The 72,089-nt window shown below is 37.9% G+C and overlaps 2 protein-coding genes and 1 long non-coding RNA gene across 4 annotated transcripts in view; 2 read left to right on the top strand and 1 right to left on the bottom strand.

The window, feature by feature from the left end:
- LOC114297392 (thaumatin-like protein 1b) overlaps positions 1–920 on the top strand; it is a 6,052-nt gene extending 5,132 nt beyond the window's left edge. The window contains exon 3 of the mRNA XM_082892019.1: positions 402–920. Coding sequence (XP_082748145.1) covers positions 402–543 — 142 coding nt within the window. The 3' untranslated portion in view covers positions 544–920. The remainder of the gene's footprint in view (positions 1–401) is intronic.
- A 47,186-nt stretch (positions 921–48,106) lies between these two features.
- On the top strand, positions 48,107–50,966 carry LOC145790495 (uncharacterized). Of its 2 annotated transcripts, none has more exons than XR_014329244.1 (2): positions 48,107–48,347; positions 50,683–50,966. It is a non-coding gene; the product is annotated as an uncharacterized LOC145790495 (long non-coding RNA). The 2 variants fall into 2 exon arrangements; XR_014329245.1 differs by having other exon boundaries at positions 48,107–48,403.
- A 677-nt stretch (positions 50,967–51,643) lies between these two features.
- On the bottom strand, positions 51,644–52,651 carry LOC145822149 (uncharacterized). Its single transcript, XM_082918752.1, has 2 exons — positions 52,183–52,651; positions 51,644–52,083 (listed from the first exon to the last, which is right to left on the bottom strand). The coding sequence occupies exons 1-2, from the start codon at positions 52,649–52,651 to the stop codon at positions 51,644–51,646; spliced, it is 909 nt and encodes a 302-aa protein (XP_082774878.1).
- Positions 52,652–72,089: the final 19,438 nt, after the last annotated feature.

Raw genomic sequence — 72,089 nt, 5'->3', positions numbered from 1 at the left:
AATATTTTGTCTTATTGATTATTTTAACTTATTTTGTCATTTTGTAAATTTTAGTCCAAAAAATCAAAAAAACTTTTGCAAAACACCTATAGATTTTACATAACAGGGTCCCCAAATTCGATTCCTCTTTTTCGCAAAGGTTTTGGGATGACATGGAGGCCGGTTTTTGATACCTTCCAAAGCGGCCGCGTTCCCATTTTTAGCCACATATACATGCTTTTCATATTGTTTTGTTTCATGCCTATGCTTCTCTTCTTGATAATATACAGGACCGTCCAACCTAAAATACGATATTAAATCATGACACTTGCGAGATATTTAAGCAATTTGATTAACTTAAAATATTGTTTACTTGTATATTAATATTGTATTTAAAAATTACCGAATGATGGTTGATGCAGTCAAAAATCATCTGGAAGCCAACAAAACCAGGAGGCAACCACCGTCTCCTTGGTCTCAAGCGGAAGCAATTTAACATGCATTCCATCCTTGTTCATCACCGGCTTCATCGCCATTTTAGCAATAGTTTGGCGGTTGTGGTAGTTGCAGTGTCGGTGTCGGTGTCGGTGTCTGATTTCGCAGCCTCTCCAATCCATCTGCCATTGGGCTATTATGAAAGGATTCTCCAGAGCGGACTTGAGGAGACAGCCAAAATGAAAAAGTCAAAAAATGATATTTATTGCTGGATGACCTGACAAACCCCAACTCTAAATTGGATTTTTTTTCTTCAAGAGTTTTGCGTAGTTGGGTGAAAGATTTGAAAAATAGAGCAAGGGAAGAGACAGTTAGCGTCATCGATCACGCCTCTGAGCTGGAAGAGAGACGGTGACAAGTCAAGTGCCGGCGTAGTGAGAATATTTTGTAATTTTATTATGTATACGTTTTCAATTTTTTGAATAAAATAAAAACATTGGGGACAATATTTGTTTATTTGGGTTAGTGACAACCATATGATCTGATCTGAGTCGAATTTAGATGTTTTGTTAATTGTTTTGATGTGATTTGGGAGCTTCTTTTGTGCGTATATGGGTATGACTTTGTCTTTCACAAGTTAAGATATCACTATGCATTTACTATACTCACCTTAGGTAAGCGTTTCCTTGGTTGAACATGTATCCCATATGAAAACTTGAAGAAAATAATAAATAAATAAATAAATCGGAGATGCCATAATTTTTGCCACGCCAAATGAGCGTGTTCTACGCATGAAATTATAACAACCATAACAATAATAAATTAGGATAAATTACACTTACATCCCTTAAGGTTTGGGTTTAATGCATATCACTCTCTGACGTTTGAAAAATTACACTAACTCCCTGTCATTATAATTAGTTAGACGGAATGAAAATATTGAATTCATGCACTCTCTCTTTTTTTGTTTTGCTTTACTTTTTTTTTTTCCCCTTTCCTTTATTTTTTTTTAATGTAATTTCGTCTATTTTTCTACTAGGAGTTGTTATCTTTTATATAAACATGGGAGTTTATAAAATGAGACTATTAACTACAGGGGTGGTAATGTAATTTCTAAAACGTCAAGGGATGAGTTGTAATTGGACCAAACCTCAATGGGTGTCAATGTAATTTACCCAATAAATTATTATTAGATATCATCAGAATATTTTATTAAATTTTCTTTACTTTCCTACAAGTTTTCCCACGTGGCTAGCTAAAGTCTCGTTATTTTTATTATTTTCTTTTTCAGTAAAAAAAATCCAATATATTAAATAACATTTATCATAATAATAATATTATAAAAAAATGAAATTTATCATCACATTTATATCATCTCCTCATAATAATATTAGGTATATTCAAAAAATAAATATTACATTGAGTCTCGATACACCCTCAATTGATGTTGTAACAAGAAAGGTTTGGGTTCAAATTTCCTAATCACCTGTTTTTCTTGTTGGGGTACAGTTTGTTGAGGTTCAGCCTAACTTCACATCAGTGAAGTACTAAAATATCTTCCTTTATGATGTTGAGGTGCAGAGGTTTTATTTTAATTACGCATTCGATTGAAGAAATTCCAGTCACCTTACGTACAAGGGTTTGATTGGGACGTTTTCAGAATCTTAGAGTGCCCCCTTTCAAAGCAAGAAGGGACAGATTTAAAATTATTACTATAGAAATGCAAAAGAATATTTGAGAGTATAAAAATAAATTTTTATAATTTTAAATTATTTTAATTTTTTTTAATGTAATCCCCTCTGCATCCTCCTAAATCCATCCTTGATGCCGAGGCTTTGCTAGAGGTAGATTCGTCCTATGCTCTGTTTTTGTGATCTAAAATTGCAACAATGATTCATATTATTAAAAAAAGGGCCAATAATAGTACTAATATATTGAGAATATCAAAAAAAATAAAAATAAACAGGGTAAATTACATTTACCTCTCCTGAGATTTCTGACAAATACAGGGACCTCCCCTGTGATTTGAATAATTACAGTAACCTCCCCTGCTTTACCTGACAATATCAAGATTCCCCCCTGCTGTCAAAAATCACTAAACGGTGTTACTTTTCCTTAGGAAATTTCCTTATTGCCCTTCCCTTGAAAATATTAAAAAATGTTTTTGGATTGGAGGATAGGTTTGGAGTGTTTGGAAAAGTATTTTTGGATTTATTTTTTTTAAATATTAAAAAACGTTTTAAAAAAATTATTTTTTATTTTAAATATTTAATTTTTATTTAAATATTTAATTTTATTTTGTAAATATTTTAATATTTTAATTTTAATATTTTAAACTCAAAACACAATTTCACACTCAAATCGTAACCAAATACATAACTCAAAACTCAATTCAAAAATTATTTTCAAACCTCATAACCAAACACATAACTCGACACTCCATATTATTTTTAAAACTCTACATTCAAATCGTAATCAAACGCATAACAAAAAAATAAAATATTTAAAATAAAACTATATATTTAAAATAAAAATAAAAATTTTAAAATTTTTTAATATTTAAAAAATATATTTAAAATATCAAAAAAAATGCAACACATAGATGTATGAAATCTAATGCACATTAAAATAAATAAATAAATATTTAAAATATAAAATATTTACCCTAAAAAAATAAATTCAAGAAATTATTTCTAATTGAATTGTGATTCTACGAGTTTTGAAAAGATTTTTGAAAATTTCTAATTAGAATTGTGTATTTGGTTAACACTATGAGTTTTGAAATTTTTTTTGAAAATTTGTAATTGGAATTGTGATTCTAAAAGAGAACCAAACATGTTTCTAAAAAAAAAATAAATTCGGAACATGTTTTTATTACTCAAAACTCAATTCAAAAAATATTTTCAAAACTCATAACCAAATACAAACTTAAAACTCAATTCAAAACTTTTTTCAAAACTCAAAACTCTTTCCAAAACTCAAAACCAAACTTTTTCAAAAACTCTATTTTAAAAGAAAAAAAAATTCAAAAAAAGTTTATTTTATTTTTTAAAATTATTTTTAGAATCATGATTTGAGTGTGGAGTCGTACTTTGAGTTATGAGTTTTGAAAAAAAAAAAATTGTTTGGTTATAAATTTTGAAATTTTTTGAATTTTTTTTTAGGATACATATCTATATTTTAAATATTTATTTATTTATTTTAATGTGCATTATATTTCATACATCTATGTGTTGTATTTTTTTTAATATTTAAATATATTTTTTAAAATTTTAAAATTTTTATTTTTATTTTAAATATTTTATTTTATTTTATAAATATATTTTTAAGTATTTTATTTTTTTGTTATGCGTTTTGTTACGATTTGAATGTAGAGTTTTAAAAGTAGTATGGAGTGTTGAGTTATGTGTTTACTTATGAGGTTTGAAAATAATTTTTGAATTGAGTTTTGAGTTATGTGTTTGGTTACGATTTGAGTGTGAAATTGTGTTTTGAGTTTAAAATATTAAAATATTTACAAAATAAAATAAAATATTTAAATAAAAATTATATATTTAAAATAAAAAATAATTTTTTTAAAACATTTTTTAATATTTTTAAAAAATAAATCTAAAAATACTGTTCCAAACACTCTAAACTTATCCTCCAATCCAAAAACATTTTTTAATATTTTTAAAGGGAAGGGCAATAAAATAATTTCTGAAGGAAAAAGTGACACCGTTTAGTGATTTTTGATAGTATGGGGAAATCTTGATATTGTCAGGTAAAGTAAGGGATGTTACTGTAATTATTCAAATCACAAGAAAAGTCCCTATATTTGTCAAAAATCTCAGGAGAGGTAAATGTAATTTACCTAAATAAATAAAGCATAATCCACTATCACATTATTAGTAATACTATTAAAGAATTACTTTTAATGCTCTCAACCACGTTTCTCAAAATGATTTAGTGCCCACCAACCAATCATTAATTGTCAAGTCTGTTGTTTTTCAAATCATCAATATAAACAGATATGTGGCTCCTACATTTTCAGCCATTCACTTTTAATTTGAGACATTATGTAGCCGTGTACTTGTGATTAGGTGTGAACAATAGATATATTGATTCATCTAAATTAATGAAATTGGACTGATCTGTCGTATTTTGAATAGATATATGATGATGAGTGGACAGTTATAGATTGATTTTTTTTAATCCTCCTAGTTTTGGACGCATGACAGATTTGAAGTTCATTTGGCCGCAACAAAACCGTCAAACCGCGAGCACCCCTAATAATTTGTAAGACTTTGTATTTTCAATTGAAAAATAATTTAAATATTCTGTTGAAAAAGAGTTTTCAACTTGAATATATTTTTTGAATTGAAAAAAATAAATATATTATTTATCTATATTTTTTGTTTTTAAGTCTAACTCTAAAAATAATAAATAAAAAAGATGATATATGCTGATGGATTTTTATTTTCAAAAACAGATATACATATAACAATACAGAAACATACAATCTCTACAATTATTCTGTTCATGATTTTGGTGGTTTGAATTGTTTTTATATTTTAAGAATCACATGTTATAATATTTTAGGTAATGCTTTTATGTGGATGAGACATGTTTCTAATTGTAATATGTGGATGAAACATATAGTGACTGTAATATTCTAAAGTTTCAAACTTTATTTCTTTGGATAAGGCATCCAGTGATTGTAATATTTTTTTAAGCCATTAATTGTAATACTTTTTTTTTTCATTTTTATCATTATTTTTTTTTTTATTAAAGGAAGTGCACAAGTTGAATTATGTTAAAAATTTATAAAATTTTAAAACGCCAAAATGATTCGCATCCATCTGTCAATCCACTCAATCTACATCTGTCAGATTGGCGAATGAATGCGGATTGATTTTCTCCAATCCACCAATCTAGCGAACGGATGACAAATTGAAAGTTTCGTAGTCGCAACTGTCCCGCGCCCACCCTTACTTGGGACATTAAATAACTTCTTATTTTATGTAATATGTGATCTGCTACAATAATTATTTATCGTTATTATTATCAATTGTGATAGAGACTGCCACGACTCCTACTCTCATTCAAACCATTCATAATATAAAACATACGTATACATAAATAGGCCCCACACATATATCATAAGTCAAAATCAAATTAAAGATCATGAAATTCTTAAAAAAGGGATCCCAAACATTTCTCCATTATTATTATATTAAACTAATGCTTGGCCAATATCCGTTGATATCACTCTACTATCATCATTGTAATCATTAACATGGCTGCCGCACTATGCCACTACCCAACCAATTTCATTGTTGCTGTCACCCGGACTCCACTTGACTACCACCTCCATCACCACGACGGAGCTACCATTTCACCATTGTATAAAGTTGGGAAGGTACAATTTTAAAGAAAAATTTAATCACAACCTCTATTGAATCTTTATTTGATGAAAATAATAATTTAATTTACTTTGTTTCATAAATTTTTAAAAGAAAAAATACATAATTGAAGAAGAGCAAAATAAAATATCTTTTTTTTTTAATTTTTATTTTTGGACAATATTACCAGATAATGTGTTACTGTCAAATCAAGTAATATGTTATTGTTAGAAATTGGGCGCCCATGTAGCATGACCCTTTGAACCTGAACCTTTTGAACCTTATCCATATAAGTTTGAATTTGAATTCAAAACTTATTTGGATAACCATTCAGGATATCTATATCTATCATATCAATAGATATGGATAGATGGATAGATTGATATATATGTGGTTATATATCAGATTATATGGTTAATCTATGAGATACGTATATCAGATATACGTTATGTGGTTTTTACCCATAACCTTTTTTTCCCATACTCTCTCTCTGACTCTCTCCCATAAAACAACGATCAAGTCATTTTACACTGTGACTTGTGTGGGTGATACTCATTTTGTAGTATCACTCCACTACTGGGTTCGTTGTTCAGATTTTGGAAGTACGCGATTTACCCACGAGGTTCTTTGCTACAAGGTATGATTCTGATATTTTTTCCCGCTGTAATATAATACTTTGATTTACATTGGTATCAGAGCCTATTATGGGTATTTTCGTGCTTATTTGTATGCGATAAAATATGTGTATAATTTTATACAAATATACATACACATTATTTGCATGAAAATTAGATTGAGAATGTGATACATCTCATTTTTACGTCCATTAAATGTCATTTTTGAGACTATAAATGTATTTATTGTGAAAAATGGAGTCCGGCAATACAAAATCGAACCAGAAAACACCCTGGAAGGCGGAGCGTGGGCCTCACGCGCCACCTGACGCCGTGGGAGGCTTCCACGCGCCTTCACGCGCTGCCACGTGCTAGGCGCTCTTCCCACGCGCTTCACACGCGCGCTGTCCGCGCACTTCACACGCGCGCGTTAGCTGCGCCGCTTCGCGCCGCGCCACGTGCGCAGCCACGCGTGCGCCATGCTCCGCGCCGCCGTAAAGCCGTCTCGCGCCAAGTTGTGCTGAGTTGAGCTGCGCGAGCCGAGCCGAGCCGAGCCGTTTTTCCCAACTGGCTTGGTTATAAGGCTTTGTTTGTTTTTTTTTTAATTCTAAATTACGTTAAATTGTCATAATTAATTCGTTATAGCTTTGTTTTAAGCGTGGTTTATACTGTTAGATTTAGAATTAATTTTTTTTATCTTTTGTAAAATTTTGAAAATTTTACGAAAATAAAAAATATTTTTTTGTGTTAATAATTCATGTTTTATGCTTTAAAAGGCTTCTGGTATTGCATAAATAATTTTCTGGGGTTGAAATTTTTATTGTAGACTTCTGAAAAATTCTATTATTTACTGGTATTATTGTTTCAGTTTATCAGTTTCTGGATTTTTTATTTCTAATTTTATGTGTGTTTATTAGTTATTTAAAATTCCAAAAAATTTCAGAATGATGTACATTTTAATTATGGCATAATCTGAATATTGTTTCAGTTTATCAGTTTCTGGATTTTTTATTTCTAATTTTATGTGTGTTTATTAGTTATTTAAAATTCCAGAAAATTTTAGAAAAATTCCAGAAAATTTCAGAAGTGATATAGTTTCTGTTATTGCATAATTTGAATATTAAATACAGCATATTGTTATTTTTTGCCTAGAGTTTCTAATATGTTGTAATGAGAATAGCATGATTAATTGTTATTTGTTTAAATTCCATTATTAATCATGACATAGCATAAGTTGGTTGTGAATCTACATTATGATGCTATTGTATGGAATTAGAATTTTTTATCATGCTTTTAGACATGCCATAGTCAGTGAGAGGTTATTTGGTTGAGAGATATCTTTGTAGATTAACTCCCGAAAATTAATATTTTGCGCATAAATTAAATTAAATTTTGGATAATTGTCACCTGTGGCGCAAGAGATGATTACGAGCATAACAGATTTTTGATCTTGAGACTTGTGTAATATTGTCACTATTTAATTTAGATTTTTGTGGTAAAATTATATTATGCTAATCAAATTAATCCCAATGCGAATTTCTCTCTAAATTGACTTAGCTTATGGAAGTTAATTGGTTGACCTAGACTTAGTAAAGATGTTCAAATATGAACAATTTAATCACATTCTTTAGATGAGCAAAAGTCTTGGAGACTTTAGGTCAGACCTTAATTGAGCCAAAGTAAGGAAACATGACTCAAAGTCGTCGTGGTTTTGTTGCCTTGTTTGGCACAATAAAAACTAATGTGTGTGCTATGGTTAGCGGCATGCTACGTAGTTTTGGTTGGCGAGTTTTGGAGTTTTGAAATTAGTAAACCCTCAATAGATCTGTATATGATATTGACTATTGAGCTGCGTGGATTGACTTTGTAATTTGACTTGTAAATAATGTTACATCATTGGATGAAGTAACATTCAAGAGTCACGTCATCCAAGAAATGCGAGCTTAAATAAATTAGTCATTAAGTGTAAGACGAGTAGCCAGTATGAGCAGTGTTTTGCTCTCTACCCAATTATTGAGAGTGAATGAAGCAAAATTTCATGCACTATAATAGTGTGCGTTAAAGTATCACTTGAAGATTAAAAGATTAGCGCTTAGTAACAGCAAAATCTATTAACACCTAATGAAAAGATTAGCGCCAAGTGGCTGCAAAATCTATTAGCATTGCTAACTTGTCTAAGTCTGGACACTCTGTTTCCACACTTAAGTGTGAGACATGATGAGATGCTTCTTTGTGTGATTTCTTTACTAGGCTAACGTTTTGAATAACATTTACCACTAAGCGCGAACGTTGCAGCATAGTAATGAAAAGGTCAAGGCCGACAAGGTTGTTATGACTCTAAGAATTTGATGCATGGCTCGCGAGAGCATTGTGTTGAATTAGACTCTTTAGCCTGATTCGCGCTTAAGTTACTTCAAGAGCTGTCGTAGATTGATAGCTTATTCTCTCCTTCTTGTGGATAGTAGAATTAATTGCAAGTAACTATGAAGCGAGAAATAGATATGGCAAGAGGAGTATCGTCATCTTTTAACTAGATGCATTAAAGTGTATGGAGAATAAAATTGACTTGAAGGTGTAGGGGATTAGCACTTACTAGTTAAATTTGCGACTTAGGCGCACTTAATATCTCCATGACATCCTTTTATGATCTAATGAATATGAATTAGTCCTGAGTCATTGCCTAGTTGGGCCTAAACCTTTTAAACTTGTCTTCAAGAACTCACACATTAAGATGATTGGAATTAGTTTATAACATTGGTCATGAACCAGTGGCTTATTATACTTAATCACATTAATGAGATGATGACACGATGGTTTGAGTAGGCCTTCTCGGGCCCACTCGCTTATGACATCCTGCTCTCATGTGAATGTGTAACTTTGTTTGCAATGGTTGCGCACAAGTAAGTAGGAAAGCCATAGAAAGTCATTTGTATTGGCGCATTTAGTCCACTATGATATTTGTGACTAGATATGTGTGAGGGTATGATAGCTAAGCCTCAATCTCGACACATTTATAGATTACGATACGCATCTGAGTCAAGACTATTTGATCTCCCATAAGTCAAGTTTTGAGATGATTTTTGACATTGCACATATGAGGTCGAGATCAATTAGATAAGAGCTTTTGTGCTTTTAGTTTTGACCAAGGTGGCGAGTATCTATTTGAGTTATTTTTTAGAAAACTCTATGAAGAGAAATAGATGCTTAGAAAATTGATTATTCCTAGTACTCAACAACACAATGGTGTAGTAGAGATAAGGAATTAAATATTGTTAATGTTAGGTGGATAATGGCGCAAAATGTTTCCCAATTAGGAATTGCACTAGTTTGTTGCCTATATCCCTAACTAAGTGCCCTCTATATCAGATTTTACACTCCATTTTGAGTAATAGGTTAGCGGAGAGCTATCTATAGGCGATCTGTAACCGTTAAGCAGCTTATCTTTATTTTATTTCTTATAAGATTGCGAAGTTAAGACCTAGGGTTTTATAGCGCATTATTGTATGCTGTCTTGTAAACACAAAGGGTCGTGTGGCACATTATTATATGCGGTCATGCAAACCCTCCAGATCATGTGCATATAGGTAAGTAGCTTTGTGGTAGTGTAACTAAGTCACATAAAGTTTTATTAGTAAAGGTGACGTGAATAGAGTTTTTGGAACTCTATAAGATAGAGAATTCTAAGCATAGCGCTCTATGTAGCCTAGTTGAGAATGGAAAGAAATTTCTAATATCCTAAGGACAGTGGGAGTGATGTGCCTACTAATGGATTACTCCATTAGAGAAGAAAACTCTACATTCTTAGTTGCGTAGTAGCGAATGTGAAAATTTTCCACGTCATCACTAGGTGATTGAGAGGGAAACATTCATAATTGCTCCGCAAGATGATAAAGAGCCTAGGATAATGCCTAAGGCTCTAGTCCCCTATTTTTAGAAAGTGGATCAATGTTGCGCAGTTAAGACAAAGTTTTTGAGGATTAACCATTTTTATAATTTGGTTGACTTTCCATTATGACGCAAAACTGTTATAAAGTTATGCGTAATTTGGATAGTCATTGTTGAGGCATAAGGCTCGCTAGATACGGAAAGGTTGCACCATTGAGGGAAGTGTAAACCATGAGAAGACTTCCTCCTGGGGAGTGAGGTTATTTTGACTTAGGCTATGATTGACATACGTTCGGAACATTGATTTGTGGACATTGTGACCCAACTTTCTCGTTAGAGAATTGGATAAGTAGATCCGTAGGGATTTACCTTCTGCTTTTATGGTGAAAAGTTAAGAGCGTAAAAAGGTTGCTAGTTCCAATAAATCTTTTACAGCCTAAAACAGTTATCCAAATAGTGGTTCTTAGATTTCGTCAAGCCATGATAGGCCAACGATGATCGATGAAGACCACTGAGGTATGATCAATGGTCCAAAAGAAGTTTTTCCTTACTTAGTCATTATGAGCCAAGAATTTATAAGGTTGTCGCCACCTAAGGTGGGCAATCCTCTATTTTAGATATGATGGACATGGGTGATGTAATTTATATGCTCGGATGTACGATCCTTAGGGATTGCTTTGGGATAATTCATGTTTTGTCTTTGATGACTTACATAAGGAATATCCTAGAACGATTCTAGATGCAAAATTGCAAACCCATTGACTTACCTACCGGTAAAAGCCAGAGCCTTATCTATTGAGTGAATCCTCGGATTGTCTTTGGGAGAAACAGATGACCTATATTCCTTGATCTTTTCTTTGTTGTGGGAGCCTAAAGTACGCTATGTGGGCGTATTCGGCATGATAAGTGTTATCTTTGGTAAATGGTCAACTGAGTTGTTTAGACATTGACCTTGCTCATTAGATTGTGGATAAAATGCTTTATTAGTAGTATATTAATTTGCTCCTTGTAAGATTCAATGCGCTAGTTAGGCGCATCTGCGCTAGTTAGGCGCATTAAGAATGAACGCAAATTGGTCACCAAAATATCTTTAGAGAGGTTATTGCGCAAGAGGTAGTGATCTTAAATTACTTCATGTGAGGCGCACATGGTGGATTCCGTTTTATATACTTATCGCAAGAGGTGCTGATAAGGCTTATGTTTGGAATCTATAATTGTGCAAGCTATGGTCATTTTTTTTAAATCGATCACTTATTTTGAGATGATGGGATGTTGACACTATTATGGTTTGTGCCATAATGATTAGCAGATGATGATGTCAACAGACAAGATTGGCTCACTCACACGAGCAATCACCCTTGGCGCTTGGGAGCGAGCAAGGATGAGACTAGTGGTTTATTTTTATTTGGAGCCAAGAGAGGCTTAAATAATCCACTATGCATGTCGCCTTGGTTACAACCAAGATGAGGTCGTGTTAAGGACCAAACATGGATGTTAGTACCCACTTTCCATGTTGTGCCTGTTATGATTAGCCAGATGCGAGATCTCATTTGGCGCTTGGAAGGCGAGCAAATAGAGAATTCGGGTTAGGTGCTAGAAAGCGACTAGACTAATATCTGTACGGTGTATCGAGTATGACGTCACTCTTTATGGAAGAGTTACTCCACCGTAGCATGTATTCATACTATATGTGCTTGGTGAGTGAGTAATGAGGTGAGAGAATGGATCCCTGTTTCCTCACCGTGTGAGTCTTACGTGTCATTATTGATATGACTTTCATTTATGTACCCTTTTGTGACTTTTGACTATGTCATAAGGTAAGGGGTTGATGTTCTGCTATTTTGGTATGTTGCCTGTGGTCATGTATGATTCGGCCTTAAGGGACATCACTGGAAAAGCGGTCAATCCTAAACTAAATGGTATGAGGGCAAATGGAAGATCATCTAGTATTACACCACTGTTGTATATTCACTGTCGGCAACTCACATCGCTCTGTATGAGAGGAGGATTGAGTGTGAATATATTGTAAGAATTAAGAGGGTCAAACATGCTCTTTTTTGAGGGATTAAAGATATTTTTTTTGGACCGGTGTAATTAGATGGGTCTGGGGTATATGAGACACTATTTCTGTTCTTTTTGGGTTGATGTCTCTATGCTGGCTCATTTTGAGTTTCTAGTATAGAGCTCCCACATGCAGGTGTTCTCAGCAGTCGCACGGTGCATTGGCTAGTATGAGATTGTTCTTTTTTGGGGAGATTGAGATAGAGATGTGGCAGTGTCATGCCAACTCATGTGCGAGTGGGAGATGTTAGAAATTAGGCGCCCATGTGGCATGACCCTTTGAACCTGAACCTTTTGAACCTTATCCATATAAGTTTGAATTTGAATTCAAAACTTATTTGAATAACCATTCAGGATATCTATATCTATCATATCAATAGATATGGATAGATGGATAGATTGATATATATGTGGTTATATATCAGATTATATGGTTAATCTATGAGATACGTATATCAGATATACGTTATGTGGTTTTTACCCATAACCATTTTTTCCCATACTCTCTCTTTGACTCTCTCCCATAAAACAACGATCAAGTCATTTTGCACTGTGACTTGTGTGGGTGATACTCATTTTGTAGTATCACTCCATTGCTGGGTTCGTTGTTTAGATTTTGGAAGCATGTGATTTACCCACGAAGTTCTTCGCTACAAGGTATGATTTTGATATTTTTTCCCGCTGTAATATAATACTTTGATTTACAGTTATTGTCAAACCGAATAACATGTTATTCTATGTTAGTGTGAGATAGAGTAACATATTACTGTTACTGTTTATATCAATTTAGATGATAATAAAATTTTTTTTAAAAGAATTTCATGGTGAACGTAGATCTTATTTGATAGATCTTGATAAGAGAATTCTAAAAATATTAATTTTATTAAAACTGATGTTTATATTAAAAGTTATATTATTTTAAAGTTTAATATTTTGATAATAATAATATGTGTTAGATTTTTCAAGAATTTTTTTTTGTACTTGTCCTTAATATATTAAAATTTTATTATGATGAAATTTTGACCAAATCTCCTAATTTTAAAATTTCAATTTTGTGCATAGATCATATAACCTCGTTAAATCGACACTTAAATTTAAATACACACAAAACAATTTTTTTAATTAAATAATTCTGCATTAATTTTCAAAACTCAAGTTTTGATTTTATCAAGCTAACAGCTAAGTTACAATTTTATAACTTTTTATTGCTGATTTTTTAACCAAACAAAAATGTTTTAAGAAACCCCCGCCTCCGTAGATAGCCTGCAACAAATATTAAACTAAAATCAAATTGAGAAGATAGAAGCACTCTTTTTTTGTACGTTGAAAAAGTAAAACACGTTGTCGGGAAATAAAGTCATGTTTGTGTTGATGATAAACTCCACTAAAACCACAATAGCAGTAAAAAAGATCACATCGAATCGAGAGAGTAAGGATAAAAAGGCTCTCTCTATCTAAAGTGTCTACTGGATCAAAAGCTCAAATGTTATTTGTTTACTATATCTATATCTATATTATTATTCAGTGAGATCTAAATTGGCTTAGAGAAATTTTCTTTTATTAATGTTACGGACAATATTATATATGTTAAAATAAAAAATTATTATACACAATGTAAATAAATTTTGAACTTAAGATATTAAATTTCATTAAGAACATACTTATCACTTAAATAATATATATATATATTATGATATTAAATTCTTTATTATTTGTTTTTAATTATTATTTATCTAAATTATATATGCATCACGTGTGTCACTTGGTAGTTAGGGTTGTAAACAAACTGAGTCGAGCTGAGTTTTGCTGAGCTTGAGCTCGGCTAGTTTACTTATCAAGTTCGTTTATTGAGATTGAGCTCAACTCGATAAGAAACTAGACTTAAGTTCTGCTTGACTCGTTAACATTAATGAAACTCAAGCTCGGCTTAGCTTGACTCGATAATTTTTTTTAATATTATTTATATTATTTAATATATAAATAATATATTTATTATATAATTTAAATAAAGATAAACGAATCGAGCTCATGCGAACTCGAGCTCGATTCGTTTACTAAACGAGTCGAGTTGAGTCGAACCCTTAACTAGTCGAGTCGAGGCGAACTTGTTTATAAACAATTCAATTCATTTGCATCTCTATTGGTAGTATATTATTATTGTACCTTCCAACTAGATAAGCCTAGAAAGCTATTCAACTTGGCTCTTTGCTTTGCTTTCTTTTTTTCCATCATCATCGGCTACAATGTTCTCATTCGTGCTCTCTTTCGACTTTTGCTTTTCCTTTTGCTGCAGCTTTTTAGGTGCTGTGTGCTATGAAGATGAAGTTAGCCATGAGAAAGTTCAGAAATTTCCAAGTTCCTTGTTCCAACCATTGTAACGTCAAACCATTAATAAATTAAGTCTTCTTTTTTATTTGATCTTTTCAGGAGCCAAACTACTTTTTTATATAATGTTATACTTGCTATCTTATTTGTCAATACAATATTAGTGTATGAATTCCATTAGTGACGGAATTAGGATTTTGACTTAGAATACTATTAAATTGAAATTTTAACAAAAATCATAATCGAATTAATTTAATTTTTATTTGATGGTAGAACTAAAAATTAGTACGATTGTAAAAGATATATTTAAATACAAGTTCAAATTAACTGGTTGTTATCTTTATTGTTATTAATTTAATTTTATATATGATGATCATCATGGTTTAAAAAATAATCATATGCCTTCATAAAATATGGAAGCAAAATTATATTAAGACACACACAAAAAAGAAATATAAGGAGAGATAGAGAAAGAAATGAGAGAAATCTGAATAAATAATACATAGTGATTATGTCACTTTTTTTTTTTGCCATTTTGAATTACTTAATTAAAAGGTAATATATTATTAGTTGTTATTAATTATGTAATAATTATCTATAAATAAATGAACTAACTGCAAATATTCATATAAGATGCGATATAAAATAGTAACAAAAAATGAATGACATAAAACATTTCTCTAATATAAAATTTATAAGAATATTTTTTAGCATGATTAAATAAGTGACAAAATTAAACATGTTTTTTTTAAAGAAAAAAGGTAAAGAAAATAGTGATATAAAATTTCAGGACATTACTTAAAAGGATTAAATTGAAATATGTATTTTTTGTTAGGGCATCTCCAACAATTCATCAATTTTTTCATCAAATCTGAGTAAAAAAAAAAAAAGCAACTTCTTTAATATGATATCAGATGCTCCGAAGGTTGTACTGTAACTTTCATCAAAAGGCAGTGGACATTCGGCGGGACGATCGGGCAAGTCAACTGAATTTTTTCCCCCCTTCATTTTTGTTTCCCAATTCATAGCCAAACAAGATCTACATAAAATTTCATTTTCCATAATTGTGAACATTTTACCACGAGAAACGCGAGAAATTTCCGAAATAAAATTAATATCAGTGTTGTGCTCTGAAATTTGTGATTCCTCAAACATTTCAAAATATTCCATAGTTTGAAGAAAATTCACTACGATACAACATCCAAGTCAGACAGTGAAATATATTGTATTGATATACACTGAAGCTGAGAAAGAGATAATATACACTGAAACTTACAAAGAAAATAGAAATGGAAATGATATTATCAAACTGAAGCTCACAAAAAAAAAAGAAAAGAAATTCTAATGATATAGTAAAATTAAAAGATTGATATATTTTATAGATCACAGTAATGATAACTTTGCCAAATACTCTACAACACTAACGGTAACTTATTGGAGTTGCAGCTACTAAATGGCTAATTTTGATAGAAATTTAAATCTATATACCATGTAACTTTTCCATATTGCATTTTGATAGAAATTTAAATTTATATCAATGTTGAATTTATTCTTAGTGTCTAGGAAGCAACCAACATTTGAAGCAGTTCGAAGGCCAAATATTTGCATTTTCTATATAAATCGAATGACCGGTCCGGCCAGTTGCCCGGTGAGACCCACTTTCGACGTAAACATACAGTAAAATGGTATAATCTAACCCAGCTCCTCAGTTTGGTAAAAGTTTTAGCCCGTTCTCAATTTGATATCATTTTGATAAAATCGTCAGAAAGATAACAGCTATCATTTTTCATCAAATTTAATTTTAATGTTCAATATGGTAAATCGTTGAAGATGATCTTATTGATATAAATATATTTTTTCAAAAGTTGAGGAGTACACGTGGCCCCTCTTGGCCTCACGTGCCTCCACCCCTAAAATCCCACAACTAATGCATATTTCCAACGCAACTAAGATATCAAATGGTAAAAGAAAATGAAAGAAATAGTAACTTCTATAAAACATATATATATATTATTCATCTTATACAAAAAGTGTAATCTCTATAAATATATATATATATATATATATATATATATATTTTTGGCTCATCACAAAAGCTACAGCTTCGTTTGGTTTACCTTTGAAATTATAATTTTAAAAGTAAAATTTTTAAATCACTTTTTAAAATTTATAACTAAATACACAATTCAAAATTACTCAAAACTCAATTCAAAAATTAATTTCAAAACTTATAACTAAATATACAACTCAAAAAAAAAAAAAATCTTATCAAAACTCTTTTGACGATATAATGTTGAAGATGGTTAGTGATGAGATTGTTAAATTATTTTTATAAAAAATCTAAAAAAAAATAATTTCTATATTTAAAAAATATCTAAAACAAATATAATTTTTTTTTTCAAATAACAGGTTGCAATTGCTAAAAAAAAAAATTGCACTATTCTGATCAATCGGCCGAATCTCCAAGCAAACGACCGGGAAAACCAATCCATTCTTTTCAAAATTCAAAAATTCTTTTCAAAACTCATAACCAAACAAATTTTCAATCACTCAAAACTCGACTTATAATTCTATACTCAAATCATAATTTCAAAAAGAGAATCATAACTCCAAAACTAAACCAAATGGAGCCAACAACTTTTACCACAAAAAGCACGTTGTTATTTAAAACTTTAAGGATACACACTATAATTTTGTCATTTATAAGTTTTACTACAATAAATATAATTTTCATTATAAAAATTCATAACTTTCATTACAAAAATCTTAACTTATCTTACAATATGCAATTTTTAAAGCATCTCTAACATTGAATCAAAAATTTCATCTAGTTTGATTCGATACCATTAACTCCAACACTTAAATTAGAATTTTTATTAGATTTTTTCACATCTTTAGTTTTTTGAGAGGACGTCCGGACAGATGTCTTGGAGGTTGTCCGAAAATGAACAAAAAGGCTCTTGGGTGGACATCTGGAAGAATGTTCGGCCCAAAAGTAACAATTTAAATTTAATAAAAGATAAAACGTTCCATTCATTTGAAAGTTTTGATTTTTCTCTCATTTAATATGGGTTTGATTTAGATGTCAGAGCAGAAAATAGAAGGCTCTTTCATTAAGTTTAAATTTGATGAAAACTCTGAGTAAGAGTTGAAAATACTCTTAGAGATGCATATTTAGAATGAATAAAATGTGATGGAAAATAATTAATATGTAACGAGTAGTCCTAAAAACTATTAAAATATTACTCGTAAATTTATCACACCCATGTAGACGTGAATTGAGCTTTAGATAACAAATTTCTAAATAAATCAATAATTGATATGCAATATGTTCTTGAAAATCAGCTTAAGAATGAAATTTTAAGGGTCTTAAGCATTTTCCTAATCCACCTGTGTGAATCAGAGTCTAGGCTCGAGTCGGGTGGCAAGATCAATTCCCATGGTTCTGATTTGACCCAAATTTCCATCCAATTCATTAATTCGTTCGCACCTTCCGCCAGCCTAATCCATGCCTAGTCCCTTTCTAACCTTTCATGCATGCATATGCCAACTTATAGTTGTCAAAGACTCATTTTAATTTCCTGTCTAATAATTCTTTACTAATAAATATTTTTCATTAATTTATGTAATAACACCTGTAATATTGTTATGGTAAATCTGATTTCAAGTTCTAAAATTTTATTATTACATAGCACTTTAATTAATAAAAAAAAAATTGTAACTTTGTTTGACATTTTTTCCTGTCAAGTTTTTAAATTTGTTTATCATTTAACATATATATAAACACATATCCCGTATTATATTAAAATTAGTAAAATAATTTAATAAAGTTTGGCAAGCTAGGAAATTAAAATAATCTAATTGGACTCGCATATGCATTAATTTCGTGCATGTCTTTGTCGTTTAATTTCATAGATACCGAAAGTATACCTTAAAAAGTCCTATGCTTTGCTAAATTTATTCAAACACGATGGCTTTAAAACATGAGAGAGTAACAAGAAAGGAAGTCAAAATTAACTTGCCATTGTCTGAGTAATGCATGTGTGTTGTCAACAGTCTTTGCCATGTGTGAATGATGTGGAGACAACAATGCATGAAATAGTAGGGTTTGATTAATAAGTTTCAATGGAGGTGTTTTATTGGGTTGAGAGTTGAATATAACTCTCACCTTTGATATGAATTATAGGCCAATAGTTGGGTTGGGTACATTTCACACTCAACAGAGCCTTCTCTTTTCAACTCAACTTTTTTTCTTTTATTATCAGTAAAAAAAACTTTTACTCATGAAAACCACATATAAAACATATGAAATTACATCAATCAATAAAGGAGAGAGGGCAAGAGCAAAAGATATCAAAGTGGAGCTATCTAATTCCAACTAAGTTGGCACCAAGAAAATCACACAATCATATGCCTTCCCTTTCCAACTTAACTTCACCTTCATCATTTCTCATTTGGTATCTTCATCTTCATCATTTCTCTCATAACTATTTTCTTGTGTGAAGTATTCTTTTTATTTTTTATTTTTGTTACTTTGGATACGTAGTTAGGGAGGATGAAGTCTTGCTTATGATAAAGGGTTATCATTTTACCTGAAGGTCTGTAATTTGCCCTACGCTTGTTCATTCTTGCCAATTTTTACCGAGTTGGAGCCCGTATTCGAGACTAGTTGGCCTGGCCTAAATGAGACTTGGGTTGGGCCTACTTTGAAGCTTGGCCTACCTGTTGGTTGAGAGTCAACTTCTCCCACGAGCCCATCCTAAAACATTAAAAATAAATAAAACAAAAATTAAAAATATAGAATTCAATTTAGGTCTAAGATTTTGACTCATGTGCTTGTTAGATCATGGAAAAAATGGGGCTAGACAAGCTTGGGGACCATTTTGCAAGGCCAATTTGGCCTGATGCCAATCCTTATAATAATGATAAAACTTGAACATTTGACCACTCCATAAGATTTTTTTTTAAAAAAAAACTGTGACCACACCAAACTCCCAACTGACTAACTGTATAAACTTTTACCATGATGGGCGGCTTGATCACGTCTTAGAGTTCTTTGCCTTATTAAATGCAGTGTTGTTCTAGTCAAATTGGTACACTGAGTTACTAACTGTCTAAACTTTTAGCATGATGGGCGGCTCGATCACGTCTTAGAGTTCTTTGCCTTATTAAATGCAGTGTTATTCTAGTCAAATTAGTACATTGAGTTTATAAACGATCTTAGGGTTGGTTTGAAAATATGTTATTTTAATAATTTTTTAATTTTTTATAAAAAAATAAAAAAAATAAAAAAAAGTGAGGTGACAATTAATAATATTTTTTTAATTTTTTAACTAAAATAATTACTCCATAAAGAAAGATTTAGTATGCCATTAACTGCTCTAATAAATAAATAATACATGTTAAAATAACATATTAAAAACAAGTAGATAAAAGACACCTTTCGCCCACCATACATCTTATTATCTTGATGAGACAAACTTAAGCCATTCCACGTCACTTTGATCCCTCCATGTTAACTTCCACCTCAGATTCCTGTCCTTTGACCTTCCTTTTGTAATTGCTCTCGCTACAGTGCTGCAAGGATTGTATCTTTTTTAAAAACCTCATTCTGTTCACATTTTTTTTGAGTGGACCCAATTTAAAAATAAATACGGTGCTGCAAGTATTGTATCTTTTTTATTTTTTATTTTTTGAAAAAAAAAAAAACCTATTCGGTTACGGTTATATATATGACTATTGTTCCCAATTTTATTCTAAACTTTTTGGACATTTTTATTGAAAAATAATAATTTTTTGACAATTTTAATTCGAAATTAAAGTGGGATCCAACTAGTGATTAAGGTGGATTAGAGTAGTTTTGTATGCTCTTAAGTTAGAAGATTGCAATACAAAAATAATGAGCCGAAATCATTAAATTGTAAATGAGAATTGTTTCATAAAGTAGGCATCAATAAAGTTGGGTATCAATAAAGTTGGGTTCAGATTTCGACTTAGTCTTAATTTGAACTGGAGCTAGGTTTGTGCTTGTGCATATGCTGGGTTTGAACTTGAACTTTGACTTAATTTTGAGCTTTGGCTAAGCTATGTTGTGTTGGGCTTAACTTGTGCATGTGTTTGAGAATTGTGTTTGAATTGGGTTGTGACCCAACATTAATATTTATTTTGTGACCCATCTAGTTAGTTTATTCGACCATCATTATATACATATTTATTTATATATTTTAAGTACATGGGAGGTTTAGACATTTGTAACTCTTATATTTTGATGATGGAGTTGATGACCATATTCATGGCCATATGTTTTTAATCTTTGTAACTCTAGCCCTAATGGCTAGAGTTGATGGCCTTGGTTAATGGCATTTGATGGCCTTATTGATGTATAGCCTTCATGGCTATGGATTCCCCTACTTGTATAAATAGAGGTCTTTTTCCTCCAACTTAGTAGGATAATTTTGGAGAGATTTTTGATGGAAAATGAAGATGGTGTTTTGAGATAAAAAGTTGAAGATGTCTTTTTCCACCAAAGAAAAATTTTTATATCTTCTTTTGCTAGCCCCTTCTTTGATTCTTGTTAGAGAGAGTGCAACCATTGTCAAGTTTGTCAAAGCTATTCAGAAGGTACTTCTGCATTAGCTGATTTCAATCGTTGTATTCTGGGAGACAGGCGTCGGCGTACCTCCAGCATCCATCGAGAGGCGGTGAATCTCTTTTAAGAAAACTGTCTAATGCAGGCTTCGGTTTGCTCTTTTTTATTTTATTTTATCATTTGTTCTTATTTTTTCAAATATTTAGTTTACAAAGATGAGTTATTATATTTAGTTATCAATATTAATAATTTGTTTATTAGTAATGTAATTTAATTCATTTCTATATTTTTAGTTGTATATTTTATTCTGTATTTCATCATTTTGATAGAAAAATTGTTTTGTCAGTTTTATTTAAATTATTTTATATATTTTTCATATATTATTATCCTTAAAAAACAAGTTAAGGGAGGAAAAAAAATTAATAAACAAAAATTCTTCATATACTTTTATTTTATTTTATTTTATTTTTTGCAGAAGAATGCCTGTAAGAGTAGTGGGGTGACGCAAATCTTTAATAAAGGACAAGTGAACGCAATGGAGAAAATGAAAAAAAAAAGTTGTTTGATGCTAAAATAGAAGAGTGAAAAGGTAAGAACCTTATCCACATGCATGCATGAATGGTTACTTTACACGCCATATGACGCATCAATGAATCCTCCAAGCTGCAAAGGGAAGACATAAAACATTGTTTATGTCTGCTTGTTGATACGCTGTCTCAGTTATAATGAAGTTATTTTCATAGGTCTTAAGGGGCTTTCAGGACTTGTTACTAAATCACTTAATTTTTTTATATTTTTTTGATTTTTTTATATATTTTTTTTTTGATTTGTGATTAGAATTACAATATTGTTGAGTTAGTGGAAGACAAAAATTGTCCACTTAATCTGATGTACCTATTTTTATTAGCCAGTGATATCACGTAGAATGGTGTCACCGTTATTCTCAATTTTTTTTTTTTTTTTTTCCCCTTCTTGGGAGATATTGTCTAATATTAGGATCAGAGTGAAAAGTAATTTAAAACTTTGTAAGAAGGTTTTAAAAATTTTGAAATCAAAGAAAATAGTTTTTTTATGATATAAAAATGAGGCAAGTGTAACATTATAAGTGCAAAATATCTTGTGTTTTTCTTATTTGAGCAATGCTATACATGAGTAAAAATTTAATCTAACAATGATACGACGTCATCATTGACTTGTGGTATCATCAATCAATAAAAACTTTATATGGGACGAATGAACCCATTTTTTAGGAAAAAATAACAATTAATGATTGGAGTTGATACCATGTCATTAGTATAATGGTTGTATTCAATTTTTCTAACTATACATAATCTCATTTTTTATTTCTTTTTTTCTTCTCACTCTTAGACACAAAGCAATAGTTGGTTACATGTCAATATTTATTTGTTACAAACTCAATCATATAAGGCTTAATTCCTTAATCATGTCATTTGAATTAGAGGTGCTTGCAGTTCGGCTGCGGTTGGAGAACCTTCAATCTGTCATTCGTTCGCTTGATTGGCGGATTAGACAAAAAATCAATCCGTATCCGTTCGCCGGATTGGCGGATGGATGCAAATCGATTTGGCCGTTTAAACTTTTACAAACTTTGAACATAATACAACAACTTGTTAATATTTTTTTTTTGGATAACAATATGTGATGAAGTGGATTTTGAAAAATACTTCTCCAATCCAGCCCAATCCTTTTCAGATCTATTTTCTCCTCCCTTGCAACTGAGCTAGTATTTCTGTTTTATAATGGCCTCTACTGGGCTAGGTTCACCCTTATTTTACAGATGGCCCACTTCCTTACATGGGCCGCCTTGACTTTGGATCGGCTGGACGGCCCATCAAAAATTATTCTTGTAACGGAGAAATTCAGCTCCCACAATTGCCGCCCGAGTATTTGATTAAATGTCCAATACTTGGCATACTTTGATTGAATGTCCAACACTCGGCATACTAGGCCACTTTAAATATCCTCTATGTGGCTTGAACCGTCACTTAAAATGCCTCGAAATTCAAAAATATGGCGCACACTCCTTGTTTATCGCTGGCACATTAGCTGAGGCGACGTGACGTGATTACAGTTTCTCATCCATTCATACTATTCATTCATTAAATGCGATTTGAAAAATCCTCCGTCCTTTCGTTTCTCTTGCCAGATTATATCCTCAGTCTCTCTTACAACTCTCTATCTTCAAGACTCTATACAACCACTTTTTCCTCTTTGTAGCTCATCCCTTTCATTCCAATTTGTAAGTCTTTCTAAGCTCCATCCTTTATTTTGTTTTTTCACAGTTTTACGCCAATTTTTCGTTATTTCTTCTAGCTTGTATTCTGGTTCTTCTGTTTATTTTGTGATCATGGCGAAACACCTGAAAGCTCTCCTCTCTGAGGATTGAGTCGTTGCCTTCTGTCGACAGTTCTCGATCCCTAATGACGTCCGATTGACTCTCGTTGGGGACGAGGTGGTTGATATGGAAAAGGCAGATAGAAACACTGTTATCTTCCTTTTGTTGTCGATTACTGAAAGCGGGGTTCACTTTCCCCTTCAACTTTTTCTTAGGGTCGTTCTGCGGTATTGGGGCTTGATTCTTTCTCAACCAAATGTAAACTTCTTTCGAATAATAATGGGTGTGATAGAACTGAACCGCCGACTTAGACTTAATTTAGGAATTCCTGTCATTCGACATTGCTATGTCCTCGTTAAGTTATCTGGTCGACAAGGGAGATCCTTCTTGAGAGCCAAGGACATAGACCATCACTCGGTGACCATGCTTGCTAACTCTGGCAAGAGGGTTGACAACATTATGGTCGCCATCCAAGGCAACTGGGAATTCGGCGAGGGGAAAGATCGCCTGGACCCAGTGCCTAGACGGAAGGGCGAGCCAGGTGGCCGAATTTACATGCTTGACAATTTATCTTCGCTTTCTACTTAACAATTTATCCTCATTTTCTCGGCTTTCAATTTTCTCTGATCATTTGATTCCTGTGCAGGCAACGACCTCAAGCAATCACTTAATTCGGCGGACAAAGACGTCTTTGCACAAGTGAAGATTGTCCTTGAATTCATTGGTGGTTCGAATCTTCAGGGGCACCGCACACATCTTACTCAGATACGATCCTATATAATAGACATTTTCGGCGGCGGATCATATATCAATCCCCAGAGGCGAATAATATTTAACAGCCTCAATATTCCCTAGTTTCTCCAATTCAAGGGACATTGGATTGCGGGATTCACCTGCCGTTGAAAGAAACGGTGATCGGGATGGAGAAGACACTGAACGAGGAGCTGAGGAAAATCAAGTGGATTAAGCTGACTTGAGCGCTTTAGCCAAATTGGATTCCCTTATGATAGAAGATCAGGAAGTGGTTAGGGAGGTTGAATTAGCCTTTGACCAAGGTGACTTGGGTGGAGATTATAGTCCCTCTTTGTCCGAGTGAGTCGAATTAAGATCTCGTGAAGAGGACATCTTTATCGACTTGGAAGACCTACTTGGAATTGAAGCCGAAGACATGGTTGGCGAAGCACTTGCTCAATTTTCCAAGAGGTGAAATGCTGAAAGATTGGTAGCGATGAAGAGGGCAAAAAGTGCTGGGGGGAGTCAAGTCCCCCCACCTAAAAAAACTTAAGTGGATCAAATGGAACCGAATTGCGCATCCGTTACGTCTGAGTTAGCTCAGCAAGAGTTAACGTTGGAGGAAATGATAGATGAACAGAGGGGTGAGAAGCGATCCACCGACTTGCCTGAGGATTCCGTCGAAACAGAGGAATTGCTTGAAAAGAGACTGAGGGTATCGGCTGCTCTCGATCTTGATGTGCCGTTTATGATTCAGCCCAGGGTGAAGGGTGCCTTCATCTCAACTGGTGCTTCTGCAATAAAAGAGCTGGCCGTGGCTCTCAGCGTGACCTCTTCAATTACCTTTACCTTAGTTAAAACGGCGTTTCGCGCAAAGCCGAATATCGTTTCATTGCGTTAGCGGCACAATTGGCTATTTTGGTAAGATTAGCGAATTGTTGTTGCCTTTTCTAAATTTTCTAGTATTGACTTATTTATTTCTTGACCTAGGCTGCTGAACGGATCACTGAAATCGGTCCGCGCCACTACGATGCCGTGGAATTGATCGGCTTTCTTAAAGTTGAAATTGAGGCCGAGAAGAATAGGGCCAAGTCGGCTATTGCCGATCTGGCTGTTGCGACCAAGAGAGCAGAGGACGAACGTGCCAAGGCCATGGCAGAGAAAGAGAAGTCAAAGCACATTGACCTACAACGGCGTGTTACCGAAGAGAGGGCTAATGCTATGGATGCTGCCCTGACATCGACAATGGTAGAACTAAAGCAACTTAGGGCCAATCTTGAGGCGGAGAAGAAGGCAGCGAAAGAGGCGTGGTTGGCGACGACCAAGGCTTTTGACGTCGGGGAAATGGCGGCTATGAAGAAGTATGCTGATGAAGCCCTAAAATTTTAAAATTGAGGGTTTAAGTAGGGCTGGTTAAAAGCCTTGATGGCTGCAAAGGTGGCGTTGGATACACCGATTCCTTTTGAATAGGAAGGGGTGGAGCCGCTGGAGTCAGATCCGGAGGAGCCCTGAAGTCGGCAAGTGTGGACCATTTTGTGCCATTTGGTTTTGTTTTTGTTGTATATGCTTTAAAACTTTATATTCACGTGATATATTGGGATCGTTTTCATGTGTAAGGTGAGTATGTAACCATCAGCTTATGAATGAAAACAAATATAAATTATTTTGGTGCATGAATTTTAGTGCATTTTATGTGAATGTGAATGAATGAAATATAAACTGTTTGATATGGAAAAACAAAAACCAATTTCGCATCTTAAGTCGGCATGTCAGTTTATCTTAAATACTATTGATCATTAGTGATATAGCCGAATAGACATATCCATCAAGGTTGTTTTGCCGAATACATCACATCAAGCAGGCTCTAGTTTATTCAAGTGGGGTACATATTGGTAATTCGGCGTTGCGCTGACTGATCACGAGTGATAAAGCCGAATATACATATATATCTTAGCTAAATATTGTTCTAACCATTAGTGATACAACCAAATAGACATATCCATCAAGGTTGTTTTGCTGAATACATCACATCAAGCAGGAGCTAGTTTATTCAAGTGGGGTACATATTGGCAATTTGGCGTTGAGCTGACTGATCATGAGTGATAAGGTAGAATATACGCATATATCTGCTCTTGCTCCAATTCAGCGTTGTGTTAACTGACGACAGTTGATAAAGCCGTATAGACATATCTGTCCCAGTCCATTTTTGTAGTGCCAAAATTTATCACGTTTATTGTGCCGAATGCATCACAGTTATCATGCCGAGTACATGACATTAACTAGGGCACATATTGGAGATTCAGCGCTGTGCTGACTGATCACAAGTGATAAGGCCAGAGATACGCATATATCTGCTCCTGTCCTAGGTGACGTCAAGACGTGATGGTACCGAATATAGTAGGTGGTAGTCGAAAGGAAGTCGGCGTTGCATTAACTGGGATGTGCCCGATCAAAAGCCGTTGGAGAGATGGCGTTGATCGATATTGTCTCAAGAATAGAGCTGTAGACACCTCATTTTTTACTGCCCTTAAGACTTGGGCGTCATCGATTGATCACCCAATGATGAAGTTTCACACTTGTCAAATGCTCGATTTCCTCAGCAGAAAGCCTCGATTTTGAGCCTCAAACGCCTACAAACCTTGCACCACTTTTGGACCTAAACAGTTTTTTTCAAGCCTGACCACCCAGGGGCCTGTAGGCCACTTAGTGGCCGGCTAGCCACAAATGAGTGTACAGTCGTCCCCTTAGTGGCTGACTAGCCACTTGTGTCAGTAAAAATAGATATTTTTGCCAACTGTGCCAGCTATCTCCACTGTTGCATGCACTGCACCAGCTATTTCTATAATGATATTTTCAAGAGCCTAGCATAACTTTCTACATATACTTGACCCCCTTTTATAAAATTAGATTAGAAAATTTTAAGGAAGAAAAATTCTTAGAAAAAATATCTCTCTCTCTACCTTGTAACCTATACATACCTTACCTAGACCTCCTAAACCAAATTTTAATGGTTCTTTGTTGAGGTAATTGAGCTTGAATATTAGCTCTTCAGGGTGAGAAATTGGTGGTTTATAATTCAAGGTGTTACTCTTTTTTAAGAGGTATAATTCCTAACTTCTTTCCCTTATTCATTTACCATCTTTACTTGCTATTTTTGGATCATTTTTCACCTGCTTTTATGGGCCAAAACTTGTGGTTAAAAGCTACCTAAGGTAGAGAGGTGGACCACTCTTCTTTGCACCTTGTATTCCAAGCTCTTGCCCTTATATTTCCCATATTTTCATTAACTTTTTTTGAGTTTTTTACCACTGAATTTGAAAGGTTTTTAGAGGCTAGAAATGTGGTTCTGAAGTCCCAAAAATGGAGGGGTTAGCCACCCCTCCTTGTGCTTGTTTACTAGTTCTATTTCTCCATAATTGTAGCTAGATTTTTCAAAAATTTTATGTGAATTTCAGTGTTATTTCTGACTATTTTAGGACTGTTTTAGGTTGTTCATTCCATTTATGCTTTGTATAGTATGTTTGTAGTGTAATAGTCCTCATAGGTTTGGTGTTTTAGGCATTAGACACCAATCTATTTGAGTTGATAGCATTTATTTAGTGCTTTCCATACTTGTATTCATCTCTAATCATCTCTGCACTCTCCCTATTTTCTTGGCTTTTTTTATTTGCCTTGAGAGTCGTTTTAACCGATTGTTGTTTAAGTTTGAGATAGAGATCCTCGTACTTAATGGTTTAATCTCTTTGGAGGTTCATTACCTAAGACATGACATCTCTCTCATGCCCAAAATAACCCCTTGCTTGACACTTCTCTCCATTAGTGGACTTAATCTTCATTATTGGAATAAAATGCTTAATAAATGGAAAGGTAATAAAAAGAAGTAATAAAATCGGACTAAGAGGTAACAAGATAATAAAATGGTTTGGGGTTTAATCGGACGTTAATTGAACCCATTGAGTCTTGAGTCGTTTCATACTTGTTAGTGATAAAAACGGTTCAAGAGTCAATGTCAACCACTTCCCTTGATCAATATCATGATAGGGAGGAGGTTCATGAGTCTTTCATTGTCATTTATTGAGATTGTATCCTTTGATTCTTAAGTTATCATGCAATGAATTTGCGTCGATTGATGGCTTGCGAATCAAGTTTACCCCTCATTTGATTTGTTTGATAATAATGAGAGGCAGGGTGGACAAACATTCCCTAAAAATACTCTGTTTGTGCTCTATTTTGTGTCTGTTGCAGCAGGGCAATACCAAACATTAGTGGTCGGCTGGCCACCTTACTATATGGTTGACCACTTCTGCTGGCCGGTCGGCCACCTTTTTCAGCCAGGCAGTGTCTTTTTTTTTCCCTTGCAAAACAGAGCAGAGGCTGAGGCAAAACAGTGCAAATTTTCTGACTGCAAAACAAAAGTATTTTGGCAGCCAAACATAGGACATTTATGGGTGAAAATCTGTATCTATGCATGAGTCGTTCCTCATTTCTCGGGGTCCAATTATGTTTAGCATTATGCTTGTAATAATTAAATACTTAGATAATTAAATTTTGTATTGTAACTAATTAGTTAGTTGTTTACTAATTAGTTTAGTGTAGCTAATTCATTTTTGTATTGTAATAGTTAGTTAATTTTTAATAATTAGCTTAGCTAGAACATTCATTCAGACTCTCCTACGCGAGGGCACACTTGTAATAATGCTTGTATGTCTTCCAACCCCCATTATTTCTCCTTTTTATTTACCTACTTGTAATGGATAGCATAGAGCATCATGTTTTAATTATCATTTTCCATGACTTGAATTCATTTGTCTTGAAGACATAAGGTTTCAGCTCATCATACTAACCAATGTCACAATGAAAATTCTTCTTTGAAACTGTACTTAAGTTGCATGTTGTCAAATTGATTCACATGCCATGTTAGTAACCGAGCCTATTTAAATTGCATATTGTATGTGTTGCATTAGCTAGGGGCATGCATGTTTTCTAATTCTTTTGTTTTGTTTGGCTTGCCTCGGAGTACTAGGTGAGCATTTATTGCTTTAGCATATCGCATGCGTGTGATTGTTGCTATGTCGAGCATGTTTTCCACGAGACTAAATGCTTAAGTGATGTACTTGTTTGAATGTCTGTGGATGAAGGCTAATTGCTCAAATTGGAATGTTTTGATCAAATGTACATATGAGATCATTTTTTCAAGTGGTACATATTTAAAACACTTTTCAAAACAAACACGAAATCAAAAGTGTGGAGATTTGGTTTGGAAATACTTTTCTGATCCTGGAGAACGCTCGTGATCCTCTTCTGGTCACCTGAAAAGGAATAAACACTCCGGTCGGGGGTGCCGGAATTAGCACTCCGACGGACAAGTCAGAATCCACACTCAAGAATGCTTGTATTCTAAGTTAAGCACAATAATTCTCATATACCTTTCTTAGTCTGTTGTTCCTCGTGGCCAGGCCCACTTGTCACTCATTATCCTTTTTTTTACTCGGCACCATAGCTCAGTATCTATTCGGCCTATCTATTATATTCGGCATCCTTATCGTGCAGGGTAGAGTCGTGTAAAGTCTGTCTTTTAGAGTACGCTTCTGATTATTCCAAAAATCCAGCTCCCACAATTGCCCCCTAAACACCTCGCTAGCATCAATGAGTCGGCATGTTTGGCTAGAAGTCAAGAATTCGGCGGTTAATCCTCTTCCCGATACGTGTCAGAATGCGTACGTGTTTTTTGGTTACTGTAACGCTTTCCCGCCCCATTCGTACTTCTCTCGCTTTTATTACGATTTGAAACTCAAGTCCCTTCGAAAATATGCTTTTTCAAATATTTGAACCTCCTGGACTGCCAGTCAGTATCTCTTCTTCGACACGTTTTCTATAACTCCTATCCGTTCTCTCTTTGTCTCCTTTGCCTTTCGTAAGTTTTCTTCTCTTCTCTTTGCAGTCCTATTTTTCGTTTTTATTTTTGATTTAGAGTATCATTGAGTCCTTATTAGAATGGCTAAGCATTTGAAAGACCTCATTTCTGAGGGTCGAATTTCTGGGTTCCGAAGACATTTTTCTATCCTTGAGGATGTCCATCTTTCTCTGGTAACGGACAATACCCTTGATATGGAGAGGGACGGCCAAAATATAATCGTCTTCCCTCTCCTGTTTATTGTGGAGGGTGGAGTTCGCTTTCCCCTACACCCATTTCTCAGGGCTGTCCTCCGCTATTGGAATATGATTCCTTCGCAACCCAATGTGAATTTTTTTCGAATCGTAATGGGAATCGTAGAGTTGAACCGGCATCTCAGGATTAACCTTGGCATTCCGGCGATTCGGCACTGCTATGCTTTAGCCAAATCCTCCGGTCGGCTCAGGCGCTACTTTCTCAGGGCCAAGGACACCGACCATCATTTGGTAACGATGCTTGCCAGCTCTGGCAAATAAGTTGACGATATAATGGTCAATGTCCGAGGCAACTAGGAGTTCGGCGAAGGTGAAGATCGCCTAGACCCTATTCCCAGACGGAAGGGTGAACCAGGTTGCCGTGTAACTCCTTGTTTGTTGATCTTTCTTTTATGCGGCTCTTTTTCCAAACCTTATCCTTTGTTCTTGCAGGCAACAAGTTGAAGAGAATTTTGACTTCGGCTGACGACGTAGTCCTTGCGGAAATTAAAATTGCACTAAAGTACTTTGGCCGTCCAAACGTACAGAAGCAAGGGAGGGCTGCTCATATTCTCCTGCGGTACGAGCTTACCTACACTACGTTCTCGGCCGCAGACGACATCCCAATCCCAACCGGCGAACAACACCTTACGGCTCTTGTCTTCTCTAGTTTCAAGATCCTTAGGCAAATTGGTCTCGAAGCTTCTGATTCGGAGCAAAGCTTAGAGTCGGTTGTTGAGGTAGATGCTGAATTATCGAGCGAGTTCGCTGTCGAGGCCGAAGAGGTCGACGAAGCTCTGAAATCAGCGTTTGAGGTAGCCGGTCTTAACTAGCCTAACTCACCATCCACTTCGGGTCGGGCAGAGTTTTCCTTCGGAGATATTTTTACAAACTTGGGAGACCTTCTCGCACTTTTTCAGAAGGCATGGCTGGGGAGAATCTCACATAGATGGCGAGAAAAAGAAATGCCGAGCGAATGGCCGCTCGAAAGAAAGCCGAGGCCGCTCGTTCTGAGCCTGCCCCGATTGAGTCCTTACAATCGGTTACTGGAGAAGAAACGACGCAAGTTGTTGTGGCCGAGACGGAGGGGGCTGAACAGCAGGTTACGGAAGAATGGTTGGTTTCAGAAGAGCGGGGCGAAAAACGTTCTGCCGAGGGAGAAGCCGGCTCAAAGGATAACCCTACTGACAAACGGCCTCGCTTAGAGGAATCCTACGTGGTTGTCCCCTTCGTTGTTCAACCGAAGATAAAAGACACACCAATCTCCTCTAACACATATGCCATGAAGGATCCAGCCGTGGCGTTGAGCTTGGCCGCCTCGGTTTCCCTATCGGCTGACAAGGCCACCTTTAGAGAAGAGCCAGATTTGGTAGCTATAGCATTCGCTACCCAGTTGGCCCTTCTGGTATGTATACGATACTTTTCTTTTTTGCTCGTTTGGTTTGGTTTGCATACGATGTTGCTTGATGTGATGATCCAAACTTGTTTTGTAGACGGTTGGAAGGATAGTCGAACTAGGCCACCGGCAGTGTGATGCCATTGAAAGAATTGGCCGCTTAAAGTTTGAAGCTGAAGGTGAAAGAAGCAGGGCCAAGTTCAAGGCGATGAGGGCCGCAATGAAAAGTGCTCGAGCCGAAGCTGAAAAGGAGAGGGCTTGGACTGCTGACCAGCTCAAATCTGAAGCCGAGGATAGGGCGAATGCGAACGAGGAGTCGCTCAAGTTAGCCCAGGAGGCGCTTTCCAAGGCAGAGACCGAGTTAGAAGAATTGAAGGCGGCCAAGGAAAAAGCCGAATCTGTAGCTTCTACGGCACTAGAAGCTGGGAAGAGCGCCGCCTTGAAGGAATACGTAGATGAGGTCCCCAAATTCGAGAATCGGGGATTCAAACATGGGTGGCTCAAAGCCCTTGCTGCCGCTGGAGTTACATTGGCCTTACCAATTCCATACGAGCAAGTGGACGTTGAGCCACTTGAGTCTGATCCCGAGAATTGATCTGGGAGACATTCTAGTTTTATCAAGTATCTTTAATTTCAATGTACGTTTTTGTTTAGTGGATTCAAGGTAATTTTTATGTATAAATTAGTTACTATCTGAGCTCAATTTATTAATGAAATTTTCCTTCCCGTTTCACTGTTACTTGTACGCAGTTTTTGATATTAATGAAAGGTTTTGCCGTCCACTACTTTGGATAACAGTGTAATCTTGGCTATTATATTAGTTTAATCTCAATTTATCCGAAGTAAATCGACTTTTTGTGCCGAATAGGACTAGTAAATCGACTCATGAAGCGGCTGCGGCACTGAAACCGAATAGATTGATGAATCTGCCCTTGCCCTAGTTGCCTCATGGATTTGAGACGCCGAATAGTACAATATTGGTGAGTGTATTTGTGAAACGATTGCGGCACTGAAGCCGAATAGATTGATGAATCTGCCCTTGCCCCAGCTGGTTCATGAATTTGAAACGCCGAACAGTACAATATTGGCGAGTGTATTCGTGAAGCGGCTGCGGCACTGAAGCCGAATAGAATGATGAATCTGCCCTTGCCCTAGCTGCCTCATGGATTTGAGACGCCGAATAGTACAATATTGACGAGTGTATTCGTGAAGCGGCTGCAACACTGAAGCCGAATAGATTGATGAATCTGCCCTTGCCCCAGTTGCCTCATGGATTTGAGACGCTGAATAGTACAATATTGACGAGTGTATTCGTGAAGCGACTGCGGCACTGAAGCCGAATAGATTGATGAATCTGCCCTTGCCCCAGCTGCCTCATGGATTTGAAACGCCGAATAGTACAATATTGGCGAGTGTATTCGTGAAGCGGCTGTGGCACTGAAGCCGAATAGATTGATGAATCTACCCTTGCCCCAGCTGCCTCATGGATTTGAGACGCCGAATAGTACAATATTGACGAGTGTATTCGTGAAGCAGCTGCGGCACTGAAGCCGAATAGATTGATGAATCTGCCTTTGCCCCACCTGCCTCATGGATTTGAGACGTCGAATAGTACAATATTGATGAGTGTATTCGTGAAGCGGCTGCGGCACTGAAGCCGAATAGATTGATGAATCTGTCATTGCCCCAGCTGCCTCATGGATTTGAGACGTCGAATAGTACAATATTGACGAGTGTATTTGTGAAGCGGCAGAAGTTAGCACTGCCTGAATCAGTATCTGATGGGGGCACGACTCTGTCGGCTTCGGGCTGTTGAGGTTTCGATATTAATTAGATTGCCTTGGAGGCCCTGCCCTCGTAGGGAATCTATGAATGAAGGTCCTATTTAAGTGCTCAGTGAGCAACTCAGTCCAGGTCTTTGACAAAGAATAAACAAGAGCGAATGTCGAATAGACTCTTCTTTAACAGCAAAGGGGAAGCGAGGACGCTAGCTGAGTTGGGAGGAGACATGAATCGAAGTGGCGAACGTTCGTGCTCGGGAGGTAGGATTTTGAGGAATTGGGAGAGACGTCAATCTCCTCGTCATCAAAGTAGGTCACCCAGGAGGAACAAGGAGCCACAGGGCAAATCCCCACAACCCCGTTTTGGAAGGGAGCCCGGTGAGAACCCATGCCCATTGAGTTTTGCAGTCTTCGTGGGGAATAGGCCCATGACAGATGCGGACTTGATCATTCGAGATTCGAGTGTGGCAGTCGAATTTGCTCGACAGATTTTTCCTCCCGAGGTCCAGCAGTCGATGGTAGGTCGACAGGACTACGAAGTGTTTCGTGAAGGCATTCACGGTGCGGTGAAGGGGCTCTATATCGCCTACGAAATCGGCATGCGTCTCTGTGCTTCCCGCCGAGAAATAGAGAAGAGGGATGAATGCATCCGAAGCTTGGAGGCTTGCTTGGAATCGGCTGAGCGTGAGCTAGGGAAGGCCAAGGCCGTTCAGGCACAACCCGTCGGACAGGCTAACCCAATCGTGGAAGAAAGGGTCACCCAGCGGCTTATCAGCACCGCGCTTGCCGATCGCGATACGGCGAGCATGTTCGCCATGGAGTCCGCGAAGGGGAGGGCCTATGAAAAAGGCTTCCACGATGACCGAAAAGTAGGGATACAGAAAACCAAGGAAAAGCTTGCCGAGGAAGTTTGTCGATGCGAAAATCGTGGATTTAAGCATGGTTGGATTAAGGCGCTTCAGGCTGAGGAAGCTCTCCGAGCAGCGAGGGTTGACTCGGCATTGCCACTGTACCAACGTAACCATTTTCTGTTTTCCGCCTTTGAAGTCGAGTAGAGTGAGGATGAGGGCGACGCCGCATAAAAATATTCAATGTAACGTTCGAACGCGGATCACGTTCATAACTATGTAATTATTGCCTGATTGAATAAAACGTTCTATTTTAAGTATTTCTTTGTAAATTTCATTCGGCACACACGTGTTTGCATGCATTTCATTGTATAAACATTGACCGGCTCGAATTAACTAGGCATTTTAGTTCCGAACGGTTATATGCTGGCTTGTCATGAGCATTCTTCACTAAATATATTTTGGCGTGTCATGCAAGGTTAGTTGCGGCGATGAGGTTCCGAATTCGAAGGCTTAACCGGCCCAAAGGTGTTATGCACCAGGGGCTCCGAATCCGAAAACAGTCAGCCCATCTATAATTGATGTTTATATAATCAGGCGATTTTAACCCCAAAAACAAAAAGGCCAAAGATTGGTACATAGAGTGGCTACGGCTAATATCGCTCGGCGTCCGTCTTTTGGAGTTCAATGTTAATGAAATCGCCTGGGGGCCACTGCAAGGATTTTTGAAATAAATCGCCTCGGACTTTTCACTCTAATGACTTCGTTTACTGTGCTCAGACTCGATTTAAAATGATTTTGTTGCGTGGGGTTAGATAAGTGTGAATGTTGAATGGCGTTTTTCTTCAGTAGCAAAGGAGAAGCTCGGACTCTGGCTGAGCTTGACATTGCAAAGGATCGCAGCAGAGAACCCATTCGCGCGGGAGGTAGGGCGTTCAAAAAATAGGAAAAGCGTTAGCCTCTAAGTCGTCAAAGCGGATCACCTCTACGGGAGAAACAGCAATGGCGAAGTTCTTCGCAATCGCGACCGAGAAATGAGGACGATGTAGTGCCATGACCATTGAGCATTGCTGCTTTCGTGGGGAATTCCTTTCTTGTCTTGGATCTTGGCCCTGACGTTGTCTATGGTGCCAAAGGTCCCCGCCTCAAGGGTGATTATATCGTCGTTGTGAATCGTGGATTCAAGCGCGGTCAGATCAAAGCATTTCAAGTTGTGGGTGCTCTCTGATTCGGGGTTGCCGCTTGTATCAACGCAACGCGTATGAGAATAGACATTGTAATGCTTTGAATCGCAGATTGCGTTCTTTTGTAATCACTGTTTGATCGAATAAAATGTTTCATTCTAAAAGTTTGTCTCATTCTGAATTTTTGTATGTTGGAACATTTTGTCTTGTTCATGCGGTTGTACTGGTTCAACCTATATATCCCTGCTTCGATGTGTAAATGTTTTCATTCTGGAGGGCACTCCGAATTCGGAATATTACTCGGCCCTTGAGCGTCGCTCGGTGGCACTATTTGGTCTGCCGAATTTGGAGGCTTTATCGGCCCAAAGACGTCATGTGCCGATTGGGCTCCGAATCTGGAGGCTTTATTTGGCCAATCGTGACATCCATGAAGGGCGCTCCGAATCCGGAGGCTTTATCGGCCCAAAGACGTCATGCGCCGATGGGGCTTCGAATTCGGAGACTTTATTTGGCCAATCGTGACATCCACGAAGGGCGCACCGAATCCAGAGGCTTTATCGGCCCAAGGACGTCATGCGCCGATGGAGCTTCGAATTCGGAGACTTTATTTGGCCAATCGTGACATTCACGAAGGGCGCTCTGAATGTAGAGGCTTTATCGGCCCAAGGACGTCATACGCCGATGGGGCTCTGAATCCAGAGACTTTATTTGGCCAATCGTGACATTCACAAAGGGCGCTCCGAATCCGGAGGCCTTATTTGGCCAATCGTGACATCCACGAAGGGCGCTCCGAATCCGGAGGCTTTATCAGCCCAAGGACATCATGCGCCGATGGGGCTCCGAATCCGGAGACTTTATTTGGCCAATCGTGACATCCACGAAGGGCGCTCCGAATCCGGAGGCTATATTTGGCCAATCGTGATATCCACGAAGGGCGCTCCGAATCCGGAGGCTTTATCGGCCCAAGGACGTCATGCATCGATGGGGCTCCAAATCCAGAGACTTTATTTGGCCAATCGTGACATCTACGAAGGGCGCTCCGAATCCGGAGGCTTTATCAGCCCAAGGACGTCATGCCCGATGGGGCTCCGAATCCAGAGACTTTATTTGGCCAATCGTGACATCCACGAAGGGCGCTCTGAATCTGGAGGCTTTATCGGCCCAAGGACGTCATGCACCGATGGGGCTCCGAATCCGAAGACTTTATTTGGCCAATCGTGACATCCACGAAGGGCGCTCCGAATTCGGAGGCTTTATTGGCCCAAGGACGTCATGCGCCGATAGGGTCCGAATCCGGAGACTTTATTTAGCCAATCGTGACATCCACGAAGGGCGCTCCAAATTTCGGAGGCTTTATCGGCCCAAGGACGTCATGCGCCGATGGGGCTCTGAATTCGGAGACTATTTGGCCAATCGTGACATCCACGAAGGGCGCTCCAAATCCGGAGGCTTTATCGGTCCAAGGACGTCATGCGCCGATGGGGCTCCGAATTCGGAGACTTTATTTGGCCAATTGTGACATCCACGAAGGGCGCTCCGAATCCGGAGGCTTTATCGGCCCAAGGACGTCATGCACCGATGGGGCTCCGAATTCGGAGGCTTTATTTGGAACACTTTTGAACTGGATTGCACAGTGAGTAAACAGGAATCTTTTCATTACAGAAGTGGAAAGTGTAGATAGTGAGCCATTCAGAACCAATATCATTCCCCACAGGTCGGTTTAATGATAGAATTTGCGCAAGTGCATTAGGAGCAAGGCCGCGTGCCTAATTTTCCATCAACCGGCCTCCTATCATCCTGAAATACCTTCAGGAGCAACTTTCTCGGCGTGTAGCGGCATAGCTGGACGCGTTAAGCATTCGTCTTGGGAGGCTGCTGCTGGTATCGCCTAGAGCTTCCGTGGCTTTTCAACAGGGATCCGTCCGACATCGTCGAGACTGTCATGCTTGGTCACTTCAGTGGAGTTGGCCTGCGTCTCCGTTGGTGTCTTTCCAAAAAGGAGATAGCATGCTTGTCCGGATTGCCGGGAACCACGAATTTGCTCAACGCTGTGTTCGGTTGGGAAGCGTAGCAGCTGATGATAGGTGCTTGGCACAGCCTGAATAGTATGCAACCAAGTTCGCCCCATGATGAGGTTATACGGCGAAGGGAGCTTGACGACCAAGAATTCCACATCCACCATTTAGGAACCCGCCCGAACGGGTAACGTGATTTTCCCCAACGGGTACTCCAAATTTGCGTTGAAGCCGAATAATGAATGAGGAGCCAGAGACAGGTCTAATTCGTTAAGGCCGAGCTTGATGAAGGTCTCGTAATACATGACCTCCGAAGTGCTCCCCTGGTCTATGAGGACGCGTTCAACGGTAAATCAGTTCACGTGTAGTTCAATGACCAATGGATCAATATGGGAGAGCGTTATGCTGATAAGATCGAAATCGTTGAAGGTAATGCTCGGAGCTTCGTGGGGCTGTTTTGTTTGTGTGCGTTGCGTCTGGGGGGCTGAATGAATTGCATATATGGTTCGTGGCGTTGGAAGGCTGTATATCATATGAATAACGTCGAGGGGAGGTGACTCCTACCGAAGGGTGACAGTTTTGATTGTGCTCTTTCGGACGTGTTGCTAGAGCCGACCATCTTGCACCAATTCCTCAAGGTGGTCTTTCAAGGCATAGCAACTGTCCGTGTCATGACCGTGATCTTTGTGATATTCACAACGCCTATCCCGCCTTCTCGTGTCAGGAAGTCCCACCATCTTGGACGGCCATTTGAAGAACGGAAGATGTTGGATTTTGGACATAATCGAGCTGATTGGCTCTGACAGCTCCATATATTTCTTGTCGGCGCGCTTTGTGCGCATGTTATCGACCTGCAGTTGCTCATTTGCTTGGTGTGGGCATTGATCGCTGGATCGGCGAGAATCCCGTCTCTTGTCTCGTTTAGCCCGCTATCGTGGTTCAGGGCTCTGAGGTGGTGCGGAACTTATTGGCTGAGCAATTTCGAGAGGGGCTGTTTTGTTGGCCACTTGTCCGGCTTTAACCCGCAAGGCGTCATCTTCCACTTTACAGTATTCCTCCACTTTCTTCATCAACCCCCAAACTGTTTTGGGGGGTCTTTTAGTCAAGGAACTACGGAGGGCACTATCTGGGTGTAATTCCATTTTGAAGGCGGTGATGGCCATGGAGTCGTTGCAGGCGTCATCAACAAGATTAAAGCATTCCCAATATCGCGCCGAATATGCTCTTAGTGTTTTTCCTGGCAAGATTTGCATTGCCCAGAGAGAGTCGGCTTGCTTTGGCTGGACTTCGTTGGTGATGAATCTGGCCCTGAAGGATTTCTGTAGTTGGTGGAAGGTTATAATCGAAGCCGGCTCCAGTTTATAATACCACCTGACCGCCAATGGTCCCAAACTGCTGGGAAATATTCGGCACATGAGGGCCTCGTCGTCTGCATGCAATGTCATGGCCTGCTTGTAGTGGTGGATGTGGTTGGTGGGGTCTGATTTGCCGTCGTACAAGGTGAATGACGGTGCTTTGAATTTCTTGGGTAGCACAGCCTTTGCAATCCATCGTACAAAGGGATCATGTTGGTCTTCATCCGAACTTTTCCTTATTTGCTTGTGCATTGTACGGGGACTTTCTTCGAAAGAGCTGGTGGTTTCATGTCGTCCCTTCTTCCTGGGCTCCGGGGATAATGAGTCGGAGTCGCTATCAGTGTCTTGTCATGCTCGAGGTTGTCGCGCACCTGCCTCCGGAGATCGTTCCAAATTTAGGCGCGCAGCTTGCTCGGACTTCACCATTTCCAAGGCCAAATCTTCTCGAAGTCGTTCATTTTCAGTGATCATGTTCTCCAACCTCTGTTCATTTTGCTTTGCTTGTTCCATGATCGCCTGCATTGTCTCGTGCTCTGAAGTCGAGGGTGTGGCGAAATTCAAGGCACGTCTTGCGGCGATAGTCTCTGTTCCAAGCAAGTTTGTTGGAGTGGTTTCATCTTGCGGTATAGGGTCGACAGTGACTGTCGGAGGATCTTCCGTCACGCTTGCCATGGATGTGCTTGAGTATTCCCACAGACGGCGCCAATTGTGGAGATGTGGTTTGGAAATACTCTTCTGATCCTGGAGAACACTCGTGATCCTCTTCTAGTCACCTGAAAAGGAATAAACACTCCGGTCGGGGGTGCCGGAATTAGCACTCCGACGGACAAGTCAGAATTCACACTCAAGAATGCTTGTGTTCTAAGTTAAGCACAATAATTCTCACATACCTTTCTTAGCCTGTTGTTCCTTTATCTATACTTCTTTCCTGGGCCTCGTGGCTAAGCCCACTTGTCACTCATTATCCTCTTTTTTACTCGGCTCCATAGCTCAGTATCTATTCGGCCTATCTATTATATTCGGCATCTTTATAGTGCAGGGTATAGCCGTGTAAAGTCTGTCTTTTAGAGTACGCTTCTGATTATTCCAAAAATTCGACTCCTATAAAAAGTGTTCCAAATTTTGTAAATTAGTCTATACTTGTGTGCAACACATAGTAAATTAGTTTAATAATCAGAACAAGAGCATATAATGTAAATAAGATTCACATCATGATTAGTAGAGGCCGATCTTTGATTGGGCGAGTGGGGTGCTCAATTCATGACCTTTCCCTCTCGTACCTAAATTCCCGAGTCGAGACACTTTGGTGATGACGGATAAGTGACCTTTGGCATGAGTCTCGGGTTTCCTAAATTTTTCAAAAATATTTAGATGGCGACTCTGTAATCTGGCAAAGCAGTCTATTTTTGGTATTTTGATTCAAAATCGATTTTCCAAAAGATTTGCTGAATTTGGACTCATTTGTGTTTATCTATTTCACATTGTACTTGTGAAATTAGATTCAGAATCATGAGAATCCGAACTGTAGGGCTATTGTATCCGAAAAGAGCACGAAAAGCAAGCTACAGTTTCAGGCGACTTTACTGGGGAATTTAAAGAACTTGATTTGAAATTCATGATGTGAAATTTTATCTATATAGATATGTTCTTTGCATTTGCATTTGCATTATTACTTTAAGTCACTATGTTTTCCATCTCCTATTCTTAGACGGTTTGTTGGAGGCTTGCCCAAAAGTTTGCCAAAAGGCTGACTGGTCGTGGGCTCTGCCATGCTAGAAACACAACTCTTAGATCTGGACTACCGCTGTACCATTTGATCCTCCTTTCACTTCTCGGTGTCAGGTGTGAAAGGTATATTAGGTAGTCTTTCTAAGGTATCCCTTTTGATCATTTGGCCTAGTTGCATATAGTAAGCCATAGTGATTGTTCCAAACTAGGACATGATGCTTACTCTTATGCAGGATTGCGTGAAACAGCTTGAATGAAATAGTGAAACCTTAGTTCATCACACAACTAGGACAGGGCAACCCTACCCTTCTCATAGGGGTGTTTTGGCTCTCTTTTAACTGGTATGTACTTTACAGTGAAACTATACAAGAATGTGCATATCAGTTGCACAATTGGTATTTGTTTTGGGGCAGGATTCAGTGTGGAATGCAGTTCTACAGCTTTGATCATGTCTGTGTTAATAACATCTTAGCTGAAGTGTTGTGCGGTTTCTGATTATTGCTTTTTTACTTTATTTCTTTGCTAGGTAGTTTAAAACCATAGCTTTGGAAGGTTTTGATATCCCCCAAGTACTCTGGACCCGAGTCGAAAGATTGTGTAAGGTTAGAGATCTTGTCTGGGTACAGCCCGTGTTTGCTTCATTATCACCGGTTACAAGGAGAAGAAGGATTAGACAGAACTCATCAGTCCAGTTCTTACAACAGTCACCCCTTAGCTCACTTATGTCCAGTCCGGTTCAGGAATAGTCATCTACTTTCAATTCAGCTCAGGAATGGTCACCTATTTCAATGGCACAGTATCTCCTGGAAAATATGAAGAAATTAATACTTCATCTGTAACAGAAAGTTGAGACATTACAACATGATGCAACTCGTCAGGCTGAGGTTATAACCAGGCTACAGCAATAGCAACCGCAGCCAGCAGCGGCCTTTGCATCACATGTACCCACTGCGGCTATCCCTGTGCCAGGTGCAATTGCTAATACTGCCACTGTGCAAGATTCGCAAACCCAGGGTATTTCGGTCTTCCTAGTTCCAGCAGAACCCATCTTGGCATAAGCTTCCAAAGCCTCGGTTTATCAAACTGAGGCAGTGTTCGAATTCGAGATTGATCCAACCACGCTCAAGGTCAACAAATTAGAGAAGCTGTTCAAAAAAACGCAAGGAGTCAACTCCATTCCAGACATAGAGGATGGATACACCGAATCGGCGGTTACATTACCAGAGCTGTTGTCATGACCCAAACCCACCCCTATAGGTTTAGTGACGTAACCGGCTAGTATTCTTGGGATTACCCAAGGACTCTTAAAAGAATAAAAAAAATATAAGGGGATGTGGAAGCAAATATACAAAAGTGTCGTTTGGGAAATGGATTGGCTTTTTGACTTTTTTGGCTATTTTAGTCTGGGCTAAAAAGCTTGGTTTGGGAAGGACTTTTTGGCTTTTTTGCTTTTTTTTACTGAGAGCAGAGTGTAATGATTATGGGTTGGATGTGATGTTTTGTTTTTTGTGGCTAAAATAGCCTATTTTGTTTTTTGTAGCTAAAATAGCCAAAAAGCCTCAAATAACTTTTCCCAAATGGAGCCATGGCTATGTAGACATATATGAGACAAAAAATAAATTTTAAGCTTATATAATGTCAAACTTTCATAAGACTTGTATCACCATACATATAATGTCATGAGGGACTTAGCCGAGCGTATAGATAAGCAAAAACAAACGACAAAACATCATCAACGATTCACAAAACTTGACCTCTCAAAAAGGAACCTCCTCGGAAGGCATAGTGGTTGGCTTACCCAAAAACACTTCAAGCAGCAACTTAGGCCTGGTCACGCGCCTGCTCACCTACATACATAATATAAATAGTGAGCGAAAGCCCAGTGAATTATAACAGAGTAAAATGTTTAAATGAATGATGTCCATAACAGATTCAGAAATCAGAGTTCATATCAGAAATTGATTTATATTCATATTCTTGTTCAAACTACATATAAAAATCAGAGTTCATGCTTCATCATACATGGTAAATCCATTAGCGTTATCATGCTTGTCAGCTTCATAAGGAACCTCCAGTACCGGGAAACTTGTAACATACTTAAGCCACAGTATTATTACCCCTGCGAAAGGGCCTTGAGACCACAATATTATTACTCCCGGGCAAGGGTCATGAGGCCACAATATTATTACCCCCGGGCAAGGGCCATGCGCTAAGGGTGTCACGAATACATTTCAGAAATTGGACAATCATTCATTATACAGAACATAACATTTCAAAAAACAAATTATTTCTTATCATATCATATAGGAAAATACTTAAATGTGAACATAGCTTTTCAAAGTTATTACTCATAGATGACTCCACTTGCAGAATAGACAAATCAGATGACTTGTGGCGCGTGACCTATACATACATAATTGAGGCACACAATGAAACACACACTCAGTTGGTACTTAACTTATTTTGTTTTGTTCTTAGTATGTTTCTAAGTCTCATCCTCATTATTAGGTCTTAAATATGACCTAGGAATGTCTATGATGCAATGAGGATGCCAAAATACACTTTGAAACTCTAAATAAAATTTGTTGAAAACAGGGGCCTCGTTCGAGCGGACATACAAACACATGAGGTGCCGCTCGAGTGCAACTTCTTTCGCTCAAGCGGTCTGTAAACTCTGAAAAGTACGGGTTGTGTGAATTCTCTGCTTGACGGTCGCTCGAGCATGAGACTGGGGTCCTCGCTCGAGCGCAACTCTTGTTGCTCGAGCAGTCTGCAAAATGTGTAAACTTCTAGGAGCTTGCATTTCACGCTCGAGCCAACTTTTGATCGCTCGAGCGGAAGTGCAAGATCACATAGTAGTCTCTCAAGCGAAAGAGCAGAATTTGGAATTTCCAGATTGTACTCCTAAGCTCAAAACTCGAAGCAAACACTTTAAAACTCATCCTTTTGGGCCAAAAACTTGAGGAAACTTGTATAAACTTGGAACACATCTTGAATTCAAAACCATTTCATAAAATCAAGGCCCAATAGCATGCCCATTGTTCAAAAGTCAACTTGAAACTTATGAAAATGCCATGAACATAATTTGCATGAATTACTATGAACTTAGACTTTCCAAAACACGATCTATTAAGGTCAAATGATAAGAAATGTGATGAATTCTCAAAACCAAGTCATGATAGACACATGCATATGAAATTTGTTTCAAATTCAAACTAAAAAATGTGATGGAAGTGCATGCATGCATGGTATGGCTTAATTTCTACACTTCTAGTTCAATTTTTAATTGACACAACTTAATTCTCTTTGATTGTTCAAGAAAATGAGTTTAAGGTTGCATAAATGAGTTGAATTCTTACCTAAGACTCAAATTCTTCAAGAAAATGAGTTTAATCCCTTTGATTTCTCTTCGATCTTCTCTCTACCCAAGCTTGAGCACAACCTCTTCTCACTCTCCCTCTCTCTCATGTTTGGTGTGTATATAAGCTCAAAGATGTGTTGAAATGAGGAAAATGAATAAGTGGGCACATAAGGAGCCTTATATAGGCTTCATTAGATGTGGCTAATTATATCTAAGCAAAAGAACATTAATTAATCTAAGTGAATCACTCCAAATTGAATTCTAATTAAACCGATCATAAAATTCTAAAAATCCTAAATAACACATAAATCAAGCCAATTTCATGATCGGATGCCGATAAGGCCTTCAATTCACAAAAAGAAACAGAAATGCAAATGGATACTTCTATGATAGATAGATAGAAACACAAACAATGTAATGCACATGTAATTAACTCAGGATTTCATCTTAATTTCTTATTAGACATACTTAATCATAGTGTATACGTTAATCATGGGTCGGGGTTGTTACAATCTTCCTCCCTTAAAGAGTTTGGTCCTTCAAACTCGAATTACCTTCGTTTTGAAAAACTATTGGGTTCAACGAAAACAAATCTGGATATCTCTTCATCATATCCTCTTCTGTTTCCCATGTATCATACGTTCCTCCATGATTCTACCAATCAACTTTCACCAATGGAATTTCTTTGTTCCTTAATCTTGATTCTTCGGTTAATGATTTGAATTGGTCGTTCTTCATATGTATAATCATCCTTCAAAAGTATACGTGTTGGCTCAATAACATGAAATGGATCCCTCAAATAGTCTTGGAGCATTGATACGTGAAAAACATTATGCATATGCTCTATGACTGGCTGTAAGGCTACCTGATATGTCACCGGATTGATCTTCTCTAAAATCTCATATGGCCCAACATATCTCGGTTCTAGCTTGCCCTTTACACCAAACTGCGGCTGGCCTTTCATAGGAGTTACCTTGATAAATACATGATCCCTGACTTCATATTCTCGATCTCTTCTTCGGACATCCGCATAACTCTTTTGGCGGCTTTGTGCAGTTTTCAATCTTTGTTGAATCAATTTCACATTTTCAGTTATTTTTTGCACAAGTTTCGGTCCCAACAATGGTCTGTCACCTACCTCGGCCCAACAAATCAGAGAACAACACTTCCTACCATACAAAGCTTCATAAGGAGCCATATCGACACTCAAATGGTAGCTATTGTTATACACAAATTCGGCTAATGGTAAGTAGGTTTCTCAACTGCCTTGGAAATCTAGGGCACATATCCGTAACAAGTCTTCCAATGTTTGAATGGTCCGTTTAGATTGGCCATCTATCTATGGGTGATAAGCATTGCTTAATCTCAATTCAGTCTCCAGAGCTTGCTGTAGACTCTGCCAGAATCTTGAAGTGAACTTAGGATCTCTGTCAGATACAATAGATACTGGCACACCATGTAATCTCACAATCTCATTAACATACAAGTTAGCCAACTTATCCGCATTATACAAAGATTTGACAAGTAAGAAATGTGCGGATTTAGTCAAATGATCAACAATTACCCACATAGAGTCCATACCTTGAGGAGAACGAGGTAATCTCACAATGAAATCCATCGTGATATGTTCCCATTTCCATTCTGGTATTGGAAGCGGTTGTAGCAATCTAGCAGTTCGTTGATGTTCAGCTTTAACTTGTTAGCAATGTAAGCATCGAGCCACAAAATCAACAATGATTTTCTTCATTCCCGGCCACCAGAAATTTTGTTTCAAATCATAGTACATCTTTGTATTTCCTGGATGCATAGAAAATTTAGAGGTGTGGGCTTCAATCATAACACGTTTTCTCAAGGCCAAACAATTAGGAGCACAAATCTTGGCTTCGATTTTGAGTCTATGTCATCCACAAACTTTTTCGGAAATTTATCTTGCAGTTGTTTCTCTCTAATCTCTTCAATGATTGCCGATTGAGCAGAAATGGCGGCCAAGATTCCGCCCTGTTCACACAATATAATTTCAATCTCATTCTTTTCCAAGTCACATAATAACTCTCTTTGACTAGTGAGCAAACAGGACAAATTTCTAATAGATTTTCGGCTCAAGGCATCTATCACTGTATTTGCTTTCCCTGGATGGTACAAAATCTGCAAGTCATAATCCTTGATCAATTCAAGCCATTGCCTCTATCTCATGTTCAGTTCTTTTTGGGTGAAGAAGTGTTTCAATCTTTTATGGTGAGTATACACCTCGCAAGTCACACCATACAAATAGTGTTACCAAATTTTCAAGGCAAACACCACAGCTGCTAGTTTAACGTCATGTGTCGGATAGCTCTTTTCATGTGGTCAGAGTTGCCGAGAAGCATAAGCAATCATCTTACCATTTTGTATTAGTACACATCCTAAACCTTTGTAGGAAGTATCACTGTAAATCTGAAACCCATCGGTTTTGTTAGGTAAGGTCAGAATTGGTGCAGTTACTGGTCTAGTTTTCAGTTCTTGAAAGGCTGACCCCCGTTGATCATTCTAATCAAATGGTACATTTTTCTGAGTTAGTTGAGCGAGTGGCAAGGCAAGCTTGGAGAAATTTCTCACAAATCTTCTGTGGTAACCTGCAACCTGCAAGTCCTAGAAAACTTCTAACTTCAGATACATTGGTTGGCCTTGGCTAGTCTACAATGGCTTCAATTTTCTGTGGGTCCACTGATATACCATCCTTGTCAATCACATGTCCCAAAAATGCTACGTTGTTAAGCCAAAATTCACATTTAGATAGCTTTTGTGATAACCCAACTTGTAATAAACTTAATTACGCATGTGATTAGGTGTTTGATATGAATTTGTATGTTAAATTATGTGAGTTCTTATGTGATTATGAATTTATATATGTTGGGTGTAGAAAAATATGTCGCAATTGGAACCTTGAACTGAAAATTTATAGCCTTAGAGGCGCTATAAACCAAAATCGATTTCATATTTGTGTTTAACATGATTTTTGGAGCCTACAGTGAAATTTGGCAAAATAACAATTCGTAAGGAATTAATTGAGCTTAATTAGCATAAATCTTAGATTAAACCAACCTCATTATGTATGTGATTTTATGTTTAATTGATTAAGGAGATTTGGATTCTAATTGGTTGTTACTCTAAGGTAATTTGGGATTTACGGAAATTATTGGAGTCTGATTCGTATTTGATTTTAATAAGGATTTAATTTGGAATTAGAAATTGAATGTCCAAATGGCTTAAGGAGGTAAAATTGATGAGTTGATTCAGTTTAATTTCAAGTATCGGACCATATGAGAGTTTAATTAAATATTCGATTCAGTTTAGTAAAATTGAGATTTGATTAATTAGGTCCGAATTGGAGTTAATTAAGTGAATTAAATTATGAGGATTTGGAATTGTAATTATTCGGAATTAAATTTACTTATGAAGTGCCCAATTTAAATACGTAATTTATTGATGAAAATTTTGAAGTTTAATCTGAAATTGAAAGTCTTAATGATTTAAGAAACCAAAATTGAGGTTGGAAATAAGTTTAATTTAATATTTGGAACCTTTTGGGGGGTTTGATTAAAAATCTGATTCAGAATGATAAATTTAAATATAATTATTAGGCCTTAATGAAAGTTAAATTAGCCTTATTAAATTATGTGGGATTTGTGATTAATTATGTATTAATCAAGATTTATTAAGATTAAATGTTGCTTAATTAAATTAATCTTAAGCATAAATTGCATTATAGAGGAATCTAGAATTGTGGGTGTGGGTGAGCTGAGAAATGTAGGTGGGTTTGTGCTGGAATATTTTGTATGTGTGCACGTGTAAGGTGAAGGCAACAAATGATATATATAAATATATTAATATGTGAGTTCATGTGCTGGAATTTGGAAACAAAGAGTTAGAGAAAGGAAGAGAAAGCATTGTAGAGAGAGAGAGAGAGAGAGAGAGAGAGAGAGAGAGAGAGAGAGAGAGAGAGAGAGAGAGAGAGAGAGAGAGAGAGAGAGAGAGAGAGAGAGAGAGAGAGAGAGAGAGAGAGAGAGAGTTCAAATCTTAGAACTCATGTGCTGGAAATGGTGAAGAAAGGATAAGGAAAAGCTTGGAAAAAATGAAGAATTGAAGAGAGACTCAAGAAATTGTGTAGAAACTCATCAAATTAAAAGTTTTGGGTAAGAAATTAAAGCTCAATCTTGTGGATAAATCATCTAGAAGCTGAAATTAAGAGGTAATTAGATTCAATTGCATGCAATGAAAAATAAATTAGCAAGAAAATGAGTTAGGTTCATGATTATGGGAATTAACTTAGAAATTAATTATTTTGGGTTTGATTTTGCATATCTTATATGAATTTGAGTCTTATTTTTGCATGCATGCAATTTGGAGAAATTAAAGAATTAATCCATGAACATGGTTAAGGTTAATCAATATGGAAATAATTGTAATTCTTCAATTGAGCTTGGGTTTGGAAACTTTGATATATATGAGATGTAAATTTACATGCATCATAGATTTCTTAGAATTGATTTCATATTTTGATAAAGTAAGAACTAAGCTTTAGAAAATTATGAGTGTATGAACAAATGAGTTCAATTTTTAAATTAAAGGAGTTTTGATGTAAATGATTTAAAATTGATCATATTTTCTTGACTAATTAAGAGTTTGTGTGTTTTTAGACAAGTCATGTATGAACCCAAGTTTTGAGATTATTTTTGAAAGTTTAATTAATGTTTTAGAATTTGTGAGTTTGGAATTGGGCTTGATATGAAGAACATAAATTAAATTTAAATTTGGACAAATATGGAAATAAATAATAATTTATATTTGAGAATAAAAAATTAGTTTGATTTTGAATTAAATTTCATACAAGTAAATATTTTTGGAAGGGGCTTTATAGCTTCAAGTTATGTTTAATAAAACAAAGAAAGATGATTTTTTGAAACATGGAGAATTTGGCATCAAATCACACATGTGTACATAATTTTGTTGAATCTCATGAATTTGAGTGTCATTTCTATCATTTGAGATGAAATTAGAGTCTACATTTCACATGCATGCACAATCCATGAAATGTAGAATTTATGTGCATGAGTTATGAAGTCATGGAAATGAATTTGAAATAATTTGGGCTTGTATGATGAATCCTTGGAGATTTGAGCTTCAAATCTTGTAGAACTGGCATTAAACCATATTAGAAGTTGTATGGTTGATATATAGGACAAAACATGCAAGTTGTGTCATTTAAAGTTATGTTTTGAAGCACAAACAACATTTTAGAAAGCCCATAAATTGACTTCGTTGCTCGAGCAGAGAAGTTGCCGCTCGAGCGTAAAATGCAAGCAACCAGTATTTTTGCAGACCAAGGGGTCTGCTCGAGCAACCAATGTTACGCTCGAGCGAGGAACCCTGTTTCAGAAAAGTCTAAAAGCCATTTCATGTCCCGATTTCCGTTCTTTTTTATTCCTAAGCACTCTTAGGCATATATTGAACATTATAAATAAATTAAAAGAGTAGAAAAGAAGCCTAAGAGGATTAAACAAGTTAAGAACGAAATAAATTGTATTGTGACCAAATTTCTATGTGTATTATGAATTGTGTAGGGTTAACTACAAGGGCAAACCAGGCATCTGAACACTCTGAGTAATACTTTAGTAAAGATATGTTCATATATGCTATTTTTAAATACTACTCGTGTGTAAGTTTTCTGGATTTGTAAATTCGAATTATAATTGAGCATTCTATTCGTCTGATTGTGCTAGACTCTGTAATGAAATTAAATAGTACGAAATCATTTGATTACATAGACCAAAGGTCATTCTGAAAGAATATGACATGGACCTAAAGGCCGTTTTGTATATTTGATTACATGGACCAAAGGTCATTCTGAATGAATATGAAATGGGCCTAAAGGTCGTTCTGTATATTTGGCAAAGAATATGTTTGATAAGAAATGGGCCCAAGGTTGTCTAATATGTGTGTCAAGGACACCAAATGGGCCTAAGGCTGTCTTAATACGAATACGGTCATGATCATGAGTATAAATATGCACATAGATATGAATATGGAAATGATGGACCTGAGGTCATTCAATATAAATATGCGCATAGATATTAATATGGAAATGATAGGCTTGAGGTCGTTTAGTATAAATATGTGCATAGATATGAATATGGAAATGATGGACCTGAGGTCATTCAGTATTATGATTGGGCTCGAGGCCGTTTTGTAATATTATTGGACAAGTATTTTGGACCCGAGGTCGTTATGTACGAATGAGTATTTTGGACCCCGAGGTTGTTTTGTACGAATGAGAACTTGGACCTGAGGTCGTTTTGCCCCTCTGGTACACCTTGAACATGATGGATTGAACTTGAAGTCGTTTTGACTTGGATTCACATGTATTATGCATAAATATGAATTACTTAATTAAAAATCTCATTCATATAACCTCTTTACTTTGGTATTATTCATTGGGCGTTAGCTCACTCTTTATTTATATATATGTAGGTGTAGGTGAGCAGTTGAAGGATCAACATTAGAGTTTGCCCAAGAGTCCGCCTCTTTGTCAAGCCACCCAAGAGTGCCTCTATGTAGAGGCTTTGTTCCATTTTGTTTTGTCAAGCTTGGGATAATCTTTGTACTTGGTTAGAAGTCCTTCACGTAGTGTGTGAGATATGATATAAAATATGTCTTCGTACATGTATATATAAAAGTGTGTTAAGAATGTTTTAATTATTGCAGTTGATCATGTATGCATAGCTCAATGGACATCATCATTTTTGTTTTGCTTCCACTTCAGGCCCTTATAAAATTAAATATTTTGAAATTTTGTTTTTGAGGCCGTAGGTAATCTACGGATTACTAGCCGGTTACGACGCTAAACCTATAGGGGCGGGTTTGGGTCGTAACAATTTTGCATACAACTTTTTTTCTCTCAACATCTATAAAGCAGTTCTCAAGTGACGTTCATTTTCTTCCCTGCTTTTGGAGTAGATCAAGATATCATCAATGAACACAATGATAAATTCATCATGAAATTGTTTAAACACTTTGTTCATTAGGTCCATAAAAGCTGCAGGTGCATTAGTTACCCCAAACAACATTACCAAAAACTCATAATGTCCATATCTGGTTCGAAAGGCAGTTTTCTCTATGTCTTCAGCTTTAACTTTCAATTGGTGATATCTGGTTCTAAGGTCAATCTTTGAAAAGACTTGGGCTCCTTGAAGTTGGTCAAATAAATCATCTATCCGGGGTAGATAGTATTTGTTCTTGACAGTTACCTTGTTCAATTCTCGATAGTCTATACATAACCTTAAAGACCCATCTTTCTTTTTAACAAACAAAATTAGAGACCCCAAGGTGAAGTGCTTGGTCAGATAAATTTCTTGTCTAACAATTCTTGGAGTTGGACTTTTAATTCTTTCAGTTCTGAGATTAACATTTAATAAGGAGTCTTAGAAGTTGGTTATGTTCTAGGTACTATGTCAATAGTAAACTCGATTTCCCTATCAATTAAGTCCCCGGGTAGGTCATTATGAAACACATTAGGAAATTCACAAACCACAGGAATAGTTTCCACACTAGCACTATTTGAAGACTCAGTCAATACGCAACACAAATAACCCTGACAACCTTTTCTCAACAACTTCCTAGCTTTCATAAACGAAATCAAATACCGTGGAGGAACTACCTTATTTCCAGTAAAGATAAACTCAGGCACACCAGGTGGTCGAGACACAACAGATTTACTCACACAGCCAATGGTGGCATAGTATTTAGCCAACCAATCCACACCCAGAATACAATCAAAATGATCAATGCGCAGAAATAACAAATCAACATACAATATCATATTACCACACATAACATCACATGCCGGATAAACATAAGCACATATCATAGAACCTCCAGATGGTGTAGACACAGATAGTAAACAGTTCATAGGTTCTAATGGTCTAGTTAATTTCTGCGAAAAAGCATGCGATACTAATGAATGCTTGGAACCAGAATCGATCAGTACATAGGCATCATGAGCACAGATAAAGATTATATCTGACACCACTGATTTAGTATTCTGTATATCCCCAGGCACTAGTGCGAACACTCTCCCTTGTCTTAGCATTTCATTCCCAATATTACTTCTGGCATTAGTTCTTGTATTTGTCCTCATTACAGGGGTAGATCCGGTTAAGCTTGCTACAGGATGGTTACCACTATCGAATCTTAACGGGCAATCTCTAATCATGTGGCCAGTCTTGCTACACCAAAAACAAGCGCCAAATGCACGGTCACATGTGTCTTTATGCTTCTTTCCACATTCTGAACAGACTGGCATAGACCCACTATTGTGGCTTGAACTGCTTGACGATCCGATATTTTGCTTTTTATTTGTAAAGGATAAACGACCCTTCCGAAAATTGGAGCCAGTTCTTTTGCTTCTCCATTCTATTGTTGGTGCCTTAGCTTGTTTCATGGCTACTAGGGTGGCTTCTGCAATTAGTGCTCTATCTTAGACTTCCACATAGGTAGGCAATTTCAAGACGCCTACTTGGTCAAAGACTTGCAGATCCATCCCACCTTCGAATTTTCGCGCCTTTTTATAATCAATATCCACCATGTGAGGCTACGGACATCCTGCCTTGCTTTAGTTTTTGAAATTCTGACACTTTCCAATCTTTGAAGCATTGGGAAAAGTACTAGTTGCAGAAGATTTCATTGAATTGAGCCCATGTCATGTTCCCATTGCTATCGCAGATTAACAACCACCATCTTCGAGCTTCATCTTTTAAAGTGTAAGTGGCCAAAAGGACATTTTGTGTCTTGGAGCACGGGAATACTTCAAATAGTTTCTCTATTTTCAATAGCCATGTTTCTTCCTTTAAGGGTCTAATACCACCAAAGAAGGTTGGTGGTTTTATCTTCATGAATTTCTGAGTGAGGTTGATTAGGTCATTATTATCCAGTTCAACTTGGACCGGCGGGGGTGGAGGAGGTAAAGGTTGTTACCTCTGTTACTGTGTCATTGCTTCAGTTAAAGTTGCGAGCATTTCCTTCATTCGGCTCATACGATTCCATTGCTATAGGTAAATAGAGCACTTATGAACATAGGCAAATAGTTCGTTCACAACGTTTAGATCATTCATTCACAGTTCATTCATTTCTATTTCATGTATTCATGGTCAGATTTAGTTTTCACATTTACAGAAATTAGTATACACACTCACACATGCAGATGAGATGCCCTTAATAATTACTATGACATCCTATAGCTCATATGGACTCGTGTGTGCGGTATAACATGTGCTCTAATACCACTCTGTCAAGACCCAAACCCGCCCCTATAGGTTTAGCAATGTAACCGGCCACTAATCTTGGGATTACCCAAAGCCTCTTAACAGAATAACAAAATATAAGGGGCTGAGGAAGCAAATATACAAAATACAAGGTCCATAGAGCTGTGTAGACATACATGAGATAGAAAAGAAATTTTAAGCTTATATAATGTCAAACTTCCGTAAGACTTGTATCACTATACATATAATGTCATAAGAGACTTAGCCCAGCGTACAGATAAGCAAAAATAAACAATAAAACATCATTAACGATTCACAAAACTTGACTTTTCAAAAAGGAACCTCCTCGGGAGGCACAGTGGTTGGCTGACTCAAAAACACTCCAAGCAGCAACTTAAGCCTAGTCACGCGCCTACTTACTTGCATACATAATATAAATAGTGAGCGAAAGCCTAGTGAATAATAATAAAGTAAAGGGTTTAAATGAATGATGTTCATAACAGATTCAGAAATCAGAATTCATATCAGAAATAGATTTATATTCATATTCTTGTTCAAACTACATACAGAAATCAGAGTTCATGCTTCATCATGCATGATATATCCATTAGCGTTATCATGATTGTCAGTTCCATAAGGAACCTCTAGTACCGGGAAACTTGTAACATTCTTGAGCTACGGTATTAGTACCCCTGGGAAAGGGCCTTGAGACCACGGTATTATTACCCCCGAGCAAGGGCCATGAGGCCATGGTATTATTACCCCCGGGCAAGGGCCATGTGCTAAGGATGCCACGAATACATTTTAGAAATTGGACAATCATTCATTGTACATAGCATAACATTTCAGAAAACAAATCATTTCTTATCATATCATAAAAGAAAATACTTAAATGTCAACATAGCTTTACAAAGTTATTACGCACAGATGGCTCCACTTACAGAACAGACAAATCAGATAACTTATGGCGTGTGACCTACACATACATAACAGAGACACACAATGAAACACACACTCAGTTGGTACTCAACTTCTTTTGTTTTGTTCTTAGTGTGTTTCTAAGTCACATCCTCATTATTAGGTCTTAAAAATGGCCTAGGATTGTCTACGATGCAATAAGGATGCCAAAATGCACTTTGGAACTCTTAACAAAACTTGCTGAAAACAGAGGTATAGACACCTCATTTTTAACCGACCTCAAGACTTGGACGTTATCGTTTGTGCACTCGATGATTGTGCTTGTTTGTGTTCGTTTTGAGTGTCCGAAGTCCTCGGCGGAACGCCTTGTCTTTGAGCCTCTAAACCTTATCTATTTTGTGCATGTTTTTGGACCAAGAGCTTGTTGCCTCTAGCCTGGAAGAGAGGGTGACCTGTCAGCCAGCCCTAGAATCTATCGGCCATGGCTTGAGCCTGTCGGCTACCAGTGGTGGTCGATGGCCATTGATCTCTTTTTCTAGATATTTGTTTGCCAACTGTGCCAGCTATTGCTCACTGAGCTGCATCTTCATACACGTGTATGGTAGGATGTATATAAGCTCAAGACTTGATTTTCTAGATATAGGGGGGTTCCTTCCGTATTTTGGAGGGTTAGAAGATTTTGGACCAAAAATTTCCCTCTCTCTCTAGCTTTCTCTCTCTCACTTGATATTTTGTGCTTGATTGCCTAGTTCCTCCATACTTTTGCACACTAACCCTTAACCAAACTTGACCACCTTGGAGCTGAAGTCCCTTGGAGCGTAGTTTGAGCTCTAGAAAATGGTTTGAACTTGAATTTGTGGTTATTTTGTACTGTGCTTCAAAGGTATAAAACTTACCTTGCTTAAGCTTGCTTTCAATACTTGTTTTGCCATCTTTTTGCTATTTTTTTAAGGCTATTTTTGAAGTGTAAAAACCTTTATTTTTGTGACCTAAAAATTGTGGTTTGAGCCTTTTGAGTTGGGGGGTGGTCCACCCTTTTTGTCACTTTGCTCGTTAAGCTTTTTGTGCTATCTTTCCTCACTTTTAAAACAATTTTTTTTGGGCCTTTTAACCACTAAATCTCAGAGGTTTTTCAGTGGTAAAAACCTTATTTTGAAGTCCAAAATTAGAGGGGTTAGCCTCCCATCCTTGTGTCTTAGTTTGCATGCCTAGTTAGCTTCATGAGTTAGCATGTTTTTCTAGCTTATCTTAGCTTTAGTCCAACATGTTTTTGCCTCTGTTTTGACCTATTTTGGCTCTATTTTGGGCTGCTTAATTTATTTGAGGCTTGTATTGCATGGTTGTAGGGTTAATTCCTTCACTAGCTTAGTGTTTTAATGCTTTGATCATCATTGTTTTGAGTTAAAAGCATGTTTTAGTGTTGTTTTTGCGCTCCATTTCTGCATTGAAATCTCTGCAATCTCCCTCAATTCTTCACTCTTTTGTTTGCTTTGAAAATGGTTTCAAACCACTTGTTTGCCTAAGTGTGGAATTGAGGTGTTGCACCTAATGGTTTAATCCCTTAGAGGGTTCATTACCAACAGTGTAATGCCTCTTTCATGCCCAAATCAACTTGTGGTTTGAGCCATCCTCCCATTAGAGGACACTTACTTTTGGACTTAATCGATTAAAGAATGGATCGGTAACTAAAATGAGTAAACAAAATTAGACAAGTAAAAGAAGCAAGATAAGCATTCTTCGTGTTGCATTGCATGTGTTCAAATCAGACGTTAATTCAAACACGAGGAAAATAGGACATTTCATACTCAAAGTGATGAAATGTGCCACTTTCCTTGGTCTCCATTGCCCTTGATCATGCATGATAGGGTGGTGGCTGTTTTGGTCTTGTTTTGCACTTATTAAACTTGTACAAGCTTGGTTCCTTAGCCATCATGCATGGAAAATGCTTAGTTAATGGTTTGAGGGCCAAAAGTTAGACTCTTTTGAGCTTGTGTGATGATAAAGAGGGTAACAGTACAAACACTCCTTGAGAATACACTGCTTTGCCTCTGTTTGCTCTCTGTTGCAGCAAAAGGAAGTTCAGGGCGGGGGTGGCCAACTGGCCACCAACAATTGCCGACTGGCCACCAATGGTAGCCGACGGCCACCATTGGTAGCCGACCGGCCATCAATGAAGAAAGTTGCTCAGTATGATGGAAAAGAGGAACAGAGGTGTTTTGGAAGTTAGTAGCTTCTTTGGTGTTCAAGTGTGCAAACAGAGGGGTTCGATGGCAAGGCGGTGGCTTCTTCAGGTGGAGAAACCGAGCATGCATGCATCCCTCACCTCCTAAGGCCATTTAATTGCTTTGTTTATTTAATTAGTGGTAGCTAATTAATTCGTTTAATTGCTTTGTACTTAATTAGCTTGGTGTTTAGCTAATTTACTCGTTTTGTAATATTTAATTAGCTTAGAATAAGTTAGTTAATTCGTTTCAATTATGTTGTAATAGTTAGCTTAATTAGCGTAGCTAGTTAGCTTATTCATTTGGACCCTCCTTCGCGAGGGCATAATGTTGTAATAAGTGTGCGTGCGTGTCTTCCAACCTTACGTCTTTCTCCCTTTTATTTAATCGCTTTCGATGGTTAGATTAGGGACATTTTCAATTAGCATACCTTATGCTTTTGCATCCATTCATTTGTCTTGCATACACCGAGACTCGACACATCATTCAAACTGCATTGCCATTTCAATACTTCTTTGAATACGTGTTTAATAGCATGTTGTTCAAGTTGTTTCATATGCCATATTAGTAGCCGAGCCTATTAATTACATTATCGCATGTGTTGCATTAGTCATTTAACATAGTTAAGATCATGCATCTTTCTAACTAGTTTTTGTTTTGGCTTGGAGTACTCGGTGAGTCTTTATGTTTTAGCATACCTTGCATAAGCATGATTGCCATGATGTTATGTTTCGCATGCTTGCCATGAGGCTATGTGTTTAAATGCTAAACTGCATGAATGCCTGTAGATGAAGGCTTGTTGTTTGAATTGGAACAATTCAACAAATGCGCATTTTAACCCCACTTTGTTGTGGCAAAATCATGTTTTAAGCCCACTATGTTTAGTGGAAAATCCGCATCTTTTAAAGCCCACTTGAGGGTGGCAAATTCAAACCATTTTTACAAACAAACATGAGTTGAATTGTTCTAAATTAAGCAAACTAGTCTATACTTGCTTGTGTGCATCACATAGTAAAACTAGTTTAATAAACGGAATAAGAGCACATAATGTTTATAAAAACATCATATCATGATTAGTAGAGGCCGATCAACGATCGGCCGAGCGGGGGTGCTCATTTCGGGACCTTCCCCTCTCGTACCTAAGTTCCCAAGCCGAGGCAACTTTGGTGATAAGGGACACGTGGCCTTTGGCACGTGTCAGGGTTTCTTAAATTTCTCCAAAAATAAAATATTTAGGTGGCGACTCTGTATCTGGCAAAATAGTCCAATTTTAGCATTATTTGATTTAAAATCGATTTTTCAAAAAGATTTGCCGGATTTAGACTCTTTGGTGATTATTAGTTTCACATTGCACTTTGTGAGATTAGATTCAAAACCGCGGGAGTCCATTCAAACCCTTTCCGAAAAGCGGGGCGTGGAAAAAGGCAAGTCCACAAGGGGCCCTGCTCGAGCGCAACTTCTCTCTCTCAAGCAGACATGCAAACACATGAGGTGTCGCTCCAGCGCAACTTCCTTTCCTCGAGCGGTCTGTAAACTTTGAAAAGTATTGGTTGTGTGAATTCTCCACTCGATGGTCACTCGACGGTCGCTCAAGCGTGAGACTAGGGTCCTCACTCGAGCGCAACTTTTGTCGCTCAAGCGGTCTGCAAAATGTGTAAGCTTCTGGGAGCTTGCATTTCACGCTCGAGCCAACTTTTGGTCACTCGAGCGGAAGTACAAGATCACAGAGTAGTCGCTCGAGCAGAAGAGCGAAATCTAGAATTTCCAGATTGCACTCCTAAGCTCAAAACTCAAACCAAACACTTTAAAACTCATCATTTTGGGCCAAAAACTGGAGGAAACTTTTATAAACTTGGAAAACATCTTGAATTCAAAACCATTTCGTAAAATCAAGGCCCAATAGCATGCCCATTGTTCAAAAGTCAACTTGAAACTTATGAATATGCCATGAACATGACTTGCATGAATAACTATGAACTTAGACTTTCCAAAACATGATCTATTAAGGTCAAATGGTAAGAAATATGATAAATTCTCAAAACCAAGTCATGATATACACATGCATGTGAAATTTGTTTTAAATTGAAACTCAAAATGAAAGTGACACAACTTAATTCTTAATTGACACAACTTAATTTTCTTTGATTCTTCAACAAAATGAGTTCAAGGTTACATAAATGAGTTGAATTCTTACCTAAGACTCAAATTCTTCAAGAAAATAAGTTCAATCCCTTTGATTTCTCTTCGATCTTCTCCTCACTCAATCTTGAGCGCAACCTCTTTTCACTCTCCCTCTCTCTCATGTTTGGTGTGTGTATAAGCTCAAAGATGTGTTGAAATAAGGAAAAGGAATGAGTAGGGCACATAAGGAGCCTTTTATTGGCTTCATTAGTGGTGGCTAATTATAGCTAAGCAAAAGAACATTAATTAATCTAATTTTCATTAAACCTACCATAAAATTCTAAAAATCCTAAATAACTCATAAATCAAGCCAATTTTATGGTCGAATGCCAATAAGGCCTTTAATTCGCAAAAAGAAACATAAATGCAAATAGATATTTCTACGATAGACAGATAGAAAGACAAACAATGCAATGCACATGTAATTAACTCAGGATTTTATCTTAATTTCTTATTAGGCATATTTAATCATAGAGTATATGTTAATCATGTGTTGAGATTGTTACAGTTGTTTAAGATGCCACACATTAATCGCTTTGATGGTTCCAGGGACCCACTGGTTTACTTATGGCTATTTTCAGATATCTTACGGTTGATGGACTTAACTAGACTGTAGAAGCTATCTCTCTTCGGTCACACCATGTCGGGTATAGCGGCAATCTATTACGCTAAGTTGGAAGATTCAGTAAAATAGAACTGAGAAAAGTTAGCCGAGTCCTTTGTCACTCAATACTCTTACAACACGTAAATTGAGGTCACAACTTATGATCTCGAGGTGACGCGTCAAGAGCCAAGGAAGGGTTCTCCAAGTTTATGACAAGATGGGGAGCCAAAGCATTAATGATGACCGTTCAACCTTTAGAGAAAGACCATATCAGAATGGTTGTTCAGAATCTGCATAGCAAGTTGCTGCAGAAGATGGTTGTTCTCCTCTTATTTACATTCAAAGAACTTCATGAGATGGGGGTTCAAATCGAGGATGCCATAAAGCAGGGGATTATTACCAATGATAAGGAGTCAACTAAGAGTCCGTTTGTTCGCAGTTTCAATGCTACCAGTGGTAGCACAGTTGTAAAGCCATCGGACGTAAGTGTTGTCACCGCAACTAAAACTGTTGACCCCTTCGCCAACCTAGGTCCACAAACACCATCCAACCTTACCCGACCCCCACGTAGAATTTATCACCCACTATATATGACCCTATCCAATGCCATACAGGTGCTAATCAAGAAAGAGCATGGGAAACCCTTGGAACCTGGCCCACTTCCCAACCCTCTTCCACCTAAGCATGACCCCACAAAATACTATGCGTTCCACCAGTACCACGGTCATGAAACTGACTGATGCTTTTGCTTGCGTCATGAGATTCAGGATCTCATCGATAACAAGGTCATCGCTCCACCCCAGAAACCAAATGTAACCACAAATCCACTCCCGGCCCATAATCAAGTCCCTCCACCTCGAATCCTTTACCTTATCTATACACTGGTCACTTCTTATGACCCCAGCGTATATATCACCCCCTCCCATCTACCAAAACCGATGTTGTTCATTCCTGAGGGCATAGATTTGTGCATGATGAGTGCATCTAATCCACAATTTGAGCCTCATAATGTAGTGACAATACCTACGGTGAAGGAGGTTCTAATCTCGGAGGGAGGTACTAGTTTGTCGTTAGGGTATCTCGGGGACCTGTTTGAAAGGGCATATGATTCGAGTTGCTATATCATGTCAAACACTCAAACCAGGCCTGAACTAATGCTACCAACCTCGGTAGGCATTAATGTGGTCAAGGAGGATGGCCCGAGCCAAGGGTTGGATGATCTAGCAGATCTTAAAGAAGATCTAGACAACCAGCAGTTCTTCGATGAGCATGATCAAGGAGATGTACAGATCAAGTGGTTTGACCTGAATGGATCGACTGATAATACTGGATGGCTGAGTAATGAGCTAGACAAGGAAGAAAAAACTCAAATAAAACCAGGAGAAAAGAAAACAGAGGTACTGTTGGAGGGTACATGTGTGGGAAACTCAACCCAAGAAGTGGGTGTTGTGAATACTGTAGATACTAAACAGGAAGCTGCGCTGATGCAGTTTGACAGAGAAAGAATTGAAGATAGCCTAAAAACTACAACCATGTGTCGCCCCGAGGGGGACACTTATACTATGAAGATGATTCAGATGGAGCCAGGTAATTGTTTGATGGCAGCTGATGGTGAGTGGTGGGATGACAATGATTTTCATTTGGCCCATATTGATGAAGATTGGGGAGACTGCACCTCAGATAATACATGGTATGTTGAGGAGATCGACCATCTTACCTGAAGTGGACGGTACTTTAAGCCGCCACACCTGGATCAAGCAGAGCCATTAGGAAAAAACACGGAGGTCAAGAAATAGAAGGAGAAACAACTTGAAGAGGAGCTAGTTCTGAAGCAGCTCAAGAAAATTCAAGCTAATATCTCTATCTAGGGGCTCCTTATGGCCTCACGGGTGTACCGACATGCGATATTATCAGCGATGGACAAGGCTAAATTGTCCATTGATACTACCCCTGAGCAACTTGTGGGCATGGTCTTTTCAAGTGGTGCCAAGCTAATGCTCACTTTCTCTAACAAAGAGTTGCCACCAGAAGGTTCGACTCACAACAAGCCATTATACATATTTGTGGAATGCAGAGAGAAATGGGTGCCAATGGTGTTGATAGATACTAGTTCTAGCATTAATATCTGTCATTCTCGTACTGCCAGACTTTATCCCTACAGCCCAGGTGATACGGGCATATGAGAATACAAGCAGAGAGGTCATGTGTACAGTGAAAGTGCAGGTTCAGGTAGGCCCCTCAGAGCAAGAGATCGAGTTCCACATCTTAGATGTGCCGGCTACCTTTAATCTGCTGTTAAGGAGGCCTTGGTTTCATCACGTGAAGGTTGTCTCATCCACCCTCCATCAGATGTTGAAGTATCCTCATGAGGGAGGAGTAACAACCATTTTTGGGAACTTATCCATGCATTCGCTGCCGGAGGTGACTACGCCAGTGCTAGAGATCAATCATGGTGAGGAGGATGTATTCCTCTCGGGATTCACTCTGGCAAAAGCCCGAGTAGTGTAGACCATTCTAGCCGCAGACGAAGGCATGTACGTCTGTGCCTAGTTCATCTACTTCATGAACAAACTGCGATACATTCCTGGAATAGGGTTTGGACAGAGTGGTCGGAAAGGTGTTACAGCACTAGCAAAGGTGCCACACAATCTGCATGCCTTTAGATTGGGCTATGTGCCCACCAAAAAGGACTGGATAAGAAAGTGGGAGGAAATGAGGCGCAGAACCAAGGCCAAGAGAGTTAGAAAGCATTATGAGCTCGTCCATAGGCCAATCTGAGGGACGTTGAATGGCCGTTTTGTTTGAAAATGAAAGGATTTCCCTTTTTGCGACTTTCCTAAGCCTTGGGTAAATTCCCCGAAAAGCTTGTTCTTAAATTTAAGATCTTCTTTGATCTATAGCAGCAGAACAGTAATGAGGAAAGGGCTGAACCAAGCATCAACGCTAGCCAGAGCACGGAAGATGACTCAGACAACAGCGAGCCTGAAGTAGAGGCAGCGCTAGCCAATCTTCTGACAGATCCCATGACTGACCTGGAGAACTTGGGGGATAACTCTACTATCTCTATGATCGGGGAAAAACTGAGTGTGGACCCAACCAGTGGTATTTTGGATGCATCGAGGGCACCATGTCTTACTTGGCAATTAGAGAAAGGCTTTCTTTCTAGTTCTGAATCGGGTGATGAGCTAGAATCTGATTCCATTGAGTCTCTAGAGTCGGAATCAGATTCAAGTCAGTCCGAGAAGTCTGAGTCTGGCATTCCCGAGGGTGGTAACTTGGATGCCATGGTCCTGTCAAGGTCTTCTTTTTCTTTTGCTTTTGAGTCTGTTATAATCGAACAGCCTGAACTTATGAATGAGAACTCTGCCGATTTTGTGTACTTCTCTATATTGCTGGTTTATTACATTAACCAAGATTTTTAGAATTTTAACAAAAATGAAGAAAAAGAAATTCCTTCGGCTTTGAAAAACTTGATTAATTGAGAGGAGGAGAGGCGTGCTATGTCCTGGATTGATGAAATCATTGCCATTAATGTGGATACTGTGAAGCATCCGTGCTTGGTTCAGATTGGGTCCACGTTGTTTTCAGAGGAATGCGAGTGTTTAATCGTTTTATCAAAAGATTTCAAAGATATTTTCGCGTGGTCCTACAAAGACATGCCTGGAATCGACCTTGAGATTGTACAACACCGGATCCCTTTTGACCCTGAGGCCTGACCGGTGAAACAGAAACTACGTAGAGTCCGCCCGGATTAGGCGTTGAAAATCAAGGAAGAGGTCACCAAGCATATTGATGCAGGATTCTTGTTAGTGTCCAAGTATCCGACCTGGTTGGCCAATATTGTCCCAGTTCTGAAGAAAGACGGCAGAATCCGGGATTGTGTCGACTTTCAGGACCTGAACAAAGCCAGTCTGAAGGATGACTTTCCATTATAGCATATTGATGAGTTGGTAGGCTTCATCGCAGGCCATGCATTGCTATCATTTATGGATGGATTTTTCGGGTATAACCAGATTCTGATGGCACCCGAGAACAGAGAAAAAACTACATTTACTACACCGTGAGGTACGTATTACTACCGAGTTATGCCTTTTGGTTTGAAAAATGCTGGGGCTACCTATCAGAGGGCTGCGACCACCATTTTGCATGACATGACTCACAAAGAGGTTGAGGTGTATGTGAATGAAATGATTGTCAAATTCAAAGAGCAAGAAGGCCATTACACCGTACTGGAAAAATTCTTTAAACAGATAAGGGAATACAGACTAAGGTTAAACCCACAGAAATACACCTTTAGTGTGACAGCAGGGAAAATGCAGGGATTTCTAATCACATAGAAGAAAATTGAGGTAGATCCTTTCAAAATTAAGGCCATTTTAAAAATGCCACCACCAAGGACTGAAAAGGAGGTGCACGGCTTTCTGGGTAAAGTGAAATTCATAAGACTGTTTATTTCAAAATTAACCTTGACTTGTGAACCACTATTTGGCCTCCTGAAGAAAGGAAAGAAGTTCCAATGGGATGATCGATGTTAATTCGTTTTCGAGCAGGTCAAGCAATACCTTCAGAATCCATCTGTGTTATCACCACCGGAGTCGAGGAAACCTTTGATTCTGTACTTATCGGTAACAGATACAACCATAGGGTGCATGCTTGCTCAAGAACCTGAGAATAAGATGGAGAAGGTCATCTACTATCTGAGCAAGAAGATGCTAGATTATGAGACCCGTTACACTCCTCTGGAGAAAGCTTGCCTAGCGTTGGTATGAGCGACAAGGAAGTTAAGGCACAACTTGTTAGCTCACTCTGTAGTCTTGGTTTCAAGATTAGATCCCATCAAATATCTCTTTGAGAAATCAACTGTAACACCTGCCTCTTTATTTGACTGTTAAGCCTGTAGGTTACCTTCATTGTGTATTTCTATGTGAATTTAATGTTTATTTGTGTGCTAAATATGCGCCATATGTTATGTGCATTATGTTCTTTTTGACAGATACGTTAATTTATAGAAAAGACCTGTCTGATTTGTCAAATTATAATGGTGCAAAATTGAAAAATGGACTAGGTGGTCAGAGCCTAATTCGCCTTAATTAGATAAAGTGGGGTTAAGTTAACTTAGGTTATAGCAAGAAATAATGTAATTGAAGTGATTGTAAATTAGTTTTATCTAAGCCAAAGTAAATTAAATATTTTATATATATTGAATTCATGAAAGAGATGAGGAGAGAGATATAACCTGAGAGAGAAGAGAAAGAATTCTAGAGTCTTAGAGAACAAAGAGAAAAAGAGAAGAAAGAAGGGGGAAAGAAGAGATAGCTTAGGAGCAACTTCACCAACTCAATCCTAAAAGGTGAGAAATTCTTCTCTAAACCCATGAGATTAAGTTAATTCCCATACATGATTGTAGAAATTTAGTTGAATTAGGAATTGAGTAGTGTAGTGTGTGTGTGTGTGTGTCAAGAATCACTCCAAAGTTTAGCTTATATGGCATAGTCTTTCTCACTCACTTGATTTTACATAGATTTTGGTTAGAGGAACTATTTCCATGGGTTTTGATACATAAAATTTCCATTTGCATACTCCTTGTTTTTATTTAGTGAGATGGTTTTGGTTCAAAGTTATGTCTTTGGTTGGGACTTAGAAGTTGTTTATTTACCATGTTTGGTTAATTTTGAGTCTTGTTTTGTGAAAATTTGGGTTTAATTTGCAGGAAGATAAAAGCTCAAAATAGAGCCAAATTTTCGGTTCTGGAACACCCAGAACTATATGTACGGCAAGAAAGACTGCATGTACGGAAAACTATGGCACACATGCAGTGGGGAGGTCCACACGTGTGGAAAACAGGGGTAGAGGCACCTTCCATTCTAAAGTAATTGCACCATCTGGCACATGTGTGATGAGAGTCCCGTACGTGCGCCATAACTTCGCATGATTTTCACATATATTTGACGATCATGTGCATTACATGGACATTAAAAAGAATAAGGAACAATTAGACCAACCAATCCATAAGTTATAGAACAACTAGTTGGTGACACGATGAATGAATGTGTTATGCTTGTGTATGCCTCTGTAGGTCAAGAGCCGCGTCCCAACTACATGTTTCGCGGAGCCAACTGTGAGTAACACTGTTGTAAAGATATGTTTAACTTAAGTATCTTTTTTCTGCTTTATCTTTTCCCTGTTCTAAACATGTTTATCTTTATGTTTAATGAATGATGTTCTTATGTTCTTACACTGTATTTCGTGGCATCCTTAGCACCTGTTTATATTGTTACAGAGATCTCTGTTAGTTTCATTTCGTGGAACTCCTGTTTATTATATTGATGGCCATCACATCTAAGTACCAGTCTTCATGACCGCCTGAATTAGTTTGCTATGGGATATACCACGTAAACATTTATGTCCCTGTATGAAATAAGAATATGTTAAGTTTATTGTTTTTCTTTTCAGTAAGGACATCATTCAGAACCTCTTTACACTCTTGTTATTCACTAGGCTCTAGCTCACGTTTTGATATGTATATATATGTAGGTGGTCCAGTTCAGGAGGGGACGTAGTGGCAGCGATCTCGCCTCTGTTTTGGTTAAGCTACCTTTTGTGCCTTATGGCGAGGTTCCTATCTGTTGAAACACGTAAGTGGTCTAGTGAGCACCCTTTTGAAATCACTCACGTGTTATGGTCGGTTATCGCCAGTATTATATCCATGGTTGATAGGAATGTCTCCCCTCTTCTAGTTGTATTTTGACAAACTTGTGATACCTTGATGTACATATTTATATATATCTGTAGTAATGCATTTTGTCTCATGTGAGTTCATAGCTCGTTGGACGTTTTACTTTCTTATATCTTAGCTTCCACTAGCCCCGTTGGTTTGATTTGTATAGTTAGGCCTTTAGTAATCACGAATTACTGGCCGGTTACGATGCCAAACTTTTAGGTGCGGGTTTGAGTCGTGGCAGAGTGGTATCAGAGCACGAGTTAGACCGCACACACGCGTCCAAATGAGCTATAGGATATCTTAAAAAAAAATTAGGGCATTTTATTTGCATGTGTAGTGTGTGTGGATTCCTTATGTGTTGGTGTCATGAACATATAACTGTGAAACATATGTGTCCTATGTTTGTTATTACTCCGTTTACATATAGACCAATGGAAGAGACAAGACCTACAGATACATCTGAGTCTTCTGATGCGAGAACGGATGTTAAAGCAAATGGTAGAGTTATTGACAGAAGTTTTAAGACAACAACAGAGACAACCATTTCCACGTCCTCCTCCGCCACCAATCCTAGTAGAGCCACCCAATAACAGTGACATTATTACCTTGACACAAAATTTTAACAAACTGAAACCGCCCGCTTTTCCGGGGGGTCTTGAACCGCTGAAAGTTGAATCCTAGATTTTAGAGATTGAAAAGTTATTCAAAGTATTTCAATGTACTGAGGAGAAAAAGGTGTTATTGGCAACTTTCACTTTGCAAGAGGAAACGAGAATGTGGTGGATACTTGTTCGTGATCAGCAGACTACCATGACTTAGGCACAGTTTAAAGGGGCCTTTTATGAAAAATATTTCCCGCAGTGTGTAAGAGATCGAAAAGTAATGGAATTTGAGCAGTTGAAGCAGGGCATTATGTCAGTGGCGGAGTATGAAACCAAATTCACTAAGCTTGCGCAGTATGCGCCACATATGGTAGATATTGGTTATAAGAAAGCTAGAAAGTTTGAAGGCAGATTGGATGTTGAGGTTCTTGACTGGATTAATGTACTCAAGCTAGAAAAATATGTTATTGTTTTAGATAGAGCCATTATGGCTGAGGCGAACGTTGCTGCACTAAAACAAGCAAAAACACCAGTGACCGAATGGAAGGGTAAGAGACCGGGATCCAATTTTAAGAAAGGTCAAAATTACTTCAACACTCTACCGAACAAGAGACAGAATATGGGATCATCTACTAGTTCAAGCCAAGGGCATGATACACCCATCTATCCGGAGTGTGGGAAAAAACATAAGGGAGTTTGCCGTAGAATTTCTGGCGCATGTTTCCGATGTGGAAAAATAGGCCATATGATCAAAGATTGCCCATTAGTGTCCCAAATCATAAACTAGCTTAAGGCAAGCTCTACTACATCAGTGTCAACACCAAGGGAAAATTTGAAAGTAGTTACGGGAAAGGAAACTTTAAAGCAAGGATGGGTTTTTGCATTGGTACCGGGTGATGTGCAAAACACAAAAACAGTTGTGTCAAGTACCCTTCCTATTTGTTCTCAGAATGCTTATGTTTTGATTAATTCGGGGTCTACACATTCCTTTGTGTCTTATATGTTTGCTCCAAAATTAACTAGACCCTTGGAACCACTGAAATATTTATTAGTTATAACCTCTCTGACTGAAGAAGCTATGACCTGTGCATCTATGTATCCTGCATGTGAGATCATCATTGAAGGCATGAGTTTGTATATTGATCTGTTGCCTTTAGATATTGCACATTTTGATGTAATCTTGGGAATGATTGGTTAGCAAAATATTGTGTTACTATTGACTGCTTGACTAAACAAGTTGTGTTTCGCTTACCTGAAGTGTCTGAAGTTATATTTAATGGGGTTGGTGCCATATTCCCCCATATTTGTTTTCCTCCATAAAAGCAAATAGATTGATTAACAAGGGTTGTAGGGGATTTTTATGTTCTGTACTAACGGTGCCAACTACTGCTAAACCGGAAGTAAGTAGTATTCCTGTAGTGAGAGAGTTCCCAGATGTGTTTCCAGATGATTTTCCAGGAAATATGATTGACCGAGAAATTGAATTTACTATCGAGATAGTACCAGGTACACTGCCAATTTCCAAAACCCCATACCGAATGTCGACTACCGAGTAGAAAGAATTGAAAACTCAGTTACAAGAATTGTTGGACAATAAATTTATTAGGCCTAGTATGTCTCCATGGAGCGCTCCAGTGTTATTTGTCAAGAAGAATGCTAGAACCTTAAGGCTTTGCATTGATTATCGAGAGTTAAACAAGGTGACAGTAAAGAATAAGTACTCATTGCCACGTATTGACTATTTGTTTGACCAACTACAAAGAGCACAAGTATTTTCTAAAATTGACCTGCGATCTGGGTATCACCAGTTAAAAGTTAAAGCTGAAGATGTGGAGAAGACTACCTTTTGAACAAGATATGGCCACTACGAATTCCTTGTTATGCCTTTCGGGGTTACTAATGCACCGGCTGCTTTTATGGATTTAATGAACAGATTCTTCAATCCGTTCTTGATGAATTTAATGTTGTTTTTATCGATGATGTTCTAATTTATTCCAAAAGCAAGGAGGAACATGAACACCATTTGAGACTCACTTTACAAACGTTGAGGGAGAAGAAATTGTATGCAAAATTGTATAAGTGTGAGTTTTGGCTTGATAGCATCATGTTCTTGGGTCATATGGTTACTAAAGATGGCATTTCTGTTGATCCACAAAAGTTATAGGTAATTGTGAATTGGCCTAGACTGACGAATGTTACAGAAGTCCGCAGTTTCTTGGGTTTAGCCAGGTACTACTGCAGATTTGTGAAAGATTTCTCAAAAATTGCCCTGCCACTTACTCAGTTGACGCAAAATGGGGTATCATTCGAATGGACTGAACAGAAAGAATCAGCATTTCAAGAATTGAAGACAAAACTTGTGACAGCACCGATTCTTAAATTACCTTTCGGCACGGATGGCTTTACCATTTACAGTGATGCCTCTTATAAAGGCTTGTGGTATGTGTTGATGCAAAATAGAAAGGTAATTGCCTATGCTTCCCGTCAGTTAAGATTGCACGAGAAGAGTTACCCAACTCATGATTTGGAACTGGCTACAGTAGTTTTTGCGTTAAAAATTTGACGTCATTGTCTGTATGGGGCAACATGTGAAGTGTACACGGATCACAAAAGTCTTAAATACTTCTTTACCCAGAAAGAGCTAAACATGAGACAACATAGATGGTTGGAGTTAATTAAAGATTATGATCTACAAATTTTGTACCATCCTGGAAAAGATAACACGGTGGCCGATGCTCTCAGTCAAAAATCAATAGGAACCCTAGCTTGCTTACTCACCAGACAAAAAACATTACTACATGAACCGGCAATCCTTGAAGAGATTAAAGAAAAACAATTGCAAGATGATGTCCTTAAGAAAATAATGGATGAACGGGAATTCCAAACCAAAATCGGGTTTCAGTTTTGAAAATAATATACTTAAATTTCAGGGAAGGTTGTGTGTACCAGATGCTAGTGAATTGAAAAGACGCATTCTGCAAGAAGCTCACAGTTCAAAGTTCTCCATCCATCCGGGAAATACAAAAATGTATTAAGATTTAAAGAAGAATTTTTGGTGGCTGGGAATGACAAAAGAAATTGCGGAACCTATGTCCAAATGTTTACAATGTCAGCAAGTTAAGGCAGAACATCAATGATCCGCTAGATTACTTCAGCCATTACCAATACCAGAGTGGAAATGGGAACATATTACAATGGACTTCGTCATTGGATTGCCTCGCTTTAATAGAGATACAGATTCAATTTGGGTAATTGTTGATAGACTAACAAAATCTGCTTATTTCTTACCTGTCAAAACAACTTATAACATGGATAAATTGGCTATATTGTATCTCAATGAAATTGTAAAGTTACATGAAGTGCTTGTGTCGATCGTATCGGATAGGGATCCGAAATTTACTTCGAGGTTTTGGCAAATTTTACAAAAGGCATTAGGAATGGAATTGAGGTTAAGCAGTGCATACCATCTACAAACAGATGGCCAGTCAGAAAGGACAATACAGGCATTAGAAGATATGCTACGTATGTGTGTGTTAGATTTTCAAGGGAACTGGGAGACACATTTACCTTTGGTTGAATTTACATACAACAACAGCTATCATTCAAGAATTGGCATGGCACCATACGAGGCTCTATATGGCAGGAAATGTCGGTCGCCAATTTGTTGGGCGGAGGTTGGAGATAGATCGTTATTGGGCCCTGAACTTGTGCAAAAAACCACTGAGAAAGTGAAATTGATCCAGCAACGGTTGAAAACAATACAGAGTCGACAAAAGAGCTATGCTGATATACGTAGGCGAGAGAGAGAATATGAGGTAGGCAATCATGTCTTTATGAAGGTTACACCAATAAAGGGACACACTTGTTTTGGAGCCAAAGGTAAGTTAGCACCTCGATACGTCGGACCATATGAGATTATTGAGAAACTTAGTCCAGTAACGTATCGGGTAGCCCTACCTCCAGATATAGAGCACATGTATAATGCTTTTCATGTTTCCATGTTAAGAGAATACCTTCTAGACCCTCAACATGTCATTGAGCCTACTCAGGTAGTTGTGAGTGATGCCTATACATATGAAGAACAACCCTTTTGGATTATTAACCGTCGTATTAAGAAGTTACGAAATAAGGAAATCCCGCTGGTAAAGGTGGATTGGCGAAACCATAGTGGCTTGTATGCAACGTGGGAAAGAGAAGAAGACATGCAGGAAAAATATCCTGAGTTTTTCCCATTAGATCCTACACTCTTCACGGGAGAAAGTAATTAAGTTTTGAGGACCAAACGTCTTAAGAGGGAGAGACTGTAGCACCCGCCTCCTTACTTGACTGTTAAGCCTATGGGTTACCTTCATTGTGTATTTCTATGTGAATTTGATGTTTATCTGTGTGCTAAATATGCGCCATATTTATGTGCATTATGTTCTGTACGGGGAGCAAATATTCCGGCGTGCCCGTATTCCTTTCTTCCGAGCTCCGTCGATGACCGATCACCTGCGAGCAAGTAATGGTGAGCTACCCGGCGGTGTGTGGCCGGAAAAACCCTCCGACGGTCAAGTTAGCACACACCTTAGAGGGAATAGAGAGAAGGGAGAGAGTGTTTTAGTGTAAGGATTTCTTACAGATATGTTCGTGTGTCGCGTATGGGGGGCGCAGACATGCTTATATACCTTCTGAGCCCCATATCCACTCCCTGTCATCTCCTGACACGTGGCTCTGCTATCCCATCTGTCAGCATAAACCATGCCGTTCATCACCTGCTCTCAACTGCCTGTCAGCACAGCTGGAGCTCGGCAGCCGAGCTGCCCTACCTCGGTCGTACCATGCTTCATACCTTAAGCGCCTAACCGGATAAACAAATGAAGGACCGGGCTAGGCGGCATCTCGGCAAAGCTTAGCCCGGGCTCCTCCTTTGGTCGGCCTTCTCGCCGGTCAGTCAACTACCTCGGCTGACCGCGCCTTTCCGAGCGCCGGTCTCTCGGTCTGTCTGGTTTCGACAATCCTCGGACCGAGCATCCTGGTCTGACCGGTCACTTCCTGGCCGAGCAGCTTCTGCACGGTCCGGGGCAGCACACAGTCCAAACTCTGCCCGGCCCAAGTTCTGGTAGCCCATCTCCGGGTGAACAGTCGATCATCTCGGCCCAATGCTCTGCTGGGCCCTCAACTTGCTCGGTCTATACCTCGGCCCAACACCGGAGCATAAATCACCCTCTCAATTGCCCCTTAATTCCGTCCGCGGAAGCGTGACTGGGATTACTCACCTCGACCGAGATAACGTTTCTCCGGTCATCAAGATGCCAAGCCTCGACCGAGCTAGTTGACGTAATTGTCCGCAGATTTGACCGGTTATATTCCTCGGCTGACCTATTCTCG

This window comes from Camellia sinensis, chromosome 1 (assembly GCF_055761805.1).
Source record: "Camellia sinensis isolate YWXY chromosome 1, ASM5576180v1, whole genome shotgun sequence".
Classification (NCBI taxonomy): Eukaryota; Viridiplantae; Streptophyta; class Magnoliopsida; order Ericales; family Theaceae; genus Camellia; species Camellia sinensis.
Note: the sequence above shows the minus strand (reverse complement) of the source record. Positions and strands in the feature narration are given on the sequence as shown.

Excerpts from the sequence above, each read along its gene's own strand:
- LOC145822149 (XM_082918752.1), bottom strand. The coding sequence starts at position 52,651 with ATGAAACAAGCTAAGGCACCAACAATAGAATGGAGAAGCAAAAGAACT. Across the intron at positions 52,084-52,182 it reads CTATGTACTGATCGATTCTG|GTTCTATGATATGTGCTTAT; the intron begins GTTCCAAGCATT and ends CACCATCTGGAG.